A 66,580-nucleotide genomic window follows, 5' to 3' on the forward strand; every position below is an offset into this window, starting at 1 on the left:
AGTATGCATAGTAGCAGTGTGATAGCCTCCCTCTCTAGTTGTGCTCGCACAGTTGGCCTTCCTCCAATATCAGGGGGTGGCCCAGGAACCGCTAAAAGGAAACTACTGGCCCCTTAACCGGGAGTGCAATTCTCGGTTAAGCATTTAAGGACAGAGGACCTTAAATTATCTTAAGGTGTGGATATGGAGCCCACTGAAAGTGAGGACGCGTAGTCCTCTAAAGGCGAGGGCGTGTAGCCCTCTGAAGTTCAGGACGGGTCGCCATTCGAAGGCGAGGGAGTGTAGTCCTATGATGGCAAGGACGTGCAATCCTCTGAAGGTGAGGGCATGCTCCCCTTTGAAAATGGGGAACATGTAGTCCTCTGATGGCGAGGACGTGTAGTCCTCTAAAGGTGAGGACGTGTAGTCCTCTGAAGGTGAGGGCATGTAGCCCTACAAAGGTGAAGGCACATGACCCTTTGACGCGAGGACGTGTATCCTCTGAAGTTGAAGGTACATGACCCTTTGAAGGCGAGGACGTGTAGTCCTCTGAAGGTGAAGGTAACTAGTACCCAAGGTGAGGGCGTGTAGCCCTCTCAAGGCGAGGACTTATAGTCCTCTGGAGGTGAGGGCGTGCAGCCCTCTGGTGGTGAGGACGTGTAGTCCTCTCAAGGCGAGGACGTGTAGTCCTCTGACGGTGAGGGTAACTAGTACCCAAGGTGAGGTGGTGTAGCCCTCTCAAGGCAGGACATGTAGTCCTCTGGAGGTGAGGGCGTGCAACCCTCTGATGGTGAGGACGTGAGTCCTCTCAGGCGAGTGACGTAACTATACCCAAGTGAGGCGTGTAGCCCTCTCAACCGAGCGTGTATCCTCTGAGGTGAGGGTGACCCTCTGATTGGAGGTAACTAGTACCCAAGGTGAGGGACGTGTAGCCCTCTCAAGGCGAGGACATGTAGTCCTCTAGAGGTGAGGGCGTGCAGCCCTCTGATGGTGAGGACGTGTAGTCCTCTCAGGCGAGGACGTGTAGTCCTCTCAACGGTGAGGTAAACTAGTACCCAAGGTGAGGGCGTGTAGCCCTCTCAAGGCGAGGACATGTAGTCCTCTAGAGGTGAGGGCGTGCAGCCCTCTGATGGTGAGGACGTGTAGTCCTCTCAAGGCGAGGACGTGTAGTCCTCTCAATGGTGAGGGTAACTAGTACCCAAGATGAGGGCGTGTAGCCCTCTCAAGGCGAGGACGCGTAGTCCTCTGATGGTGAGGGCGTGCAGCCCTCTGATGGTGAGGACGCGTAGTCCTCTCAAGGCGAGGACGTGTAGTCCTCTCAACGGTGAGGGTAACTAGTACCCAAGGTCCACCCTTATGAGAAAGCAAGAGATCGACTCATCGAGAGGGCCGGTCATCCCAAATCCACAAGATTTGGACATTAGATGTAGGAAATCTATGCAGTTAACATGATTTTTAGGGATGCAGATGCATGCAACCTTTGTCGTGAAATTTGGTAAATGCGGACTTCATTTGAAACAATGCAATGTAATGGAAAGTTGTACAATGTTCATGACATTCTTTCCCTATTTTGTGATTTTGATTTTGATTTAATTTTTTTTGAAAAACACAGATTGACTGTCCTTTTGAAAGAGGTGATAATTCATGCAACCTCATCCTATCTTTTTTGCAAATCTCTCCGGGAACTCCCTCAGAGTGTGTGTTCTGTTTGATTTAGTCACTTGACCATTTTGGAGTGACGGCAATGGAGTCGTTTGATGTTTGATCAATCCATTGAAATCCTAGGGTTTGTCCCCCCTTTTTTTTGTTAAAAACATCGATGGGTGAGAACTTTTGATCGGCCCCTATGTTCACTTGAGGCTCATGCACGGTGGCCCTCATTGCCCCAGTGTAAGGCTTTGAGGTATCAATCGTTGCCTTTCGTCATGACCTTGTAGGAGGGAACCTATTGGGTGAGAACTTCTAATCTGCCCCTAGGTTCGCTTGAAGTTTTTGCATGGTGCCTTTCGTTGCCCTAGTGTAGGGCTTAGAGGTACCAATTGTTGTCTTGTTTTCACGACCTCGTAGTGAGGAAGAATGAAAGAAGCAGTTGATTCTTGCAAAAAAGAATTTTCCAAGGACGAGAAATAATTGAAGGATCTTTCAGTTGATGGATTATGTCAAATGACTCCTATGTAGAAGCAAGATGTTTTGATGTCTTGATGATGCTAAAGGATCAAGTGCTTCTAAGTTTTATCCAAGAAAATCAAGATATATGATCAAGTTTGATCTCTTTAGAATCTTTAGGAAGAAGTTTCCAAATTGAAACAAACAAAGGTTTGACCAAAGAATTCTATCATTTCAATTTGAGATTTGCTCTCTGGTAATCGATTACCAGTAGTTAAAAATGTTTTTATTCAAATTTTTAAAACCTGTAATCGATTACGTAAGTCTTGTAATTGATTACCAGAGGGGATTTTCAGAAAATAATTTCCAAGAGACATATCTATTCAAATGTTTTATGAACGGCCATTCAAATGTTTTAAAGAGAGTTTTCATTGCCCAAACAGTTTTGTCCTCTCGAAAGATCAAGAGTTTTTCTGAACTGAAATGTCTTATCCTCTCAAAAAGATTCCTTGGTCAACCACTTGCATATTCAATAATGAATTTTGATTGGTCTTCATTGTACAATCTATCCCTTTTAAGAGAGATTTCTTCTTCTTATTTATGAAAAGGGATTAAGAGACCGTGGGTCTCTTGTAGTAGAGGATTCTTGAACACAAGGGAAGGGTTGTCCCTATGTGCATTGTTAATCCGAAAAGAGAGAGTGAAAGTTTAATTGGGGAATAATATTCGTATCTTAATTCAATCCCCTCTTCTTCTCAAGGTAACTGAGGCCATTTGTCCAACATCCTATTCTTGATAACTCACTTCTCTCTAAAAAGACAAAATGAGGTCACATGAACGTCTATATTTTTACTTGAAAACACAGTCAATCAAATGCCTTTTTATTTTTTATTTTGAAACTTATTTGTTTTGAACTTTGCTCGTTGTTTTACGGCACCCCCACCAACGTGCAAGATGAGTAATCTCTGATTGAACGGTCTTGGAAGTCAACACTCAAGAGCGCAGGTTGCTTGAGCAAACAGACCAATGGCTTACACTCACATTCCGGTGGAAGTTGAATAAGCAAAGATGTGTTCGTGAGAGGATGTCCATTTTATCTATATCATTTAACATTGTAACTGTGGTTTATGGCATAAACTTGAAAATCCTGATGAGTCATAACAACAGCTTCCAGAATTGTCCCATGTATGGTGTTGCTTGTTAATGTTAGGATTCAACAAGCGATTCTCCTCAAATTTCAGCCAGCCCGTATCAATTAGACCTTGCACCTTACGCTTCAGAGCCCTACAATGCTCAATGGAACGCCCCGGGGCTTCTCCGTGACAAGCACACGTTGCGTTCGAGTCGTATTCTCGGAGAAATGGAGGTTGATGAACCTTGGCTAGGGTTATGGCTACCATTGAATTATCAAGTAGATATGGGATCAAGTTTAGCATATGACAACGGAATTTGGGGTGAACCCTACAGGCTTTTTGCTGCAAAATTCCTTTTTGTTGGTGTTTTTTTTTTTTGGTTTGTGCTAAAGGTGGTCTTCGTCATTGGAAGTGCGGTAGACAGACTTTGTGGTTGATTTAGGGATGGCCTTTGTGGATAACTGGGTGGTGGGGTAAGGAGGAGGTTTGTTATTGGCTGAGTAATGACATTGTTGGGTTGGTGGGAAACTTGGCCGTATAGGAATGGCAGTCACAGCATGGGTTTCTCCCTCTTTCTCACCCTCTTCATTTGCCCCAGTTTTCTCAATCGTCCTAGTAGGATGATCAAATTTGCCTCTTTTTGGATCCACTTCGATCTTTTTGCTGGCGAAGACCAAATCTGTAAAACTTGAAGGTGTGTAACCCACCATTTTTTTAATAGTAGAACACCGGTCACGTGTCTACTATCATTGTGATAATCTCTTTCTCTGTTTTTGGGGGTGCTACTTGAGTTGCCAAGTCTCTCCATCTTTGGGCGTATTCTTTGAAAGATTCGTGCCCCCTTTTTGCACACTTTTTGTAGTTGCATCCTATCCGGAGCCATATCAGAATTGTACTGACACTGCCTAATGAAGGCAACCATTAGGTCCTTCCAAGAATGGACTCAAGAAGGTTCCTAAGTTAGTATACCAGGCGACAGTTGTCCTAGTAAGACTTTCTCAGGAAAAATGTATCAGCAGTTTCTCATCTTTTGCGTATGCCCCCATCTTCCGACAATACATCTTTAGATGGTTCTTGGAGTGAGTAGTCCCCTTGTACTTGCCAAAGTCCGGCACCTTGAACTTGGGAATGACCATGTTTGGGTATTAGGAACAACTCTTCTAGGTTAGCAAAGGCATAATATTCACCTCCTTCAATGGCCCTGAGCCTTTCCTCTAGATGATCCAACTTTCCCATTCCTGCCATAGTCATGAGGGTTTTTAACCGCTGTGGAATGCAAGAGGTGCAGTTGTGGGTGATACTAAGGGCCCTCCAAAGGGTTTTGTAGGGGTATACCACCAACAGCTTGCCCTTCAGTGGTATATCCGAGCCAAGGCTCGAAGTCGGCTAGATTGTGATGGGGAATTTCATGGGTCTCTTCCACGGTTTAAGAGACATGTGCATGATCAGTTTGGGGTTGCTGGCTTTCAATGGGTATAGGAGTGGAGTTATTGACATTCTTATTGGGAGTGTACGCCACATTGGGTGGCGTATAGTTGAGAGGCAAGCCATATGACGGGAAGGCGTGCTCGTTTTGAATTTGCACATCATGGGGGCCGCCCGTACTTCCTAAATCTTTGCCTACCATATTTGAGGTTGGATGATTCATTTGCTTGAGGCCGGATGGGGACGTCGGGTTCACCTTAGCAACAACGCTGGTAGCGGCAATTGCAACCGCATTGGCTTCCATTATCTTCTTCACGCTCATCATGGCCTCCATCATTGTGGCCATTTTCTCTTTAATGGCCTCCATGTCGGCCTTCATCTTCTCTTGTATCTCCTCTACTTCACCCATTACTCTAGCTCTAGCACGAGTTCGGTAAGGGCATCGTAAAGCGTGTCCCTTTCTTTTTTATAACAAGGATTAAGTTCATTTTATTTTATTTTTCAAGGAAAGAATGCAACGAGCAATGCAACCAATGAAAAGCATGGATGCATGCGAATGATGTACAGTTGAAGTATTGCGAATTTTTACGCAAGATATGGGGTTGAATCAATTTAGATTTTCAACATGGTCCATGACATCTTTGTCAAGGTGAAACTGGAAGTAACAAGGACATCAATAATCCTAAATATGTTTGGCAGTAGACGAAGCAGTGATGTGACTCGATTCATCTTTTGCCCCAATTTTGCAAGACGGTTACTTCCATATTTCAACTTGACTTGATGAACCTTTTTGTAAAAGCATGAGCTTGGTTCAACCCTATAATCCAAGGAATGGCAATTCTGATCGCCAATACTTCAACAACATCTCATAGGGATGAATGACTCGGGCATACTTTAAGCTTATGCACGGAAAATGTAATTATGAAATTGAGATGCCCGAAGAAACACCATTTCCTAGTTAACCATGCATTAGGTACCATGTTCAATTATTTTGTTTTTAAGTGAAACGGGTTTATGATCCCAACATGGTTGGCTCGTGGTGCCTAACACATGAAACTAAGAATGTAGTGTGAAGTTTCACGCTTCCCCTTTCTTTGTTTTTGTTTTGTAGAGGAAAACGCAAGGATGAGCAAACATGAAAACAAATGGTATGCAATTTTGCAAATCAAAAAGTTTGTTGAACGCATATGCATGATGATGCCATGACTCATGCAAAATGTGAGGCTGGAATATGATAACGGACAAATGCAGGATATGTCCATTATGATGTTATGAAGAGATGCTTATGCGATGCATGATATGAATGCATTTTACGGACACGAGAGCCCGGAAAATTATCTCTTCTTACTTGCGCATTTGGGGGCGCAGTGCCCCATGTGTACAATTAAGAAGGTGATATGGACCTTCCGGCTTCCCGTGACAAAGGACGAGACCAACATACAATGCATGCTAGAGATAAAATGCGGGAGTGACTTGATTCGCACTGATTTTTGGAGTAAAAACGTGGGATAAACTCATTTTATTCAAAAAGTTATAACTAGTCAAGATCTGAGCGACAATACAAACTTCCTAGCGGTTTCTAATCATATGGTCCATTAAGTCTATCATATGTTGACAATAGCTGAGAAGTCCGTGGATCTTCTTGGGGGCGGAGTAGGTGTCCGCCATTGCTTTGGCCTTGGCTAGCAATCGGGGAAGTTCTTGACTCCTGTTCAAAGTAAGAGCAAATAGGTCCGTCCACATTGTTGCCTCTTGGTGCCATGAATCAATTACCCTCTCCCTTGCTTCGCTTTCTGCTAATATCTTGGCGTACTCATCCTCTAGCCTTTGCTCGTGAGTCGCCGCTAGATTTAGCTTCTCTTTGCACTCATCGATGACGGCCCACATATTCCCTTCAGTCTTGCTTAACTGTTGGGACAAATTTCTTTTCGACCTAAGGTAAGCCTTTAGCTCGTCCTTCAAGATCATGCCTTTGACCCATGATGATTCCTTTCACCTCTTCGGAGCTTGAGCTTACTAATGCTGCCCTATAAAGCCCCTCAAAACTTTGCTGGCACGTGTTCTTCCTTTCGGGCCTTCTTGGTTTCTCGTTCCAAGGCTTCAGCGGTGGCCATATTGACGTCCCTTAGTTCATCATACTCTTTTCAGACTTTGATGGCTATGGACTTGAACTTCTCTTCGACTACTCGGGCTCTTTCAAGCTCTGCCTTTAGGGCTTGTACCTCATCACTTTCTTCCGAAGCTTTAACCTCATCGTCCCTCACAGTTTTTAGATTTGGGAGCCAATCCAATCCTTGTGTTCGGACTCTCAGCCACTTATGATAGCTGTCGATGATCCCATTACTGCTTCCCCTAAGCTCTCTGTCCTTTCTTCACGCCGCATCCCATGCCTTGCGAACTCCTTGGAGTACCCTCGCGTTGTGGTCACTAAAACCCCATGCGATGAAAGGCGTGATGCTTTCGTCTAATGGCGCTCCTCTCATGGGGTAGCCAAGCTGTCTTATGGCGAGAACGGGATTATAATTAATACAACCCCTTGTTCCCATCAAGGGAACATTTGGACATCCTTCGCATGAAGATAGAATCCTGATTCTTCCTTCCTTCTAGCGAGGGAACCAATTAACAGACCCCCCTCCATGCTAGCCAAGAGTTGGTCCCAATTCGCCTTTCCTTTTTCGACGCACGAGCGGTGACCTTGTAGCGGATAGACGGGCCTACCTTCTTGGAGAAAAGGGTGTGAAACCAGCCACACATAGAGAGCCAATGCACAACAAACAATTCTTGTGCCGCTCTTTTCACACCCCCGGTCGAACGTGTCATACATGGCCAAAATGGCGACGACCGGGCTTTCCTCGCCATGATGAAAGGCGAGGAAAGCGTCAATCACTGCTAGGTCCACTAACCCTTCCATATTCGGAAAGAGGACAACTCCAAAGATCAAAAGTGCCAAGATGTCAATAAAAGAAAGCCCATTTGCCTTGATTTTCCAAGGCCTTTGCCCTTTCCTCCAAACACTTCCTTGGTACTCCGACTACCCTATTCCTGTTTTGCTTTACACGGTCCAACTCTTGTGTTGAGATTTTCACTACCTTGGCAACTCTTATCGTGGAGGGATAGAACCCAGAGAAAAGATATGGCTTCCTTCCTCCAAGTGGGCATCCCAGGATTTCTTTAAACTCTTTCACAGTCGGCACTAGCTGGAAGTCCTCGAATGTGAAGCACCTTAGGGGCTGGTCATAATACTGGGAAAGGGATGCAATCGGTTCCATGGAGACTTCTACCCTAGCTAGGTCCCAAATCTTACCATAGGCTTTGCGGAAGGCTTGCTGTTGAAGTTGACCCATTAATTGCCCCAACTCTCGTAAACTAGTGACCTCTAAGCTCTTGATTTTGACTTGATAGAACCTCTTTTTAAGCAAAGGCTTTTGACTTGATCCCATGTTTTACTAAAGTGAAATAAAATCTAGTGCGAATCAAAACTCCTACATCTATCATGGGTGGAATGGATGAATGCATGAAGAAATGCATATGACACAGATGCAATTTACGAATACGGGAGCTCGGGAAATTGTCTCCTTCTTAGATACAACGTCTTGGGGTAGCAAAGTGCCCAACGTATGTATTTAAGACGGTGACACGGACCCTCCGTTGGTTTGCCCAAGAGAGGGGATTAAGACGGAACCCACACATGATGCACATGCGAAAGGTACAAGACGGGGATGTACATAGTATGATAATATTCACTGAACATAAGCAAACGGGTATATGATACTTATGCATGGCAGTGTGAAAAATGGCACGCAGCGTGTTTGCTCCGTGCCCCTATTTAAGGGACCTATAAGGGAGAGAACTAACTAGGCTTTTAGCAATAATCCCCAAGGTAGTCATATCTCTCTTGATGGTTTCTAGAGGTATCATCCCCTTCGAAGAACATATTGCAGCAGTAGGGACTACTAGCAACAATAAGTTTTCAAAGAGAAAAGCTCTAGATGAGGGTTCACTGTAATCAAGCAAGTCGGAGACCTAGCATGATCACAGATTCACCTCCACTCCTTATGTTCCCATGAACCCGGGTATAGGGCCCTTTTTCACTCACAGTGTGTGCAAATAGTGTTAGTGTTTGTGTGCATCAAATGAATAAATATTTACCTCATGCATACATTCTAAAACACACTAAAAGCAACAAATAGTTTATATACACAAGAACATAAAACAAATAAAGGGAAACCAACAAAGGAGAAAGTCATGATAAAACATTGCACAAGATTAAATGGCCTAACTCTCTAAAAAACAGTCCCCAGTGGAGTCGCCAACTGTCGCAACCTACCCTTCGGCGGGAGGGCGACGCGAGACTCGCGGGATGCGTGTTCCATGAAAGGAATACGCACGGAGTCGCCACCAACGTTTATTTGAGGAAAACGTCGGAAAAACCGGAAAAGACGCGATCTACGAACTTTTAAGTGAAAGGTTCGGGAGTTGTATTTACGCACGGGGAAGGTATTAGCACCCCACACGTCCGTCCCAAGGGACGGCAGCCTTTAATCGAATGTGCAAACATGACCTTGATTTTTACGTTCCCTTTTATGTCCTTATATCCTTTTTATATTTTTCCTTTTTTGTGGTCGACAGGGGTGTTTCCCTTTGCTCCTACGTATTCCTCAATTTGGGATGAGAAAATCAGACCTACGTAGTTCTTTCTTATCAAGTGATCCCTTTTTTACTTAAGTGGTGATCATTTTAAGGCGTTGGACCTTTAAAAATGATCCATTTTACTTAGTGAGAAATTAAAATGACAAACTTCAAAAGCCTATTTTTGTGGACGAGCTTGACTAGGCGAGTTGATTTTAGCCTTAGTTTCACTTTAGTTATTAATCAATTCGATTAAGAATGAGAAATCCCAAAGAGAAAACGTCTGATTTGATTTTTCGCTTTATTTTACTAAAAGATGTTTTTTTTTATTATTATATTATTTTTTACCTCTTTTTTTGATTTCCAACGTGGTTACGGCACGACCGAACGGTCGGAATTCATTTTAACCGAAGTTAACGGATAATACAATTCAAACGTTCGGTGGAAATTTATTTTATTTTTAAGTTAAGCGAGAAATGACTTAAGTAAAATGGCTTAAGCACGTCAAGAGGGGGTATAAAAAGTAAACAAAACGAGAATAAAAATGCACGAAACACAATGTGGACCACTACGGGTACATAGAATGAATCGAAAAGCTTGGTTCGTGGTACTTACCTGTTGAAGATCGAAGAACGATGAAGAACGAATGAAGAACGTCGAAGAACGGTTGAAACCTTTGCGAAATTCTTCACGGAAAACGTTACGGAAACGTTTCGGAAGCGCCTCGGCTTAGATTTTCTTCACGGAAACAATTTTGCCAAGCAAATTCGAAAGAGAGAGAACTGCCAAAGGGGCTGAACCCTTTTCTTCTTCACTTCCTCCCCTATTTATAGCAAAATAGGGGAGGTGGTTGCCGCCCTGCTCGCCCAGGCGAGCCAGGTTGCTTCCTCCAGAAGCAACAGCCTTCTGGAGGAATATTCTGGAGGGCCCAAGTGGGCCTGGGTGCTATTTGCACCCCCATTTTTACTAAGTACACCCCTCTGCTTTTTTTTTGGTGATTCTTTTTTCGTAAAGTTACGGAAACTTACGAATTTCGTAACGATACTTGTTTTCTTTCCGTAATGTTACGGAACCTTGCGGATTACATAATCATCCCCTTTTTGACTTACGGAATGTTACGGAACCTCACTTAATTATGCAACGATGCTTCCCTTTGATTTCCGGTGTGTCATGGAAACTTACGGATTGTGCATCAATATTTTTTGGTTTTTCGGCATGTCCTGGAATTTCACAAATTGCCTAATGATGGATGCCAAGCACCTCACAAGGACCAAAGAAAGGTCGCATGTCATCAAGCAAAGGTCCCCGGACGAAATTAGGGTATGACAGTTTTCATTACAAAAATTGTAATTCAAATGAACTCGTAAATTGAACTTACAATTTTGTCAGAGATTTCTTGAGCCGTCGTAAATGTCAGTTGGCCATACCGCATTGTTCTGGCCATCTTCCACTTGACATGTCTTGCAATCGGGGATGGAGGGTCTACGATCATAGTTGAATTTTCGGTAAACTCAGCTTGATAGAGTTTTGTCTTCCTTTTCTCGTCTATCAATTTTTTTTAGAAGATCATACCCCCCCTCCATGAGACAGTAAGTGGGGGCAGTCATTGAATTTTTGAATCTCCTGAGCTTTTTTCCGTTTTCCCTGTCAGGATGTAAAAATAGTATCCATTAAATAATGAGTTTAACAAACCTTACCTAACTCAAATTTTGTCTAAAAACAATTTAATTCAAACCTGCCAATTAGGGGTTTGTCAACTCTTTGCAGATTATTCCCAAGTTTCTGGATCCAAACCATACTTAGCAGATGGATCATGGTTATCTTCACTGTCTTTGTCAGCATATACATATTTAGTGGTAAGGGAGGACTTAAATTGCCTCCATCTCGTCGCAACCGTCAACATGACCTCTTCTTGGCAATTGATCCTTCAAGAATGTCAAATTTACCCTACAACAATAAATTGTTTTCAAACGCTTAGTCAACAACGACCTTTGCAACTTAATTAAAAAAAAATAAAACCAAAATGGTTACTTAAGTGCACTTACCAAAATGCCATCCCATATAAGATTTTTTAGAGATTCAGGGACAACTTTCCAACTGGAATGTACAATAGGGATTTTCTCCCGCGCTACTACCCCCAGGTAACTATGCAATTTTTCTTTACGAGAGCCAGATCCTCTACCAGTAATAGGGTTGACATTGATAGTAGGTCGTGGTTGATCCAAACTTCTGCCAGTCAATCTTCTGAGCTGGGTAGTTTGTCTAGTCTTCCTTTTTGTAGTTGCACTTGGAGCATCTGAAGGTGGAGGGGAACTCGGGGGTGTTGCCATGGCCCTTGACAAAAAAAAAATGTAAGACAAGTTAATTAGAACAACATGTAAGCATGAAATTTTAATTAAAGACAATTAATTGTAAATTTTAAAATATAATTTTTCAACATGTTAAACATTATTTGCGTATATACCGCAGTTACGTAGCCGTGTTCTCCCATAAACCTTCATCATGATCGATACGATTTGCATATACATCATTGTCCTCATTTTCAGCATTTGTGGAAGGCATTTGTAGGGAGAACATGGGCATCTCGTTAACATCAAGTGTTGAAGCATCAAAATCGTAAGGGATACCACTTGTTTTCCCCTGTAGAACAACTGACCATCTTGAGTCACTCGGATCTTGAACATAAAACACCTGTCTTGCTTATGCTGCCATGATGAAAGGCTCATCCTTGTAACCAACCCTTTAAAGGTCAACCAAAGTAAACCCCATTTTGTCTTGACGGACACCCACATTTCCATTAACCCATTGGCACTTGAAGACAGGCACTCTAAATTCACTATAATCAAACTCCTAAATTTCTTGAATGACTCCAAAATAAGACATGGATGCTTGAATCAGATTGTTATCTAATGCACTACTAAAGTGATTAGAATGAGCATCAACAGTCACCCCACTATTTTGCATGGTACTTTTATCATCTTGTGACTTTGTGTAGAAAGAATAGTTTTTGATATCATATCCCTTCCAAGTGAGGACATTGAGGTTTGGTCCAACAGCTAACAATCTTAATTTTTTAGAAGCACTATCATTAGCGAATATTGTTTTTCTAAACCAATTAATGAAAGTCTTATTGTGCTCTTGCAACACCCTCATCATATTCATGTTTGGGTGACTAGCTGCGACATTTTCTTTTTGAGCATCTATGTGTGGGATAACCTCTGTTGTGTTGTTGAGTACATATAGATGCACTTGTGAGACCTGTTGGTGATCCATGGCTACAACATTGAATCCTCGTGTTCCCCTACCTTGCTATGTAGACTCATGACGACTTTCAGGAAGGTCGACAGGTGTAGCAGTTTTTATGTACTCAGAACAAAACTCAATAGCTTCTTCTTCGACATACCTTTCGATAATGCTTGCTTCTGGTTGATATTGATTCTTTGTATAACTTTTCAACACCTTCATGTACCGCTCAACCGAATACATCAACCGCAGATAGATGGGCCCACACAACCATATCTCTCATACAAGATGAACAACTAAGTGAATCATAATGTCAAAAAATGCTGGCGGAAAATACATCTCCAATTGACAAATGATAATGGTAGCCTCATTTTCCATATCATCCAATTGTTGAGGGTCAATGACTTTGCTGTAGATCGCATTGAAGAAAAAACAGAACTGAGTTATGACAACCTTAACTTTGTTAGGCAATATACCGCAAATGACTATAGGCAATAATTGTTGCATTAAAACATGACAATCATGAGACTTTAACCCAACCAATTTCAGCTCATTAACGGATACAAGTCTCTTGATATTTGAAGAGTATCCTTGTGGGACTTTAAAATTTTTAAGACAATGACAAAAAAAAATTTTCTCTGTCATTGACATGGTATGACATGCCGGGGGCAAATACGTTCAACGACCTTGTGATACTGGATGCAACTGTTGTCGTATGCCTATTTCTACCGAATCTTGATGACATTTCAAACCATCTTTTGTCTTGCCTTTAATGTTAAGAAGAGTGCCAACTAAACTATCACACACATTTTTCTCAACATGCATAACATCTAAACAATGTCGCACATGTAGATTCCACCAGTAAGGCATATCAAAGAAGATTGACTTTTTCTTCCAAATGTTCTTGTTAGACCTATCCTTTTTTTGTGTTTTCCCAAACATAGTTATGATGACCTTCACCTGATCAAAAACTTCGTTACCTGACAAAGGCTTTGGTGCACTGTCAATCTCAGATGTTCCATTAAATGCTTTTTTCATTCACCGATATGGGTGATAAGGATGCCTTGTATACACTGTCTTCTTTCCATGCTTTAGTTGGATGTAACTTGTGTCTTTCTTACATATAGGACATGCGTGGTGGCCTTTGACACTATATCCATTCAAATTCCCATAAGCTGGAAAGTTGTTAATGGTGCAAAATATGATTGCACGCAACCTGAAGCTCTGCTAAAGATTCCCATCATACACATCAACCCCTTCTACCCACAAATTTCTTAGGTTTTCAATCAAGGGAGCAAGATAGACATTAATGTCATTTCCTGGCTGTCTTGGACCAGCTATCATCATACACAACATAATGTATTTTCGCTTGATGCACAACTGAGGAGGAAGGTTGTAAATGATTAGCAAAATAGGCCACGAGCTATGGTTGCAGCTCAAGTTACCAATAGGATTCATTCCATCGGAAGCAAGACCAACCCTTAGGTTTCTGGGATCCTGTCCAAATTTCGGATACAACTGATCAATTGTTTTCCGTTGAGGAGAATCAACAGGATGACGGAGCAATCCATCATTTATCCTCCCATCAGCATGCCATGATAGGTTTTTTGCGTCATGTGCATTAGCAAACAATCGCTTAAACCTTGGTATTCCTGGAAGAAACCAACACACATTTGTTGGACGATCGTTGTATGTGCCTGCATCATCACTACATTCATCATACTTCACTTTGTAGCATGACACCCCACATGTAGCGCAGTTGCACATTTGGGCAAACTGATTTCTATACAAAATACAATCATTAGGGCAAGCATGTATTTTCTAGTATCCCATACCCACGGGACATAATATCTTCTTTGCCTCGTAATGATTCTTCGATAACATGTTATCTACAGGAAGCATATTTTTCAATAACAAAATTAATTCATTGAAGCTTTTGTCACTCCACCCAAATTTTGCCTTCAAATTCACCAAAGCTAACACCCCCGATAACCGTGTGTAGTTTGTGCATCTAAGATACAATGGCTTCTTAGAATCAGTAACTAATTTTTCATAACAAGGTGCATGTGCTTGCCTAAAACCCTCTTGTTCGAGATCACATAGCATGTCTTCTATATGATCACCGACTTGTACATCAACTGCATCAGTCGGAGGGGCTGTTGACATTTCTGGTAACTCACCTTGCCATATCCATTTTGTATAAGTAGGACTGATACCGTCACATATAAGATGTGTTCTAATGTCATCCAATGATTGTCGTCGCCCATTCAAGCATTTAACACATGGACACAAATATTCTCCACCCATTTTTGTGCATTTTCTTAGGCAAATTGCAAGAATTCTTCAACCCCATGCTCATACTCGTGTCTTATGCATGTTGTTTTCATCCAACTTCGATCCATCTTTGGTGTACTATCATACAGGGTAGATTATCCGATATGCATGACAACCTCTCTTTTTTCATAAAAAGGTGTGACCCTATCCCATTCGGGAAGACAATTTTTTACTTGACTCAAACAAACAAGTTAAGACGGTTATGTTAAATTTGATGAAATTTTGGTAGCATTTCGCTTTGGTCTCCAAGTACACGACATGATAGCGGTGACATCAATTCACCTCGATCATGTATGCACCCAGAGAACAAAGCAAGATGCACTAAACCGAAATTTAGTTAAAAATAACACAACATACTTAACTTATAAGTAAGAATTAATTAAAAATAATTAGTCTTCCCAAACTGTCCAAACAGACAATTCAAGATTCAATACAACAATTAATCAAAACTGTCTATATTAATCGTTGTATTCAATCTCAAATGGGGAACTATGGTTCACTCACAATGTAGAAAAATGTAATACTAAACAATGGTCACATGTGAACAACAAATTTAATAATTAATGACATAAGTGTCATAATGACATACATAGCTCAAAAGGTTCTAGTAACAAAAACTTAGGTTGCGGTAACACCGGTGATTATTAGATGAGTGTATGTTCAGTTAAGCAACAAGTAGAAACCTTGTATCCTTAATAGACGATAGAGGGTTTAATAGTACCACCTACAAACAATAAAGTATGTTTAACACCAGAGTAGGAGTACAATTGTGTAAACAAAATTTATTCAAACACACAGACGACATATGTATATGTCATCGACAAATACATGTGGATATGGGTTTTCAACGGATCACATTTATGAATGAATTGGGGATTTTCATAAGTTCATCATCATTTCAACCTAATCTAAATTAAAAAAATTGTCAATCCAAATTTGGCCATTTGTGTTAGACTAATGTCAGGCAATCTTTTGAACCTACAAATACCAGATTTACAAAAATAATGATAACAACTAAAGCATACTATACAAGAGTGTGTGCACGAGACCAGAGTTTTAAAACCAGAGGTAGCCTTCTATACAGAACACAAGCAGCAACACAAAAAAATGGAAATGTGCACCTGATTCACTTTAGTCATCCTCTGCTGTTAATTCATTAAAAATAATTTTGCCTATCATAATAAGGGGTCCAACCACATTTCATATATACGTATCATTTCCCTATTGAATTGGATTAATGTTGATGAATCAACCGGTGCAATATGAATGTCTTTCATATATCATTGACACAAGAGCGTGTAATTATTGGTCAAGCAATTTTCGTTCACATGGAGTTAAGTTTGCTAAATTTTTAATACCTAAACTTAATAAAAAAAATCTGGCTCTAAAACTATTGATTGCATGTTTATTAATATCCTAATATGTATGTTAAATATGCTATTAAGAATTAAGAAGCAACAGTCACGATCAATGAAAGCTCACAGGTAATTAATATTTTATATCTGGTTTTAATCTATAGGTGTAGGTGTTGTGTTAATGGCCACTGTTGTTTATATTTATATTGTTCTTTATAATTTATCCCTTCTTAAATTGCTTCATAAATTTATTGTTTTTCAAATATATTTTAATACAATGATCATGTTGTAAATTCACAAGGCATGAGAGCATATAATTTCTTAGAAGTTGGTGCTGCAACTCTACTTGAAGGAGACATTGGAGCTAAGATGAAGGGGCAAGCATGGAAATTTTTTGGGGCTGATGACATGCCTTATCTGGATCAACTATTGCAGGGTTCTCTAGTAACATCATTTACTAATTTTGCATCTGCTTGTCCCTATCTGAGAGCAATAACAACATCTAAACACACAAAAGCAGGCCCTCATCAACTTTGGCATGTTCTTCTATCAGATAAGTTTCTGCTAACATATTTTTTATTCTCATTTTATATGAGGTTATGGTTTTCCAATTAATGTACCAGATGGGTGTAAGTCCAGTGAAAGGATGATTATTTAGTATAAGGTGATTACAGATTTTAATTGAAGATCACAGATTTTAATTGAAGATCATAGATTTGAGGGAAAGAATATGGAGATAGAGATTAGTGGCATGCACTTTGTTGGGAAGGACTTTGTGGCTGTGGGTTGCTTATTCAAGTTTTTGTTGGGATTCACTGAAGGTTTATTGACATGAAAAAGAGAATACGCAAGGATTGTTCCTTGTAGGAGGATGTAGAGAAGGTGAATAATAGCTTTGTTGAATTGGATACAAGGGAAGGAGTGAATGATGGTTTTCCTAGAGCTGGAGCAAATGATTCGCTTCTTCCTGGTTTTTTTTATGATGTTGTGCTGAATTGTCTTGCTTGGGCTAGTAGATCTGATTATGCTTCACTATCAAGTATAAATAAAAGGTACAACTTGCTAATTAGGAGCAGGCATCTATTTGAGTTGAGGAAGAAGCTGGGGATTGTGGAGCTAGAGCATTTGGTTTATTTGGTTTGTGATCCAAGAGGGTGGGAGGTGTTTGACCCCAAGAGGAATAGATGGATAACATTACCTAAGATACCTTGTGATGAGTGTTTTAATCATGCAGAGAAGGAGTCCTTGGCTGTGGGGAGTGAAATACTGGTTTTGGATCGGGAATTAATGGATTTTTCCATTTGGAAGTACAACTTGATTTCTTGCAATTGGGTGAAGTGTAAGGAGATGAACAGTCCTCGCTGCTTGTTCGGATCTGGAAGTCTTGGTTCAATTGCTATTGTTGCTGGTGGAACTAATAAATATGGAAATGTTCTTGAATTGGCAGAGTTGTATGACTCAAATTCAGGTACATGGGAACTATTGCCAAACATGCATACACCACGTACATTGTGCTCTAGTTTTTTTATGGATGGCAAATTCTATGTGATTGGTGGCATGTCAAGTCCTATTGTTTCATTGACTTGTGGGGAGGAGTATGATCTTAAGACTAGAAATTGGCGGAAAATAGAGGGTATGTAACCATATGTTAATGGGGGTGCTCAGGCACCTCCACTTGTGGCAGTTGTGGATAACCAGCTGTATGTCGTTGAGCATCGAAGCAACATGGTGAATAAATATGACAAGGAAAGGAACACTTGGAGTGAATTGGGAAGGCTTCCAATACGGGCTGATTCTTCTAATGGATGGGGCCTGGCTTTCAAGGCTTGTGGGGAGAAACTTCTGGTTGTAAATGGACAAAGGGGTCCAGAAGGTGAAGCTGTTGTGCTGAATTGATGGCGTCCTAGGATAGGGTTCAAGAATGAAACCATAGATTAGAAAGTACTTGGTGTGAAGGAGCATGTTAGGGTGTTTTTGTACAATTATGTTGTTATGGGATGGTCCGATGAAATGCTTTTAGATTGACTCAACAAAAGATTTGTTGGTATCTACAATTTGAATTAGCTTTTAGGGGTGCTTCCCTGTTGATTCATCTCATTTACCAAGTTAATTGTCCCTCTCCCTTGATGAGAATTTGGGTTTCTACTTTTGACATCTTTTTTGGATGTGTTTCTCTTTCATGATCCATATTTTTTATTTGCTTTTAAGATTACCTAGTAGGCTTAGACAGATATGTTCTGTTATCCTTTTCTTATCCAACTGTGTAAACCAATAAATTATAGAATTTTATTTTTTTAATACTTCAATGCTTATTCTTTGCTTTAGTGTATGGTATATTGGTATATCTGTCTAAATTTATATCATATGTGCATGCCTAGTGGAATAGTGTTTGAGGGGGTACTCTAGACTTTGAAAGCAAGTTTCTATGGGATATAGGTTGTGGACTGTAAATAATGCACCAAGTTGAAAGATGAAGATTGCTTCTCATGTTAGGCCAATAATGTTAGATTGCTGCCAAAAGTAAATGAGGTCCCCTCAGTTTTATGATGTCTTTTTACACATTGTCCACAGTTCCAGCTGTAGAATGAATCTCCTTATTTAATAAGCTAGTCTAACCGAGAGACTGGGACCGTCCTTTATTTCCTTGATTAACTAACTTATTTAAAATTCATAAGAGAAGGCTCAGTGCAATGGCCACTATATTGAGTAATAATACTTCATACTCTACATAATTAGTCACTGATTCATACTTAGGTCATACAGTAAAAACAAATCCCCAATGGAAGCATCTTGTATCAACTGTTGATGACAGAGTACTGAGCTCTTGCTATTTTGAGGCCCCAAGAAATTGCTGAGCATCATGCACTTCTTACTTTACTTGGATGGCCCCCACCTCTTTTTGCCTTAACCTCCTTGGATTCAGATGCAAGGACTGCAAATCAAGTTGTGAATCCTCTACTGATCATGCAAGTGGATCTTAAAGTCCAGTACTCTGAAAACCTTCTTGCTTTGTGCAACCTACAGGAGTTGCAATGACAAAGGAAACATTGACAACTTGAGGGCCATGACAGGGAAGTTGCTCTACGACAATCACTTTGGGTAATACACATAATTGTGAATCCCTTATCATTGGCTTGCCAACGACATTTCTGAAAATGGGTTGATAAACTTGAACTTATTTTTATACTTGTATATAAAATCACAAGGGATTATGTTGACTCTATGGATGAATTGTTGCAGCCATTGGTTGATGAAGCAGAGTTGGTAGGTGTCGCAACCTACCCTTCGGCGGGAGGGCGACGCGTGACTTGCGGGGGCGTCTTCCAAGAACGGAATACGCGCGGAGTCGCCACCAACATTTATTTGAGGAAAACATCGGAAAAACCAAAAAAAGACGTGGTCTGCGAACTTTAAGTGAATGGTTTGGGAGTTGTATTTACGCACGGGGAAGGTATTAGCACCCCACACGTCCGTCGCAAGAGACGGCAGCCTTTAATCAAATGTGCAAATATGACTTCAATTTATGTTATTTTCCCTTTTTTACGTTCTTATGTCTTTTTATGCCTTTTTATATTTTTATCTTTTTGTGGTCGACGAGGGTGTTTCCCTTGCTCCTACATATTCCTCAATTGTGATAAGGAAATCAGACCTACGTAGTTCTTTGAGAACTAAGCGTTGGTTAAGTTGTTTTTATCTTTTTTGCAAGATATATTTTGATTGGAAGGTCATTTAAGGCGTTGAACCATTAAACAATCTTTCGGTTCTGTTTTAAAGGAGAGAAAACATTAAGGCATTGGACCATTAATGATCTCTTATTATTTTTTGAAAGATGTAATAAAGCTACATGTTGATTTTAGGCCTCTAGAAATCTACGTTTAACCAATAAAAGCGGAAAAGACCATTTCAAGGCGTTGGACCTTTAAAAATGGCTTTTTTAGGTGATGACAAAAGCTTGATTTATGAATTGATTTTAGCCTTAGTTTCACTTTGGTTATTAGTCAATTCGATTAAGAAAGAAAAAATCCCAAAGAAAAACGTCCGATTGATTTTTTTATTTATTATTTTACTAAAATATATTTTTTGATTATTATATTATTATTTTGCCTCTTTTTGGTTTTAAACGTGGTTACGGCATGACCGAACGGTCGGATTTCATTTTACAGAAATTAAAAGATGTTACAATACGAATGATCGGTGGAAATTTTTTTTATTTTTTGATTAGGCGAGAAAATGACTTAAATAAATTACTAAAGCACGTCAAAAGGGGGTACAGAAAGTAAATGAAATGAAAATAAAAGCACGCGGAACAAGTGGGGACCACTAAGGGTACATAGAATGAATTCAAAAGTTCGATTTTGGGAACTTACCGGTTGAAGACCGAAGAATGACGAAGAACGATGGAAAATCTTTGCGAAATCGCTCATGGAAACATCTCGGAAGCGCCTCGGCTTGGATTTTCTTCACGGAAACAATTTTTCTCACTAATTTTAAGTGATTCTCAGATACCAGGAGGGTTGAACATCTTTGTTCTTCCATCCTTCCCCAATTTATAGGGAAAAGAAGGAGAAGCTTGCCACCCAGCTTGCCCAGGCGAGCTAGGTTGCTTCCTCCAGAAGGCACCGCCTTCTGGTGGAACTTCCTGGAAGGCCGAAGTGGGCCTGGTTGCTATTTACACCTCTTGTTTACTAAATACACCCCCCTACCTTTTTCCTGATTCTTTTTCTGTAACGTTACAGAACTTTACGAGTTTCGCAATGATACTCGTTTTCTTTCTGTAATGTCACGAAACCTTATGGATTATGCAATCATCCCTTCTTTGGCTTCTGGAATGTTACGAAACTTCATGGATTGCACAACAATGCTTTCTTTTGACTTCCGGCATGTTACGGAACTTCATGGATTGCGCAACAATGCTTTCTTTTGACTTCCGGCATGTTACAAAACTTCACGGATTGCATAACAATGGACACCAAGTACCTCGAAGTGGTCAAACGAGGGTCACATCCCAACAAACGGATGGTCCCCGGACGAAATTAGGGTATGACAGTTGCCCCTCTTTACTTGTCTTTTATTTGAGATAAAAGGGAAGTAAAGATAAGACACTAATTTCGTTCGAGCGAAACACCAGTTGGCCGGTCAATCTCCCTGCCAACGAAACCTGCAAAAATTTTGAAAATGATCAGTACCGAATGACCAACATTATCCTGATACTGTCGAGTTTGTTCCTCTTGCTTGACACAAGGCATAGAATGACAACAATTTGTCTCTGCGTGTCTTCGGACACGATCGAGCCTGGGTGGCAAGGCGCAAAATGACCATAATTTCTCTCTGCGTGCTACCGGACACGATCGCCTCTGGATGGCGAAAAGGTGTCAGGAATGACCATAATTTGTCTCCGCCCACCTCTCGACTCACTGTCCCTGAATGACAAAGGGCACAGAATGACCATAATTTGTCTCTGCGTGTTTATCACTCGACTTGTTGCTCCTAAATGACAAAAGGCGCAGAATGACCATAATTTGTCTCTGCGCGTTTATCACTCATCGAGTCTTACAGATAGCAAAAGCGTGCGGATGACCATAATTTGTCTCTTCATGTCATCGGGCCCGCCGCCTCTGGTTGACAAAAGGTAAAAGTGCGGGACCGAATGGTTCCTGCATGTCATCAGGCCCGCCGCCTCTGCATGACAAAATGTAAAAGTGCAGGACCAAATGGTTCCTGCATGTCATCGGGCCCACCGCGTCTGGATGACAAAAGGTAAAAGTGCAGGACCGAATGGTTCCGGCATGTCATCGGGCCCGCCGCCTCTGGATGACAAAGGGAAAAAGTGTGGGACCAAATAGTTCCCGCATGTCATCGGGCCCGCCGCCTCTGGATGACAAAGGTAAAAAGTGTGGGACCAAATGGTTCCTGCATGTCATCGGGGCCGCCGCCTCTGGATGACAAAGGTAAAAAGTGTGGGACCAAATGGTTCCCGGATGTCATTGGGCTTGCCGCCTCTGGATGACAAAGGTAAAAAGTGCGGGACCAAATGGTTCCCGCATGTCATCGAGCCTGACGCCTCTGGATGACAAAAGGTAAAAGTACGGGACCAAATGGTTCCCGCATGTCATCGGGCCCGCCGCCTCTGGATGACAAAAGTTGAAAAACTGTGGGACCAAATGGTTCCCCCATGTCATCGGGCCCACCACCTCTGGATGACAAAAGGTAAAAAATGCAGGACCAAATGGTTCCCGCATGTCATCGGGCCTGTCGCCTCTGGATGACATAAGGTGAAAAAGTGCAGGACCAAATGGTTCCCGCATGTCATCGGGCCCGCCGCCTCTGGATGACAAAAGGTGAAACAGTGTGGGATCAAATGGTTCCCACATGTCATCGGGCCCACCGCCTCTGGATGACAAAAGGTAAAAAGTGCAGGACCAAATGGTTCCCGCATGTCATCGGGCCCGCCGCCTCTGGATGAAAAAATGTGAAAAAGTGCGGGACCAAATGGTTCCTACATGTGCTCGGGCCCGCCGCCTCTGGATGACAAAAGGTAAAAGTGCGGGACCAAATGGTTCCCGCATGTCATCGGGGCTGCCGCCTCTGGATGACAAAAGGTAAAAGTGTGGGACCAAATGGTTCCCGCATGTCATTGGGCCCGCCGCCTCTGGATGACAAAGGGCGCAGAATGACCATAATTTGTCTCTGCGTGCCATCGGACACGATTGTGTTTGAATGGCAAAAGGTGAGCTGAATGACCATAATTTGTCTCCGCGTGTCATCGGGCCCGCCGCCTTTGGATGACAAAAGACGCAGATGACCATAATTTGTCTCTGTGTGCCATCGGACATGACTGTGTCTGAATGGCGAAAAGGTGAGTGGAATGACCATAATTTGTCTCCGCATGTCACATGACCCCAGGGTCAGTATGACAGAGATTGTGGGGCAGCCGACAAAATCGAGGCTCTTGCTCCTACGTATCCTCAATGAGGAACCCAGACCTACGTAATTCTGGATAACCTGTGAGACTAAAATAGTCTCGGCGTTTTCTTTACTAAAATGCGAACATGCTTTAGTAAAGAGACAAAACTTCCAACTGATCAGAGCAAGATGTGCTTTTTTTGGATGAAAAACAGATGTGTCTATCGGGGAAGGAGAGTATGTTGATGAAATCTTCTCATAACCATATATGAGATTTTGGATGTTAGCATTTCGTTTCTAAATGACCCTTTAGAGGAAACACTGGGTCCAACAAAAATAGAAGAAAATCACTCAAAGTTTATCAATCTCACACAGGTAAGTGTTTCATCCTAATTCCGAACCATAAATATGTCACGACTTGATTTTGCAAATCATTTCCTATCAAATCAAAGATTACATGTGTGATCATGGATCAATAGGACTTTTCCTCGGGAATGGTTTGTTTCTTGTGGAAATTTGGGCTTTGAGTGTTCTTGGCCTTTTCCTTTTCTGTTTTTGTTTAGTGTAAGGTGAACAAGTCACCGACGCACAGGATTTTGGTTGGCAATCAAAGGGAGAGGACCACTTTAGATCGTGGTTTCCTTTCTTTTCTTGTTTACTTGGTGACAATTCTGTGTTGTTCAGATATTGTCTAGTCCAAATACCTTTTCTGCATATTTCTTCAGTTTTCTTCCGATCCTTGATTGGGAATTCTCTTTCTTTTTTTGCTTTCTCCCATTTTTTCTTGATTGGGAATTTTCTCTTTTTGCTTTTTGCTGATTCTTTTGATCGGGAATTTTCTCCTTTTTGTTTTCTTTTGAGGGCAAGGTTTATGGTGAGTTGGGACTTTGGCTCAAGGCTTGTAGAACGGATATGTCAGGGTGTTGGTCTGGCCAGTGGTTCAGGGATAAAGGGGATGTCCCACGTTATTTCCGTGACACACATGCAACAATGATGATTAGGAAATTTTATGCAAAACTGGTCATGCATGCACCCATGTGGACACTCAAGCATCAAGTTTTTATGGTCATGTGACACTAGAGCTCAGGATTCATTTTTCCTATTTAACTCGACCAAATGTTTCCAAAATATGTTCTTTTATCAATTTATGCATTCATCCAAGTCCATTTTTGGGCGTTCGAGAAAACTTTCATAGCACTCACCCTTCAAGTGTATACACATTTTTTTTCAAAAATTGGTTATGATCAGTGAATTTTTTCCAAAGAAAAGTTGGAAGTTATCTCTTTTCACAAGCATGTTGTTTTTAGCTAGACAACTTTTTATTTTTTATTATTTTCTTTTTTTCTTCCTTATTTTTCTTTTCTTACTTGCTCTCTTTTCCTTTTCCTCTCTTTTTTCTTTTTAAAGTTATTTATCATTTGTTCATTTCCTCTCTCCTTTTTTTCTTTTTTTTCTTTTTCTCTCTAAAAAGGTCATGCGGACGAGGGCGCACACTACCTACTTACGTCTAACCACAAGGTAAACGAAAAACGCACAAAATGGTAAGTCGCAAAAACGGTGACGAAATAACTAAAAGCCATAATGCCAAAAATTTCTAACAGAAACGAATAATAATGATAGTAATGTTGGTAACCATATGCACAAAAACAGAAAATAGTAATGTCAACATCAATATAGACAATAACAGAAAACGTCAATAGCAAACTAATAGAAAAATGTCATTAAAAAGGTGTGGTGACCTCGGTCACGTGGCTCCGCTTCCTCCCAAGAAAACGAGCAAGTCCGTCATTTCCTCATCCATACGGGCCTCCTCTGCATCGCCGGGAGATCCTGTAGGCGCCTCCCCTGCATGGGCCTCGGGCCAATCTTCGGGCCATGCGACCTCAGCCCTAAACTGCTCTGGAGTAGGGCACACAAAAGGAGCAAAACCCTGCCCCTGCTGACTGAGGCTGAGCTGGTAGAGACACTCATGTATCTGCACCTGCCCCCGGTGGTTGGCCGCCTGTTGGCGAACCAAGTGCTATAGATAATGCTCCATGCCTAGTGACCCAGCAGGATCAGCCTAATGAGGTGGTGGCGGTGCATCTGCGGCCTGAGGTGCATCACCATGCGCCTGCCTAGGCGTGCAATACTTCTCAATGAAGGCCCAGGTTATCAGCGGTCGGATCACCTTACTAGGAGTGAAGGGAACCCCGAATGACTGGTAGAGGCCCGTGATCAATGCCGGAAACCCCAGGGCCTTGTTATCCGGGTCTAAAGGGTTCCTAGTGGGTGGCATACCTGCAAATAAATAGATGGCGTCAGCAATCAACTGAGCCACATGGACGCTCATCCGTGTCAGGATGGCATACACCAGCTGACACATCGGCAAAGGAATGTCAGAGTTATGATCACTAGGCAAGACATTGTTGAGCAGCAATCTCATCCACATCTAGGTCAAGGTGGTCATGCTGGTGCGCATGATCCTCACCCGCCTCCGTTCAGCGGTCCGGGCGAAATCCTGCCCCGGTGTGCGTAATGGCTGGGAAATGGCCTCCTCGTCGAACCCATCAGCCCTGTTCCTCCTCTGACTAAACTCGCACTCCTGGCTTTCCTCCAACACTAGCGGGTCACCCAGGAACTGGCTGAGGGCATCCGCGTCAAAGGGAATCCACTGACCCCTCACCCATGACCGCATGTCTCGCACTCCCTCTTCTGTGGGCCAAGCATTAGCATAAAACTCCAGGACTATCTCAGGGTCAAACTTAGCCATGGGAGTCACCAGCGACGTCCAATGTCGGCGGGCTATCTCTTCCTGAAAATTCGTGTACTCATCGTCCCTGAGCTGGACGCGTCTTTCTCTGTGGAACGACCATCCTTTGATGGCCTCAAAGCGCTGCTGGTGCTCGACGCTCCTGAAACGATGGCTATCAAACTCAAGGGCAGCACTGGTCCCTTCATCCGCGGCATCCCTCCTAGATCTCTTCGCGAAAGCTTTTTCGGAGCCATTTCCTGTGAGAACAAACATTTAGAAAGTTAATTCACAAGGAAATACCAATCATTACAAACAAGAGCCAAACAACACTTATATGGTGCGAGTGTCAACATGCACTTTACAAAACAATCATATTGGGGCACGTGCTATTTTATGATGCATACCTATATACATGCATTTACACACACACACACACACATAATAATTTTATTTGGTGAAAGGCATTTTGTGACACATATCCACGTATATTTTTTACAAGCATTTTCATGCTACATCCCACATACATGCACATTTCTTTTGAAAGGCTCCTTATGCTACCTACTCACAAATATACATATTTTGAAAGGCATTTTTACACTACCTATCCAACATATACACATTTTGAAAGGCATTTTTTGTTGTATATTCACACACTTTGCAAGGCATTTTCAAGCTATATCTTCAACATATATACATAATATTGAAAGGTATTTTTTGCTATATATTCACACACTTTGCAAGGCATTTTCATGCTATATATACATACTATTGAAAGGTATTTTTTGCTATATATTCACACATTTTGCAAGGAATTTTAATTCAACATATATATACATATTATTGAAAGGTATTTTTCATGCTACCTAGGTGCAAGGCACTCCTCATGAGGCAGCAAATTCAAATTCTAGTCAAAGACCTCACAAACATGTTCTAATATTCATGCATCTTTTACATTCAAAACCAAAAACTTAGATTCCTAGGCGTAAGTCATGCTTTTGGCACTTTAGTCTAGCTTCTACAAAATTGCCCATACACTCACAATGGCAGCCATATATGCATAATTCGTTCCACAAGCTAAGTTTCACAAAATCATGTGCAAATGCCATTTAGGCATTTCACCGAACACTTGGTGGGCGCATGTTTGGGACATGAAAATCAAGGGAATGGGGGCAATGTGTCATGCCCCATTATTTCAGAACACAACCTAGGCCAAAGGCCATCCCCTTCAACCCCTTAATTCAACAAAAACAAGCAACAATTCAAGGATAAACCCCTCACGTTTTTGAGCAAATACATGCAACTTAGAGCACCAAAATACATCAATGGGAAGCTAGAGAGCCCAAGAATGAGGTATTTACTTGTTGGAGAGAGTAGGAGTATAAAAAATGAAAGCAAAATGCAACCAAAGGTGGCTTAGGGGCGCAAAAACAGCAAGTCCCGTGGCTTTGCGTTTTTTGAAAGTGGGGGGGGGGGGGAGTTTTGGGTGAAGAAAACGTTCCCCTCCCCCTCTTTTAACCCATCTCGTGCAGGGGTTGCTCGCCCAGGCGAGCTAACCTGCATTTTTTTTTAGAGAAGACATAAGTATGACTCTCTACGGGTCGGCGTTCGCTTACTCGAACCCCCTTAGGGTAGATCAGGCATCCAATATTTACTTTAAAGATGCAACAGTAATAATTACTGGGAATTCAAAGGATACTAGGCTGCCTCCCAGCGCTGCTTTCCATTTGTCCAGAGTTGGGCAAGGGACGACGATCTATCAATCGTGACCCTAGCCTCTACTTGCGTCCGTCCCTAAGTACCTGAAAGTAGGAAACGACATCGCGCAGCAAAACTGTGGTCGCGTTACCGTTTTACCTTGATCGGTTTATGCCTTTAGCCTCGTCTCGGCATTTGACCACTGCCTAAGACAATTATGCTCCTGTCATAAGATAACAAAATATGCATGTGTATGCATATGCATGAATGTTTTCAAATGCAACAATCTTTTTAGTGAAAGCTGGTTAGGTTTAGTTTTAATTAAGCGCTTGGGGCATCCCATGAAAAGGCTCAGGTTGTCACAAACTGCACATGGTTTAAAGCACAAAGTGAGGACTGAAGCCTCAATCTCATGTTCTCTTCTTTTAAAAGACCGTGATGAGAAAATTACAGCGGATAGGAATCCCTGGGGGAAACCAAGAAGATCACACAAAAATAAAAGAACATGCAGTGATATCCTCAATTGCCCCAGATTCTAAGCGTAGTATCGCTTGACAACATCGGAGTTCACGGGTGAAGGTAGCTCCTCGCCATCCATGTTGATGAGCACCAGGGCCCCTCCGGAAAAAGCCCTTTTCACAACGAAATGCCCTTCGTAGTTCGGGGCCCACTTCCCTCGATTATATTTAACAGCGTGGGACATCTTTTTCAGCACAAGGTCCCCCTTATGGAAATTGCGCAAGCGCACCTTCTTGTCGAACGCATTCTTCATTCTTTGTTGATATAGGCGCCTATGGCTCATGGTCGTCAAGCGCTTACCTTCAATAAGGTTGAGTTGGTCGTAGCATGTTTGAGCCCACTCTGATTCTTCTAAACCTGATTTTGCTAGTATCCTCTGGGAAGGGACCTCTACTTCAAACGGGAGTACCGCTTTCGTTCCATAAATCAAGGAATACGGTGTTGCCCCAGTAGAAGTTCGTACCAAAGTTCGGTATCCATGCAAGGCAAAAGGCAACATCTCATGCCAATCTTTGTAAGACACTGTCATCTTTTGAATAATTTTCTTAATATTCTTGTTGGCTGCTTCCACGGCTCCGTTCATCTTTGGTCGGTAGGGCGTGGAGTTGTGATGCTGGATTTTGAAATCTACACACATTTCCTGCATCATTTTGTTATTCAGATTGGTGCCATTGTCAATAATGATCTCCCTAGGGAGTCCATACCAACAAATCAGCTCCCTCTTTATGAATCTGACCACTACACTCCTCGTGACATTGGTGTAGGAAGTCGCTTCGACCCATTTGGTGAAATAATATATTGCCACGAGAATGAAGCGATGATTGTTCAAAGCCTTGGGTTTGATGGCCCCGATGACATCTATCCCCCACATGGAAAAAGGCCAAGGGGCGGACATGACATTCAGAGGATGTGGCGGGGCATTGACATTATCCGCGAACGCTTGACATTTATGGCATTTCCTTACATGGGTGCAGCAATCACTTTCCATGGTGAGCCAGTAATAACCTGCTCTCAGGATCTTCCTGGCCATAGCATGCCCATTGGCGTGCGTTCCAAACGAACCTTCGTGGACTTCCTCGATCATGTGGTTCACATGTTTGGCATCCATGCATCACAGGAGGTTCATGTCATGGTTTCTTTTATATAGTATGCTCCCGCTCATGAAGAAACCGGCCGCCAATCTCCTCAATGTCCTCTTGTCATTATCGGAAGCCCCCGATGGGTACTCTTTGCTTTCAACGACCCGCTTGATATCGAAATACCAAGGCTTATCGTCTCGTTCCTCTTCCACCTAACAGCAATGCGCGAGTCTGCCACGACACCAGAACTCAATGTATGGTAGGTCCCCGTGCAGTGTTAGCTGGAACATGGACGCCAAAGTAGCAAGCGCGTCCACCATTTGATTTTCCTCCCGGGGAATGTGATGGAAGGAGATTTCATCAAAGGAATCAGCCAACTCCTTGATATAGGCTTTGTAGGGTATCAGCTTGGGGTCCCTAGTTTTCCATTCCCCTCTCAGCTGGTGAATCACCAGTGCTGAGTCCCCATATACTTTGAGCAGTTTGACATTAGAGTCAATTGCCGCCTGGACGGCCAAGGCGCACGCTTCATACTCGGCCATATTGTTGGTGCAGTCAAACCCCAGCCTGGCTGTGAAAGGTATACATTGATTGTTTGGCGAGACCAATGTTGCTCCAATGCCATGGCCTAGAACGTTTGACGCTCCATCAAACCACACGGTCCACTTGTCCCGGTCTTCGTCTAGTTTTTCCTCAAACAAGGCCATGATGTCCTCATCCGGGAATTCGGGATGCATGGGCTGATAGTCGTTGAGAGGCTGCTGAGCCAAATAATCTGCCAAGGCGCTTCCTTTTATCGCCTTTTGGGTGACGTAAACTATATCAAACTTGGATAACAAGACTTGCCATCGGGCGATCCGTCCTGTGAGAGCAGGCTTCTCAAAAATGTACTTAACCGGGTCCATCTTGGATATCAACCAGGTGGTATGGCTCAACATGTATTGTCTTAGCCGGTGGTGTAGAAGAAAGGCTTCATGGTGAATGTGATTCAAAGGTGTTTTGATGATAACAATAATGACAACAAAAGATGATGACAAAGGTGATGAACAAAAACCTCAAAGATCAAAGAACAACTCAAGTGAATCAAGAACAAGTCAAGAGTTCAAGACTCAAGAAGAAAGCCTAGAATCAAGAATCAAGATTCAAGATTCAAGATCTCAAGAATCAAGATCAAGATTCAAGACTCAAGATTCAAGAATGAAGAAAAGACCCAATCAAGCTAAGTATTAAAAAGTTTTTTTCAAAACTTTGAATAGCACATGAGTTTTTGACAAAACCTTTACCAAAGAGTTTTTACTCTCTGGTAATCGATTACCATATTGTTGTAATCGATTACCAGTAGCAAAATGAGTTTGAAAAAGTTTTCAAATTGAATTTACAACGTTCCAAATATTTTCAAAAGGCTGTAATCGATTACAATGTTTTGGTAATCGATTACCAGTGTCCTTGAACGTTGAAATTCAAATTTAAAAGTAAAGAGTCACATGATTTCACTCAAAAGCTTTGTGTAATCGATTACACTTATTTGGTAATCGATTACTAGTGACTGTTTTTGAAAAATCAAAAGATGTAACTCTTCAAAAAGGTTTTGACTTTTTCAAATGGGTTTTAAGTTTGTCTAAAAGTTATAACTCTTCTGAATGGTCTTCTTGACCAGACATGGAGAGTCTATAAAAGCAAGGCTTTGTTTTACATTTCAATAATCTTGAACACTTATTTCATACAATCCTTTACAAGCCTTGAATCTCTTTGAACTTCTTCTTCTTCTTTGTACCAAAAGCTTTATGAAGTTTTCTGGTTTTCCAAACCTTGAAAACTTGTGCTATTCATCTTTTTCATTCTCTTCTCCCTTTGCCAAAAAGAATTCGCCAAGGACTAACCGCCTGAATTCTTTTTGTGTCTCTCTTCTCCCATTTCCAAAAGAACAAAGGACTAACCGCCTGAATTCTTTTGTTTCTCCCTTCTCCCTTGTCAAAGAATTCAAAATGACACAGTCTGAGAATTCTTTTGATTTTTCCCTTTCCCTAATACAAAAGTGTTCAAAGGACTAACCGCCTGAGAATTCTTTTGTATCCCCATTCACAAAGTATCAAAGGTTTAACAGCCTGAGATCTTTGTCTCAACACATTGGAGGGTACATCCTTTGTGGTACAAGTAGAAGGTACATCTACTTGGGTTTGACTGAGACCAAGAGAGGGTACATCTCTTGTGGATCAGTTCTAGTGGAGGGTACATCCACTAGGTTCAAAGAGAACAAGGGAGGGTACATCCCTTGTGGATCTTTGCTTGTAAAAGGATTTTTACAAGGTTGAAAGAAATCTCAAGGACCGCAGGTCGCTTGGGGACTGGATGTAGGCACGGGTTGTTGCCGAACCAGTATAAAAACTCTTGTGTGTTTGTTTCCTTCTTCCCTACTCTTTTACTTTCCACTGTGCATTTAATTTTCGCTTTTACTTTCTGTTAAGTTTCTCTTCTACTCCTTATTCTCTTAACAATTTAGTAAAAGCCTTGAAAGAGTAATTTTTTAATTAGTAAAGGTTTAGGAATAATTAATTCAACCCCCCCTTCTTAATTATTCTGAGGCCACTCGATCCAACAGGTGGGACGGCCAGACTAAAGCGCAACACGTTCTTTTGAGCAGGGAGTAATTCATTTCACAGGCCGTGAACTTCTTACTCAAGTAGTAGACAACGCGCTCTCTCATCCCGGACTCGTCATGTTGCCCCAGCATACACCCCATCGACTCGTCCAAAATTGTCATATATAAGATGAGAGGCCTTCCGGGTGCTGGCGGCATAAGCATAGGAGGGTTCATGAGACACTGTTTGATCCTTCCAAACACCTCTTGACAATCCTCGTTCCAGCGGACAGATTGGTTTTTGCGTAAGAGTTTGGACAACGACTCACAAATAGCAGTGAGTTGTGATATGAATCTGGCAATATAATTCAAACGTCCCACGAAACCTCGGACCTGCCTCTCGGTATGAGATTCCGGCATCTCTAGTATGGCCTTCACCTTTTCAGGGTCCACCTCTATCCCTTTCCGACTCACGATGAAACCTAGCAATTTCCCTGATTTGACCCTGAAGGTGCACTTAGCGGGGTTTAACCTCAATTGATACTTCCTAAGACTTTCGAACAACTTCCGCAGGTTGACAAGGTGTTCCTCCTCGGTCTTAGACTTGGCAATTATGTCATCCACATAGACTACGATTTCTCGGTGCATCATATCATGGAACAAAGCCATCATAGCCCGTTGATAAGTTGCCTCGGCGTTCTTGAGTCCAATGGACATCACCTTATAACAGAATGTTCCCCACAGGGTGACGAAGGTAGTCTTTTCCATATCCTCAGGCGCCATTTTTATCTGATTGTAACCGGAGAACCCTGTTGGATCGAGTGGCCTCAGAATAATTAAGAAGGGGGGTTGAATTAATTATTCCTAAGCCTTTACTAATTATAAAATTACTCTTCTAAGGCTTTTACTAAATTGTTAAGAGAATGAGGAGTATAAGAGAAACTTAACAGAAAGTAAAAGCGGAAATTAAATGCACAGTGGAAAGTAAAAGAGTAGGGAAGAAAGAAACAAACACACAAGAGTTTTTATACTAGTTCGGCAACAACCCGTGCCTACATCTAGTCCCCAAGCGACCTGTGGTCCTTGAGATTTCTTTCAACCTTGTAAAAATCCTTTTACAAGCAAAGATCCACAAGAGATGTACCCTCCCTTGTTCTCTTTGAAACCCTAGTGGATGTATCATCCACTAGAACTGATCCACAAGAGATGTACCATCTCTTGTTCTCAGTCAAACCCAAGTAGATGTACCCTCTACTTGTACCACAAAGGATGTACCCTCCAATGTGTTAAGACAAAGATCTCAGGCGGTTAAACCTTTGATACTTTGTGAATGGGGATACAAAAGAATTCTCAGGTGGTTAGTCCTTTGAACACTTTTGTATAAAGGAAAGGGAAGAATCAAAAGAATTCTCAGACTGTGTCATTTTGAATTCTTTGACAATGGAGAAGGGAGACACAAAACAATTCAGGCGGTTAGTCCTTCGTTCTTTTGGAAAAGGGAGAAGAGAGACACAAAAAGAATTCAGGCGGTTAGTCCTTGGCGAACTCTTTTTGGCAAAGGGAGAAGAGAATGAAAAGATGAATAGCACAAGTTTTCAAGGTTTGGAAAACCATAAAGCTTTTGGTACAAAGAAGAAGAAGTTCAAAGAGATTCAAGGCTTGTAAAGGATTGTAAGAGATTGATTGGAAAATTATTCAAGATTGAAGGAATTTATTAAATTGCAAAACAAAGCCTTGCTTTTATAGACTCTTCATGTCTGGTCAAGAAGACCATTTAGAAGAGTTATAACTTTTAGAAAAAAACTTAAAACTAGTTTGAAAAAGTCAAAAACCATTTGAAGAGTTAAATCTTTTGATTTATTCAGAAACAGTCACTGGTAATCGATTACCAAATAAGTGTAATCGATTACACAAAGCTTTTATGTGAAAGGATGTGACTCTTCACATTTGAATTTGAATTTCAACGTTCAAAGGCACTAGTAATCGATTACCAAAACATTGTAATCGATTACAGCTTTTTGAAATTAATTGGAACGTTGTAAATTCTATTTGAAAACTTTTTCAAACTCATTTTGCTACTAGTAATTAGTTACAACAATCTGCTAATCGATTACCAGAGAGTAAAAACTCTTTGGTAAACATGTTTTGAGAAAAATCATGTGCTACTCAATTTTTGAGAAAAAAATTTCATACTTATCTTGATTAAGCCTTCTCTTGATTCTTGATTCTTGATTCTTGACTCTAAACTTTCTTCTTGAGTCTTATCTTGAACTCTTGAATTGTTCTTGATTCACTTGAGTTGTTCTTTGATTGATCTTTGAGCTTTTTGTCATCATCTTTTGTCATCATCATTATTATCATCAAAACACCTTTGAATCACCTTTGATTCACCATGAAGCTTTGCTTCTACAATCCTTCTACAAACCCATCCATGAAGGAAAACAAAGCAAAATTGGTCGTATTATCCACGAGGATATCGATGTGCGGCAGAGAGAAATTGTCTTTGGGACTTGCTCGATTCAGGTCCCGATAATCTACACACATTCGCACCTTCCTATCCTTCTTAGGAACTAGTACAATGTTGGCAACCCATTCTGGGTACTGAGCGACAGCCAAAAAACCAGCGTCAAATTGTTTCTTTACCTCTTCTTTTATTTTCAAGGATGTCTCAGGCTTCATCCTCCTCAGCTTTTGTTTCACCGGGGAACACTCGCGATTTAGAGGTAATCAGTGGTGTACAATGTCAGAACTCAAACCGGGAATATCTTGGTACGACCAAGCAAAGATGTCTTGGTAGTCTTTTAGCAGGGCTGTCAATTCTGCACGGATGGGTGCGGTCATACCCGTGCCTATCTTTATTTCTTTTTTCCCACTGTCGGTCCCTAAGTCCACTAGTTTCGTCTCTTCTTGATGAGGTCCCATCTCTTGGTCCTTATGGGCGACTATCTTCTCCAACTCCGGGGGAAGTCCCACATCCTCGTCCTTTTCATCCTTCGTCTGATCCGTTTCTTGCTCGAAATCGATGGTCGGGTCCCAGATATTAGTACCTTTGAGGGACTCATTGTTAAATCTAGCGTTTTAAACGTAAAAAAATAAACATGCAAATGGATGAGAATGGGTAGAGACGTAGGAACAGATGAAGAAAGATCTTTGCATTATAAATTCAGGAACAAAAGACATAAAGCCATAACAAAAGGAAACTCTAAAGCCTAGGCCCAATTGTGGAGTTTAAAAGCCACAAAGGGTTACATTATGCTTGTTGCGTAAATGTCCGGGCGCTCCTCCACTCGCCAATTTCCAAGTCGGAAACCAAGAGGGCATGGTCGTACCATATCCGACCCACCCGGAGAATCATCTTCACATATCGCAATGACTTGGCCTTCGTGTCCTAGACCTGCGCTTATAAAGCTTCTACTGATGTGGCAGGGCGGGCCCCCTTCGACTTCTCGTCCCAATCGCGAGCCTTGACCTCCGCTCTTCCTTCCCGCTACGCTTTTCCGTATGTCCATTTGTGTGGGTTTATAGCCTAACCCAAACTTCCCACGGTTTCCTCTGGCGCTTATCAAGCTGGTTCTACCGTCATTGTCCTTGCCTAAACCCATTCCGAGCTCGTAACCATTCCCCAACATCACTCGGGCCACCATTACTGTCGTATCGGACAGGCAAGGTTGCCCAGAGAAGAAATCTACAGAGGCAATGCTTACCACCTCAAATGACTGGAAGGCTGTTTCTAATGACTTCTTCGCGGCTTCCACATATGGCATAAAGGACGGGCAACTCACCAAGATGTCTTCCTCGCCCGATACGATAATCAAATGTCCCTCTACTATGAATTTCAATTTTTGGTGAAGTGTAGAGGGAACGACTCCTACCGAGTGGATCCACGGGCGTCCCAAAAGGCAGCTGTAAGCGGGGTTAATATCCATTATTTGAAAGGTAACCTGACAGGTATGGGGGCCTATCTGTACAGGGAGGTCGATCTCTCCCCTAACCTCTAGGCAGGTGTCGTCAAAGGCACGGACCACCATGGAACTTGGCTTTAGATGGGAAGCATTAAACGGTAATTTCTCCAACATGCTTTTGGGCATTACGTTTAAACTGAAACCGTTATCGATGAGCATCTTGGCCACGACGTGGTCCATGCATTTGACTGATACATGCAAAGCCCTGTTATGCCCTCTCTCCTCGGCCGGGATTTCTTCTTCAGTGAAGGCGAGATAGTTGTTGGCAGTGATATTATTGACGAGTCCTACAAAGCCTTCTATAGAGATATCTTGGGCCACATGGGCTTTGTTCAAGACCTTTACTAGCAAAGCTCGATGAGGCTCAGAGTTCATGAGTAGTTCTAAAAGAGAGACCCTAGCCGGGGTTTTGTTGAGCTGCTCAATAACCTTGAACTCACTTTGCTGAATAATGCGGAGAAACTCGCTCGCTTCCTCTAGCGACACTTCCTTCTTGCCACAACCATCCCTTTTTTTCGGAAGACCTTTCATCGGAATATCCTCGTTTGAAGTGAGGTTCGTTTTGTCATTTTGTTCTTCCATCATCTTTGCCTTACCTTTAACGTTTGCGGGTTGTGTTGGCAAGTCGGGGGGTGCAAACACGCGACCGCTGCGGGTCACACCGCTCAGCCTCATGATATTGGTCACCTTAGCTGACAACGAGCTGATGTTGGTGGCCTCTTCTTTCCTTTCACTTGGAGGTGCATACCTCCATGGGACTGCGTGGCTGTTTCGGTATGGGAAAGGAACAGGTTTAACTACCTAGGGGTATCGGGGCTTTTGTGGAGCTGCGTCCTTGGTGAAATATATCACCAAAGGTTTAGGCCTCCCAAAACTTCTTTCATCTACGGACTGCATACATATATACTGTTCTTCCCTCCCCTCATCGCCGACTTCCAGTCGGCCTTGATCTATCATCTGTTGCAACAAGTCCTCCACTGCTAAACATGTTTCCATGTTATGTAGCTCATCGGGATGCAACAAACAAGAATCCTCTTCATGACCACCGTGGGGAATTACACCCCCTTTTTGTAGGGCCTCACAGATAAACCTCCTAGGGGTCGCCACATCCTTTAAAGGCTTAGACCTACGGGACCTATCCGACACAATGGCATTAACTGCTCCCCCTCCATGATTGGCGAGCAGGTTTGTTTTCACGTTGGGTCGATCCTCTTGAAACATCAGCCATCCGGCGTCTATCAAATGTTGGACCTTGTATTTAAAGGCCAGGCATTTTTCGGTGGAGTGGCCCGGGGTTTTCCCATGGTATGCGCAAGTTGCGTCGGGGTCATACCATTTTGGGAAAGGATGTTGGTAGATCTTCCCGGAAGTTATTACGGCCATTTGGTTGGCGATGAAGGATGACAAGAGGTCTTCGTACGTCATTGGGATCGGGGTGAATTCTGGAATCGGCCTCGGGGGAAAGTTCCTCATCACGTTGGAACCGGCACCAAAGTGGGCATTGCCGGCCGGGCGAGTCGTGGTTGAAGCCGGAGCATGGGAGGCCTCCCTCTGGATGGGGGTATACGCTCTAGGCTATGCGGGTGCTGAATTGGATGAGTTCCCGGCGCGAGCTGAGAAGCTCAGATGATGTTGCGCATACTGTTGGGTACCATGAGAGGTGTTCAGAGGCTTGACCCATGCGAGCGCCGAAGTGACGGCATGGGTATCTCCTTCCTTCCTTTTTGCCCAAGTTGCTCCAATTCTCCTAGCATTGGCACTTGTGGAGGAGACGTAATCGAGCAAGTCGGAGACCTAGCATGATCACAGATTCACCTCCACTCCTTATATTCCAAAAACCTGGGTATAGGGCCCTTTTTTCAACTCACCGTGTGTGCAAATAGTGTTGGTGTTTCTGTGCATCAAATGAATAAATATTTACCTCATGCATACATTTTAAAACACACTAAAAGCATCAAAGAGTTATATATACAATAACATAAGAAAAATAAGGGAAACCAACAAAGGAGAAAGTCATGATAAAACATTGCACAAGATTAAATGGTCTAACTCTCTAAAAATAGTCCCCAGCGGAGTCACCAACTGTCGTAACCTACCCTTCGGCGGGAGGGCGACGCCTGACTCGCGGGTGCGTCTTCCAAGAAAGGAATACGCGCGGAGTCGCCACCAACGTTTATTTGAGGAAAACGTCAGAAAAACTGGAAAAAGACGTGGTCTACGAACTTTAAGTGAAAGGTTCGGGAGTTGTATTTACGCACGAGGAAGGTACTAGCATCCCACACGTCCGTCACAAGAGACAGCAGCCTTTAATCAAATGTGCAAATATGACTTCAATTTATGTTATTTTCCCTTTTTTATGTTCTTCTGTCTTTTTATGCCTTTTTATATTTTTATCTTTTTGTGGTTGACGAGGGTGTTTCCCTTGCTCCTACGTATTCCTCAATTGTGATAAGGAAATCAGACCTACATAGTTCTTTGAGAACTAAGCGTTGGTTAAGTTGTTTTTATCTTTTTTGCAAGATATATTTTGATTGGAAGGTCATTTAAGGCGTTGAACCATTAAACAATCTTTCGGTTCTTTTTGAAAGGAGAGAAACATTAAGGCATTGAACCATTAATGATCTCTTATTAGTTTTTGAAAGAGGTAATAAAGCTACATGTTGATTTTAGGCCTTTAGAAATCTACGTTTAACCAATAAAAGCGGAAAAAACCATTTCAAGGCATTGGACCTTTAAAAATGGCTTTTTTAGGTGATGACAAAACTTTGATTTATGAATTGATTTTAGCCTTAGTTTCACTTTGGTTATTAGTCAATTCGATTAAGAAAGAAAAAATCCCAAAGAAAAATGTCCGATTGATTTTTTTTTTATTTTACTAAAAGATATTTTTTGATTATTATATTATTATTTTGCCTCTTTTTGGTTTTAAACGTGGTTACGGCATGACCGAACGATCGGATTTCATTTTAACAGAAATTAAAAGATGTTACAATACGAATGATCGATGGAAATTTATTTTATTTTTTGATTAGGCGAGAAAATGACTTAAATAAATAACTAAAACACGTCAAAAGGGGGTACGAAAAGTAAATGAAATGAAAATAAAAGCACACGAAACAAGTGGAGACCACTAAGGGTACATAGAATGAATTGAAAAGTTCGATTTTGGGAACTTATCGGTTGAAGACTGAAGAACGATGAAGAACGAACGAAGAACGATGGAAAATCTTTGCGAAATCGCTCACGGAAACGTCTCGGAAGCGTTACGGAAGCGCCTCGGCTTGGATTTTCTTCACGGAAACAATTTTTCTCACTAATTTTAAGTGATTCTCAGATACCAGGAGGGTTGAACATCTTTGTTCTTCCCTCCTGCCCCTATTTATAGGGAAAAGAAGGAGAAGTTTGCCACCCAGCTCGCCCAGACGAGCTAGGTTGCTTCCTCCAGAAGGCATCGCCTTCTGGTGGAACTTCCTGGAAGGCCCAAGTGGGCCTGGTTTCTATTTACACCCCCTGTTTACTAAATACACCCCCTTCCTTTTTTGCTGAGTCTTTTTTCGAAACGTTACGGAACTTTACGAATTTCGCAACGCTACTCGTTTTCTTTCCATAATGTCACGAAACCTTACGGATTACGCAATCATGCCTTCTTTGGCTTCCGGAATGTTGCGAAACTTCACGGATTATGCAACAATACATTCTTTTGACTTCCGGCATGTTACAGAACTTCATGGATTGCGCAACAATGGACGCCAAGTACCTCGAAGTGGTCAAACGGGGGTCGCATCCCAACAAATGGATGGTCCCCGGACGAAATTAGGGTATGACAGTAGGTTATAGTTGTAGAGAAGAATGGATCTCAGCAATGGTAACCTCTTTAACCACTTACTTGGCAAAAGAAATTTTCCCTAGTTACATTAGTCAACTAGCTGAAGAGAGGGTTACAGGGATTCAGTCATCTGCTAGAGTATTATGGCTACATGTCATTGATTTGATGATAGCTTTTGACAAAAGGATTAAGTCTTTGGTAGACCATTCTGGGATCACAAGTCTCATGATTTATAATGCCTTTCTTTGCCATCTAGCATCTGTTATTGATCGATGTCGATCATTGCCTAGTGTATTTTTGAGGTCAAAATTTCTCAGATTTGCAAGTATTTGTATTATAAGAAATTTTTTTGATTCTATACTTATCCACTGCCAAGAAGCTGAAGGTTTGACTGCCTTAACAGATCATGATGTTGTAATTAAAGTTACAATTTCTATCAATGTTGCTCATTACTTTGAATCTGTTCTAAAGGAATGGTCTGAGGATGTCTTTTTCCTTGAGATGGGAATGGATGAGGATGATAAAATAGAAATGGAAAGTAATTCAAATAGTTATGGTGAATTTTTGCCAGAGAGTTCCAAAAGGGTTATTTTTTATGATGAGATAAAAAAGTTAGAAGAGTATAGAACACAGTGGGTTGAAAAGATTTACCTAGTCATTTTGAGAGGTTTTGATTGTCATTCTCGAGATTATGTGAAGAACAAGAGGCAATGGCAAAAGGGTATAGAAGGATGGATTGTGTCAAAGACTCTAATAGAAGCCCTAGATTATCTTCAGAGTAAAATGTCAGTGGTAGAGGTAAGTTTGGATGGTGGGGATTTTGTTGGGGTTTGGAGAAGTTTGGCAGCAGGAATTGATCGATTCATTTTTAATGGTATTCTCATAAGCAATGTAAAATTTCACAATTTTGGTGTCGAAAAATTTGGTAGTGAGTTGGAAGTTTTATTTGGGATATTTAGGGCTTGGTGTTTGCGACCTGAAGGTTTTTTTTTCCCAAAATCAAGTTTGAATAGAGGTGTAAAGATGAGATTACAACAGTAGGGAGGGATGCAGACCAGTTTAAAACTGATATGAGACTGAAAAGTACAACAACAATAGAATCGAAATCATTACTAATGTATTGCTCCTCACACTCACTCTATATATATAATTTTCCCACTTATAATTTCAGAAAAAGGAAAATTTATGACAACTTAAATCAAAAGCTTTATGTCTATCCACAATCAATTCAAACAACATGCAAGCAGCCACAAAGTTTCATGGATATATTTCAATTTACGCACACATAATTCAGATTTTAAAATGAAAGGAAACATTAGTGAATTGACTTACCAGATATCACAAGACGAAGAATGATAAATGTTTGCATCCACAAGAGAAAGAAATGTATACTATATCTTCTATTGAAGATGATATTAGATATATAAAGCACACATGCTTGATACACACAAGAAGATGAAAACATTGCCTCGTGCAAGGTATCTTAAGTATATATCAACGTAAAAGACAACAAATCTAACAAATACTTGAAAGGCTCATTATATAAGTAATGGAGGATAACATCTCTTACCCTTCAAAATCCTTTGAGAAGTTTCCCCAAACATGTGTCACATGACAAAGATCTTGATAAGTTGTTCCAACATAAACAAGTGCCAATGTTATTTCCTGCAATAGCAACAGTATCAGGTATTAACGTTGTAATTGGCATGCTATCTAATCAACTATAAGAAGACACAAACAGTATTTTCATCCACCATGCCAAAAGGGGAACATATATAATACTAAATTAGTAACAAAAGCAAATTTGCAACAATAATGAAAGGCATGGTAGAACGCATTTACGATCCCCAAATTTAGCATTAGACCACAAACACAATAAAAAACAATTCAACACTGTTACAAAAATCACTTTACTGGATATTGATATGCATCTGTTAAGTAAGAATAGCATAATATAATTAAGTTGATTAGAGAGATGTGATTTGTGTTTTCAAAATTCATGTCACTTAACTATATAACTCAAACCTTAATTAAGTTGAGTTTGGATTTTTATCTTTGGCTTTCATTACCATTTACCTTCAAAAGTTGATACTTCATACTTGTGACCTTTTAATTCATTGAATAACATATTATTATGTAGAAGTTGATATTGCATACTTTAGAAGTTGATACTTCATACGTGTCATTCTGCTATGCAACTATTAACATTGGGTTACTAGTCTTATAGGTTCTATATTTGGAAAATTAGCCTCTAATTCTTAAGTCCGAACCTATTTGAGAATCATGCTATGCACATCTATGAAGTTTTTATTTTCATGTGGCACTTACAATAAAAGAGAGGCTTTTTTTCATCTTTATCTGGGTATGAAACAAAAGAACCAATTCTGATAGCTACAAGAAATCCAATTAAAATTTAAGTAATCTGAAAATCATAATGCACAACAGAAATTTCTTATTAGACTAACTTCTGACTATAGTTGTACTAAAAATGAGCAATTTATTGTATATATCTACAAAAAGTGGGGAGAATACTGGGATGAGAAGTTACAGGATTAGAGGCTAATTTTCCAAATATAAACCTCTTATTAACTTCTCATTTTTATTCTTGTAACTTCTCTTCCCTAATATGCCAATGTTCTTTCATCTTTTCGGTAGATATATAGATTCATTCTTTGTCTTCTTATTAACTTCGCATTCTTATTCATGTAACTTCTCTTCCCTAATATGCCACTAGTCTCCCCTTTTTTTTTTGTAGATATATACACAAAATGGTTGTTTTTTAAGTACGCTTAAATAAATACCAACTAGTTACATAAATACCTAAATATGTTATTGCTATGGGAGCATGTACAATTACAGTGGGGATGTTTAGTACTGATTCTTAAAATATTGTTCGGGGACTAAAAGTTAAAATTGGAAAAAGTTTATGATTAAAATTTTAATTAACCTTAAATGTATAATTATAATTAAATGGTTGAATCAATAGAAATTAACCACATTCTATTTAAGTTATTCATAATGTAATAATTGTTATAACTTATAAGTTACATGAGTATAATCTAATTTTAAATAAATTAACCTCTATTTCACATTATGATGTACGTAAGTCAGTGCTGCAATATATTATAGCCTTTTCCAATAAAAATTCATTCAGCCCTTTTGTTATGAATAAAAAAACATTATTCATGAATATTGCATGGCTAGCATTGTAAGTGTGTGGGCAAAACAAAGAACAATCACTACTAAAAAATTAATATTTTACGATGTGCATTCTAAGACAGTTATACGTAACCGCCTTAGAATGTCACGCGGTGGCAGTTTTGTAATTAAGAAGAATACTTTTTTCTTTTATAACACACATTCTAAGGCGGTTCCAAGAACCGCCTTAGAATGTACTAGGAGCATCATAAACAAAAACGGGTTTATATATAAAAACGTCGTTGTTTTTCTTTGCTTAATTACATAATTGCCCCTCCGCGTGTTGAAATCCCTAGAGCCCCTTCAGCTTCTTGCGCTTCCTCTTGCCTTGGCCACCAGCATCACCCACTTCCGTGACGAGCTCCACGTCGTTCTCGGTTGTCACTGCTCCATGCGATTCGGATTGCATGAACTCAATCGTCGATGGGGCACAAAAAGTGAAACCCTGCGCCGCGCTCGAAACATGATTGAATACTCATTTTAAGCACGGTGCAGTTTCTCGAGGCGTCTGATTCATCTTTTGATTTTCCACCTCTTGAAGAACATGATCTTCCAGTTGTGCAAGAATTTCTTGCCTTCGGCGGCGAGGCGCGTGTGAATCTCCTGCTTCTTCTTCAGTGCCTCCAACTTCGGCGGTTGTGCAAGAACATGATTGAATACTACATTAGCCAGTTTGATATATAAATCCTAAGCTTTAGCAGCAATGTAGGAAATTCTGGAAGTGCTTACGTTTGAGATTGTATAATTCCATGATTTTGTTGCAAGTGTACAGAGTGCTTGCATAAAATTTAGACAACTGCGCTGATTTCCGATCCAACACCGTTAAGCCTCTCACAATGTGTAATGGCAGGGTGCTTAACTCTTTTTGTATTTGTTTTCATTTTAAAGGAGAAAAAAAATATCTTACATTATATTATATTTTAGGGACTCACTATTAGTGATGCAATCCTACCCCCCAAGGGCATTGGATAGAAGACTCCAAGAAGATTGGGCCAAAGATGCAAGAGAAGGCCCTAGGGTTCTCATGAGCCTTAGGGTAGATTTCGGGCCCATGGGCTTAGTATGAGCCCACTTATCTTTGTACATATTAGATTAAGGTTTCACTAATTTTGGTCCTTGTATTTAGGGCTCCATAATGTAGGTAGGGTACCCTAGAAATATAGGATTTTTCAGCCTTGTATTTTAGGGCACCTAGACTAGTTTTTGTATTAGGGGTAGTTTTGTAATTTCACATGAACTAAGTAAATATTTTATGTGTGTGGTTGGAAATAAATTTAATGGAATTGGTAGAAGCCCAATCCAATTAAATTTTAGAGGGGGAGGTGAGCATTTGCTTACTACACCCCATTGCCACATCATATAGTCACACTTGGTGCATGTCCTTCATGCTTTACATGCCTCATGACACCTAAGCACGCTTAGTGGAGAATCTTGGAATTGATCTTGGATTAGTGGGCTGAACCATAACTAAAATTCACTAATCATAATTAGTTAAATTTTGGCTCCAAAGTTTGGCTCCACAAATTCAAGTGAAATTTGAATTGAAATTGAAATTTCCCTCCAATTTTGTGGGACACTTAGGCTATAAATAGAGGTCATGTGTGTGCATTTTTTAAACTTTGATCATTTGAATATTAAACTTCAGATTTCAGAGCTCTTTAGAGCACAAAATTTTGTGCTCTTCTCTTCCTCTCCCTTCATTCATCTCCTTCTCCCTCCAAGCTCTTATCCATGGCCTCCTATGGTGGTGAGCTTCTTCTAGATTCTTCTTCTCCTTGAAGTGGTGTCTCCTCTCTCTCTTTCTTCTCCATTCCACTTCCATTCATCTTCCAAGAAGCAAAGGAATCCATTGATGAAGAATATCCTAGGCCTACAAGCTCCAATGGAGCTTACATCATGTGGTATCAAGAGCATCTTCATCTAGGTGATGTTCTTTTGCTTCCTCTATCTTTTTATTCGGTGAATTCTCTTTAATTCCTTGTTCTTCATCTTATTCTCCATGTATATCCTCCATTGTCTTGTGGTTTGATGCTGTTTAGAGTAGATTCAAAAAAATAAACCGATTAAATCTTAGATCTACACTTGTTCTTGCATTTCTATGGTTCAAATTTTGTATATCTACTCTTGAATCTTGTTTTTGTGTTGATTTTAGGTTCTATCAATTTTCATTCATAATATTCTTGTGCTGAACCTTTAGATATAAATTTTATTCCAAAAATATTGATTAGAAAAAAAACACAAAAATCTAAGTGTAAATCACTTAATCCATGTTGTCTTAGAGTCATGTTTAGTCATAGTAATTGTCACATTATGCTCTAAGTTTGTGTTGAATTTTTATGTTGTTTATTGAATTCTAGATACATTTGTTCATGTATTCTTGTCATTCTTAGCCTATCTTTTGAGTCTAATTCATGCATGTTATTTAGTTCATAACATGTTCTAAATCAATTCCTAGAAGTAGTCTTGTTGTTGAACTCTTTTTGTTTTCTAAGATTCCTACATGATGCCTATGATGAAGTTGAGTTGTGGTGCTGAGTTGTGGCTAGATTGTGAATCAAATAAGTCTTAAGTTCTCTGGAATTGTGTTATTCAAGATAATTGAGCATAAGCAAACACAAATTGTAACTATCCAAGCCTTAAGCAACATAAACACTACTCTTGATTTCTAGGTTGAAATCGCTGGTGCTGGCAGCTTGAACATACGAACTTGTATAAATTACTGGGAATTGGTCACTGCGTGTTTTGAGCAGAAATGTTTAATAAATTTTCTAGACATCTGGACCAAAATTATGAAAAAAGAACCAAGCGATTTGGATTAAAGGAAAAAATTGTGGAAGCAAAGCTTCATGATGAATCAACAATGATTCAAAGGTGTTTTGATGATAACAATGATGACAACAAAAGATGATGACAAAATTGATGAACAAAAAGCTCAAGTGAATCAAAGAACATCCATCTCAAGAATCAAGATTCAAGATTCAAGTTCAAGAATCAAGAAGAATCAAGACTCAAGAAGAAAGCCTACAAACAAAGATTCAAGATCTCAAGAATCAAGATCAAGATTCAAGAATGAAGAAAAGACTCAATCAAGATAAGTATTAAAATTTTTTTCAAAACTTTGAATAGCACATGAGTTTTTGACAAAACCTTTACCAAAGAGTTTTTACTCTCTGGTAATATGGTAATCGATTACCAGTAGTAAAATGAGTTTAAAAAAGTTTTCAAACTGAATTTACAACGTTCCAAATATTTTCAAAAGGCTGTAATCGATTACAATGTTTTGGTAATCGATTACCAGTGTCCTTGAACGTTGAAATTCAAATTTAAAAGTAAAGAGTCACATGATTTCACTCAAAAGCTTTGTGTAATCGATTACACTTATTTGGTAATCGATTACCAGTGTTTGTTTCTGAAAAATCTAAAGATGTAACTCTTCAAATAGGTTTCAAGTTTTTCTAAAAAGCTATAACTCTTCTGAATGTCCTTCTTGACCAGACATGAAGAGTCTATAAAAGCAAGGTTTTGTTTTGTATTCTAAATCAATCTTTCTAACAACAATCTTGAATACTTTACTTTTCCAATCAATCCTTTACAAGCCATGACTCTCTTTGAACTTCTTCTTCTTCTTTGTACCAAAAGCTTTCTGAAGTTTTCTGGTTTTCCAAACCTTGAAAACTTGTGCTATTCATCTTTTCATTCTCTTCTCCCTTTGCTTAAAAGAATTCGCCAAGGACTAACCGCCTGAATTCTTTTTGTGTCTCTCTTCTCTCTTTTGCCAAAAGAACAAGGGACTAACCGCCTGAATTCTTTTGTGTCTCCCTTCTCCCTTGTCAAAGAATTCAGAACGACACAGTCTGAGAATTCTTTTGATTCTTCCCATTCCCTAATACAAAAGCGTTCAAAGGTTTAACCGCTTGAGAATTCTTTTGTATCCCCATTCACAAAGTATCAAAGGTGTAACAACCTGAGATCTTTGTCTTAACACATTGGAGGGTACATCCTTTTGTGGCACAAGTAGAGGGTACATCTACTTGGGTTTGACTGAGAACAAGAGAGGGTACATCTCTTGTGGATCAGTTCTAGGGGAGGGTACATCCACTAGTTCAAAGAGAACAAGGGAGGGTACATCCCTTGTGGATCTTTGCTTGTAAAAGGTTTTTTACAAGGTCGAAAGAAATCTCAAGGACCGCAGGTCGCTTGGGGACTGGAGGTAGGCACGGTTGTTGCCGAACCAGTATAAAAACTCTTGTGTGTTTGTTTCCTTCTTCCCTACTCTTTTACTTTCCGCTGTGCATTAATTTCCGTTTTTACTTTCTATTAAATTTCTCTTCTACTCATATTCTCTTAACAACATAAGTAAAAGCCTTAAAAGAGTAATTTTTTAATTGGTAAAGTTTTAGGAATAATTAATTCAACCCCCCCCCCCCTTCTTAATTATTCTAAGGCCACTCGATCCAACAAAAATAAGAAAAATCACACAAGTGGCAGAAAAATCAGTGTCTAGGAAAATAAAAGTGAAAGGAAAGTGTGCTTGTTGTTTTGGCTCAAAATTTGTTCTATATTGGTGCCTATTTTATACCAATCCTAGTTCTGAAATTACAATTGAAAATTATTGTGAAAACAAGTGCCAAAACCAGAGGTTTCTTGAGTCTTTTTTTTTAGTTTTTTTTACTCTACTCTAGAGTCATTCTAAGTTTCTCTTTGAGTCCTACCTTGCTTTCATTACTTTAATTGTTGAATCATCCTTGAAAATTTGTCTTGTCAAAACTCTTTTGGTTTAGCTTTCATCTCATTTTTGGTCTTTGGTTATTGTTTGTCTCTTTGTTTCCTTGTTTGTGAGTTGCCATATAGGGAATTGGAAAGGAGGATTGGTGTCATCCCTTGAAGAATTTGAGTCAAGAAGCAAGGGGCCAACCACCTTAAGAGCTATTGGAATAAGAAGCACTCCAAATTGAGTGAAACACAAAAGATAGAATAGCCACCAAAATTGAGGACTTTTTTTTGTAATTTGTAATTGGCAATTTTCTTTACTTTCAAACTTTGTAACAAAAAGGCCTTTCATTGGACGTAATTTGGGAGCCTCCAATAGGTCACCCTACTTCCATTTGGTGTAATAATTTTAGGCAATTTTCCCTTAGGATGGTGAGTGTTTTGTTGGGAACCTTAAATGAGGTCATCCAAACACTCTTAGGATCTGCCTAGTTTTCATTTCTTGCACATTAATTTCTTGCTTACTTCATAGCTTATTTCCTTTACCCTCCATTGTCAAACTGCCTAGATAGCTTACCTTTTACCAATTAGTTTTTACCTTATCTTTGACACCTCTTTTAGTGTTATTTGGCTAGTTTCAACCATAGTTTCTTTTACCTTTTGTTTCCAAACCCCCAACAGAAAGAACCATAACTTAAGAACCAACATGAGTCTTCATTCTTATCTAATGTTAATGGTGAGGGTTCTACTCCTAGTTGATTTTAGGCTTTAGAAATCTACGTTTAACCAATAAAAGCGGAAAACCATTTCAAGGGCATTGGACCTTTAAAAATGGCTTTTTTAGGTGATGACAAAAGTTTGATTTATGAATGATTTTTAGCCTTAGTTTCATTTTGGTTATTAGTCAATTGATTAAGAAAGAAAAAATCCCAAAGAAAAATGTCCGATTGACTTTTTTTTTATTATTTTACTAAAAGATATTTTTTGATTATTATATTATTATTTTGCCTCTTTTTGGTTTTAACGTGGTTACGGCATGAACCGAACGATCGGATTTTAATTTTAACAGAAATTAAAAGATGTTACAATACAAATGATCGATGGAAATTTATTTTATTTTTTTGATTAGGCGAGAAATGACTTAAATAAATAACTAAAGCACGTCAAAAGGGGGTACGAAAAGTAAATGAAATGAAAATAAAAGCACACACAAAAACAAGTGGAGACCACTAAGGGTACATAGAATGAATTGAAAGTTGATTTCGGGAATTATCGGTTGAAGACTGAAGAACGATGAAGAACGAACAAAGAACGATGGAAAATCTTTGCGAAATCGCACGGAAAGTCTCGGAAGCGTTCGGAAGCGCCTCGGCTTGGATTTTCTTCACGGAAACAATTTTTCTCACTAATTTTAGTGATTCTCAGATACCAGGAGGGTTGAAATCTTTGTTCTTCCCTCCTTCCCCAATTTATAGGGAAAGAAGGAGAAGCTTGCCACCCCAGCTCGCCCCAGACGAGCTAGGTTGCTTCCTCCAGAAGGCATCGCCTTCTGGTGGAACTTCCTGGAAGCCAAGTGGGCCTGGTTTCTATTTTACACCCCTGTTTACTAAATACACCCCCTTCCTTTTTTGCTGAGTCTTTTTTCGAAACGTACGGAACTTTACGAATTCGCAACGCTACTCGTTTTCTTTCATAATGTCACGAAACCTTACGGATTACGCAATCATGCCTTCTTTGGCTTCCGGAATGTTGCGAAACTTCACGGATTATGCAACAATTACATTCTTTTGACTTCCGGCATGTTACAGAACTTCATGGATTGCGCAACAATGGACGCCAAGTACCTCGAAGTGGTCAAACGGGGGTCGCACCCCAACAAATGGATGGCCCCGGACGAAATTAGGTATGACAGTAGGTTATAGTTGTAGAGAAGAATGGATCTCAGCAATGGTAACCTCTTTAACCACTTACTTGGCAAAAGAAATTTTCCCTAGTTACATAGTCAACTAGCTGAAAGAGGTTACGGGATTCATCATCTGCTAGAGTATTATGGCTACATGTCATTGATTTGATGATAGCTTTTGACAAAAGGATTAAGTTTGGTAGACCATTCTGGGATCACAAAGTCTCATGATTATAATGCTTTCTTTGCCATCTAGCATCTGTTATTGATCGATGCCGATCATTGCCTAGTGTATTTTTTGAGGTCAAAATTTCTCAGATTTGCAAGTATTTGTATTATAAGAATTTTTTTGATTCTATACTTATCCACTGCCAAGAAGCTGAAGGTTTGACTGCCTTAACAGATCATGATGTTGAATTAAAGTTACAATTTCTATCAATGTTGCTCATTACTTTGAATTGTTCTAAAGGAATGGTCTGAGGATGTCTTTTTCCTTGAGATGGGAATGATGAGGATGATAAAATAGAAATGGAAAGTAATTCAAATAGTTATGGTGAATTTTGCCAGAGAGTTCCAAAAGGGTTATTTTTTATGATGAGATAAAAAGTTAGAAGAGTATAGAACACAGTGGGTTGAAAAGATTTACCTAGTCATTTTGAGAGGTTTTGATTGTCATTCTCGAGATTATGTGAAGAACAAGAGCAATGGCAAAAGGGTATAGAAGGATGGATTGTGTCAAAGACTCTAATAGAAGCCCTAGATATCTTCAGAGTAAAATGTCATGGTAGAGTAAGTTTGGATGGTGGGGATTTGTTGGGTTGGAGAAGTTTGGCAGCAGGAATTGATCGATTCATTTTTAATGGTATTCTCATAAGCAATGTAAAATTTCACAATAGGTGTCGAAAATTTGGTAGTGAGTTGGAAGTTTTTATTGGATATTAGGGCTGGTGTTTGCGACCTGAAGGTTTTTTTTTCCAAAATCAAGTTTGAATAGAGGTGTAAAGATGAGATTACAACAGTAGGGAGGGATGCATACCAGTTTAAAACTGATATGAGACTGAAAAGTACAACAAACAGAATCGAAATCATTACTAATGTATTGCTCCTCACACTCACTCTATATATATAATTTTCCCACTTATAATTTCAGAAAAAGGAAAATTTATGACAACTTAAATCAAAAGCTTTATGTCTATCCACAATCAATTCAAACAACATGCAAGCAGCCACAAAGTTTCATGATATATTTCAATTTACGCACACATAATTTAGATTTCAAAATGAAAGGAAACATTAGTGAATTGACTTACCAGATATCACAAGATGAAGAATGAAAATGTTTCATCCACAAGAGAAAGAAATGTATACTATATCTTCTATTGAAGATGATATTAGTATATAAAGCACACATGCTTGATACACACAAGAAGATGAAAACATTGCCTCGTGCAAGGTATCTAATATATATCAACGTAAAAGACAACAAATCTAACAAATACTTGAAAGGCTCATTATATAAGTAATGGAGGATAACATTCTTACCCTTCAAAATCCTTTGAGAAGTTTCCCCAAACAGTGTCACATGAGAAAGATCTTGATAATTGTTCCAACATAAACAAGTGCCAGGTTATTTCCTGCAATAGCAACAGTATCAGGTATTAACGTTGTAATTGGCATGCTATCTAATCAACTATAAGAAGGCACAAACAGTATTTTCATTCACCATGCAAAAGGGGAACATATATAATACTAATTAGTAACAAAAGCAAATTTGCAACAATAATGAAAGGCATGGTAGAACGCATTTACGATCCCAAATTAGCATTGACACAAACACAATAAAAAACATTCAACACTGTTACAAAAATCACTTTACTGGATATTGATATGCATCTGTTAAGTAAGAATAGCATAATATAATTAAGTTGATTAGAAAGATGCGATTTGTGTTTTCAAAATTCATGTCACTTAACTATATAACTCAAACCTTAATTAAGTTGAGTTTGGATTTTTATCTTTGCTTTCATTACCATTTACCTTCAAAAGTTGATACTTCATCTTGTGATCTTTTAATTCATTGAAAAACATATTATTATGTAGAAGTTGATATTGCATACTTTAGAAGTTGAACTTCATACGTGTCATTCTGCTATGCAACTATTAACATTGGGTTACTAGTCTTAAGGTTCTATATTTGGAAAATTAGCCTCTAATTCTTAAGTCCGAACCTATTTGAGAATCTGCTATGCACATCTATGAAGTTTTTTATTTTCATGTGGCACTTACAATAAAAGAGAGGCTTTTTCATCTTTATCTGGGTATGAAACAAAAGAACCAATTCTGATAGCTACAAGAAATCCAATTAAAATTTAAGTAACAGAAAATCATAATGCACAACAGAAGAAATTTCTTATTAGACTAACTTCTGACTATAGTTTGTACTAAAAATGAGCAATTTATTGTATATATCTACAAAAAGTGGGGAGAATACCGGGATGAGAAGTTACAGGATTAGAGGCTATTTTCCAAATAATAACCTCTTATTAACTTCTCATTTTTATTCATGTAACTTCTCTTCCCTAATATGCCAATGTTCTTTCGTCTTTTCGGTAGATATATAGATTCATTCTTGTCTTCTTATTAACTTCGCATTCTTATTTCATGTAACTTCTCTTTCCCTAATAAGCCACTATTCTCCCCTTTTTTTTGTAGATATATACACAAAATGGTTGTTTTTAAGTACGCTTATATAAATACCAACTAGTTACATAAATACCTATAATATGTTATTGTTATGGGAGCATGTACAATTACAATGGGATGTTTAGTACTGATTCTTAAAATATTGTTCGGGGACTAAAAGTTAAAATCGGAAAAAGTTTATGATTAAAATTTTAATTAACCTTAAATGTATAATTATAATTAAATGGTTGAATCAATAGAAATTAACCACATTCTATTTAAGTTATTCATAATGTAATAATGTTTATACTTATAAGTTACATGAGATATAAATCTAATTTAAATAAATTAACCTCTATTTCACATTATGATGTACGTAAGTCAGTGCTACAATATTATAGCATTTTCCAATAAAAAATTCATTCAACCCTTTTGTTATGAATAAAAAAAACTTATTCTATGAATTTGCATGGCTAGCAATTGTAAGTGTGTGGGCAAAACAAAGAAACAATCACTACTAAAAAATTAATATTTTACGATGTGCATTCTAAGACAGTTATACGTAACCGCCATTAGAATGTCACGCGGTGGCAGTTTTGTAATTAAGAAGAATACTTTTTTCTTTATAACACACATTCTAAGGCGGTTCCAAGAACCGCCTTAGAAGTCTAGGAGCATCATAAACAAAAAACGGGTTTATATATAAAAACGTCGTTGTTTTTCTTCGCTAATATTATAATTGCCCCTCCGCGTGTTGAAATCCCTAAAGCCCCTTTCAGCTTCTTGCGCTTCCTCTTGCCTTGGCCACCAGCATCACCCACTTCCGTGACGAGCTCCACGTCGTTCTCGTTGTCGCTGCTCCATGCGATTCGGATTGCATGAACTCAATCGTCGATGGGGCACAAAAAGTGAAACCCTACGCCGCGCTCGAAACATGATTGAATACTCATTTTAAGCACGGTGCATTTCTCGAGGCGTCTGATTCATCTTTCGATTTTCCTCTCTCGAAGAACTTGATCTTCAGTTGTCAAGAATTTCTTGCGTTCGGCGGCGAGGCGTGTGTGAATCTCCTGCTTCTTCTTCAGTGCCTCCAACTTCGGCGTTGTTGCAAGAACATGATTGAATACTACATTAGCCAGTTTGATATATTAAATCCTAAGCTTTTGCAGCAATGTAGGAAATTCTGGAAGTGCTTACGTTTGAGATTGTATAATTCCATGATTTTGTTGCAAGTGTACAGAAGTGCTTGCATAAAATTTAGACAACTGACGCTGATTTCCGATCCAACACCGTTAAGCCTCTCACAATGTGTAATGCAGGGTGCTTAACTCTTTTTTTATTGTTTTCATTTTAAGGAGAAAAACAATATCTTATTTATTATATTTTTAGGGACTCACTTTTAGTGATGCAATCCTACCCCAAGGCATTGGATAGAGAGACTCCAAGAAGATTGGGCCAAAGATGCAAGAGAAGCCTAGGGTTCTCATGAGCCTTAGGGTAGATTTCGGGCCCATGGGCTTAGTATGAGCCCCACTTATCTTTCTACATATTAGATTAAGGTTTCATTAATTTTTGGTCCTTGTATTTAGGGTCCATAATGTAGGTAGGGTACCCTAGAAATATAGGATTTTTCAGCCTGTATTTTTAGAGGCACCTAGACTAGTTTTTGTATTAGGTGGTAGTTTGTAATTTCACATGAACTAAGTAAATATTTTATGTGTGTGGTTGGAATAATTTAATGAATTGTAGAAGCCCAATCCAATTAAATTTTAGAGGGGGAGTGAGCATTTGCTTACTACACCCCATTGCCACATCATATAGTCACACTTGGTGCATGTCCTTCATGCTTTACATGCCTCATGACACCTAAGCACGCTTAGTGAGAATCTTGGAATGATCTTGGATTAGTGGCTGAACCATAACTAAATTCATAATCATAAATTAGTTAAATTTTGGCTCCAAAGTTGGCTCCACAAATCAAGTGAAATTTGAATTGAAATTGAATTTCCCTCCAATTTTGTGGGACACTTAGGCTATAAATAGAGGTCATGTGTGTGCATTTTTTAAACTTTGATCATTTGAATATTAACTTCAGATTTCAGAGCTCTTTTAGAGCACAAAATTTTGTTGCTCTTCTCTTCCTCTCCCTCATTCATTCTCCTTCTCCCTCCAAGCTCTTATCCATGGCCTCCTATGGTGGTGAGCTTCTTCTAGATTCTTCTTCTCCTTGAAGTGGTGTCTCCTCTCTCTCTTTCTTCTCCATTCCACTTCCATTCAATCTTCCAAGAAGCAAAGGAATCCATTGATGAAGAATATCCTAGGCCTACAAGCTCCAATGGAGCTTACATCATGTGGTATCAAGAGCATCTTCATCTAGGTGTATGTTCTTTTGGCTTCCTCTATTTTTTATTCGGTGAATTCTCTTTAATTCCTTGTTCTTCATCTTATTTCCATGTATATCCTCCATTGTCTTGTGGTTTGATGCTGTTTAAGTAGATTCAAAAAAATAAACCGATTAAATCTTAGATCTACACTTGTTCTTGCATTTCAGCTTTCAAATTTTGTATATCTACTCTTGAATCTTGTTATTTGTGTTGATTTTAGTTCTATCAATTTTCATTCATATATTCTTGTGCTGAACCTTTAGATATAAATTTATTCCAAAAATATTGATTAGAAAAAAAACACAAAAATCTAAGTGTATAAATCACTTAATCCATGTTGTCTTAGAGTCAATGTTTTTAGTCATAGTAATTGTCACATTATTGCTCTAAGTTTGTGTTGATTTTTATGTTTGTTTATTGAATTCTAGTACATTTGTTCATGTATTCTTGTCATCTTAGCCTATCTTTTGAGTCTAATTCATGCATGTATTTAGTTCATAACATGTCTAAATCAATTCCTAGAAGTAGTCTTGTTGTTAACTCTTTTTTGTTTTCTAAGATTCCTACTGATGCCTATGATGAAGTGAGTTGTGGTGCTGAGTTGTGGCTAGATTGTGAATCAAATAAGTCTTAAGTTCTCTGGAATTGTGTTATTCAAGATAATTGAGCATAAGCAAACACAAAATTTGTAACTATCCAAGCCTTAAGCAACATTAAAACACTACTCTTGATTCTAGGTTGAAATCGCTGGTGTTGGCAGCTTGAACATACCGAACTTGTATAAATTACTGGGAATTGGTCACTGCGGTTTTTGAGCAGAAAATGTTTAATAAATTTTCTAGAACATCTGGACCAAAATTATAAAAAAAAGACCAAGCGAATTTGCAGATTAAAGGAAATATTGTGGAATGCAAAGCCTTCATGCATAGAATCAACAATGATCAAAGGTTTTTGATGATAAATAACTGATCAACAAAAGATGATGACAACAAGTGGATGAACAAAAAGCATCAAGTGAACATAAGACATCCATCTCAAGAACATTTGACTGATACATGCAAAGCCCTGTTATGCCCTCTCTCCTCGGCCGGGATTTCTTCTTCAGTGAAGGCGAGATAGTTGTTGGCAGTGATATTATTGGACGAGTCCTACAAAGCCTTCTATAGAGATATCTTGGGCCACATGGGCTTTGTTCAAGACCTTTACTAGCAAAGCTCGATGGGCCTCAGAGTTCATGAGTAGTTCTAAAAGAGAGACCCTAGCCGGGGTTTTGTTGAGCTGCTCAATAACCTTGAACTCACTTTGCTGAATAATGCGGAGAAACTCGCTCGCTTCCTCTAGCGACACTTCCTTCTTGCCACAACCATCCCTTTTTTTCGGAAGACCTTTCATCGGAATATCCTCGTTTGAAGTGAGGTTCGTTTTGTCATTTTGTTCTTCCCATCATCTTTGCCTTACCTTTAACGTTTGCGGGTTGTGTTGGCAAGTCGGGGGGTGCAAACACGCGACCGCTGGCGGGTCACATTTACCGCTCAGCCTCATGATATTGGTCACCTTAGCTGACAACGAGCTGATGTTGGTGGCCTCTTCTTTCCTTTCACTTGGAGGTGCATACCTCCATGGGACTGCGTGGCTGTTTCGGTATGGGAATAGGAACAGGTTTAACTACCTAGGGTATCGGGGCTTTTGTGGAGCTGCGTCCTTGGTGAAAATATAATCACCAAAGGTTTAGGCCTCCCAAAACTTCTTTCATCTACGGACTGCATACATATATATCTGTTCTTCCCTCCCCTCATCGCCGACTTCCAGTCGGCCTTGATCTATCATCTGTTGCAACAAGTCCTCCACTGCTAAACATGTTTCCATGTTATGTATGCTCATCGGGATGCAACAAACAAGAATCCTCTTCATGACCACCGTGGGGAATTACACCCCCCTTTTTGTAGGGCCTCACAGATAAACCTCCTAGGGGTCGCCCACATTCCTTTAAAGGCTTAGACCTACGGGACCTATCCGACACAATGGCATTAACTGCTCCCCCTCCCACCTGATTGGCGAGCAGGTTTTGTTTTCAACGTTGGGTCGATCCTCTTGAAACATCAGCCATCCGGCGTCTATCAAATGTTGGACCTTGTATTTAAAGGCCAGGCATTTTTCGGTGGAGTGGCCCGGGGTTTTCCCATGGTACGCGCAAGTTGCGTCGGGGTCATACCATTTTGGGAAAGGATGTTGGTAGATCTTCCCGGAAGTTATTACGGCCATTTTGGTTGGCGATGAAGGATGACAAGAGGTCTTCGTACGTCATTGGGATCGGGGTGAATTCTGGAATCGGCCTCGGGGGAAAGTTCCTCATCACGTTGGAACCGGCACCAAGTGGGCATTGCCGGCCGGGCGAGTCGTGGTTGAAGCCGGAGCTTGGGGGGCCTCCCTCTGGATGGGGGCGGGCGCTCTAGGCTGTGCGGGTGCTGAATTGGATGAGTTCTCGGCGCGAGCTGAGAAGCTCGGATGATGTTGCGCATACTGTTGGGTACCATGAGAGGTCTGCAGAGGCTTGACCCATGCGAACGCCGAAGTGACGGCATGGGTATCTCCTTCCTTCCTTTTTGCCCCAGTTGCTCCAATTCTCCTAGCATTGGCACTTGTGGAGGAGACGTAATCGAGCAAGTCGGAGACCTAGCATGATACAAGATTCACCTCCACTCCTTATATTCCAAAAACCTGGGTATAGGGCCCTTTTTTCAACTCACCGGTGTGTGCAAATAGTGTTGGTGTTTCTGTGCATCAAATGAATAAATATTTACCTCATGCATACATTTTAAAACACACTAAAAGCATCAAAGAGTTATATATACAAGAACATAAGAAAAATAAGGGAAACCAACAAAGGAGAAAGTCATGATAAAACATTGCACAAGATTAAATGGTCTAACTCTCTAAAAACAGTCCCCAGCGGAGTCGCCAACTGTCGCAACCTACCCTTCGGTGGGAGGGCGACGCCTGACTCGCGGGTGCGCCTTCCAAGAAAGGAATACGCGCGGAGTCGCCACCAAACGTTTATTTGAGGAAAACGTCAGAAAAAACTGGAAAAAGACGTGGTCTACGAACTTTAAGTGAAAGGTTCGGGAGTTGGTATTTACGCACGAGGAAGGTACTAGCACCCCACACGTCCGTCACAAGAGACATCAGCCTTTAATCAAATGTGCAAATATGACTTCAATTTATGTTATTTTCCCTTTTTTATGTTCTTCTGTCTTTTTATGCCTTTTATATTTTTATCTTTTTGTGGTTGACGAGGGTGTTTCCCTTGCTCCTACGTATTCCTCAATTGTGATAAGGAAATCAGACCTACATAGTTCTTTGAGAACTAAGCGTTGGTTAAGCTTTTTTTATCATTTTTGCAAGATATATTTTGATTGGAAGGTCATTTAAGGCGTTGAACCATTAAACAATCTTTCGGTTCTTTTTGAAAGGAGAGAAAACATTAAGGCATTGGACCATTAATGATCTCTTATTATTTTTTGAAAGAGGTAATAAAGCTACATGTTGATTTTAGGCCTTTAGAAATCTACGTTTAACCAATAAAAGCGGAAAAAACCATTTCAAGGCATTGGACCTTTAAAAATGGCTTTTTTAGGTGATGACAAAAGTTTGATTTATGAATTGATTTTAGCCTTAGTTTCATTTTGGTTATTAGTCAATTTGATTAAGAAAGAAAAAATCCCAAAGAAAAATGTCCGATTGACTTTTTTTTTTATTATTTTACTAAAAGATATTTTTTGATTATTATATTATTATTTTGCCTCTTTTTGGTTTTAAACGTGGTTACGGCATGACCGAACGATCGGATTTTAATTTAACAGAAATTAAAAGATGTTACAATACAAATGATCGATGGAAATTTATTTTATTTTTTGATTAGGCGAGAAAATGACTTAAATAAATAACTAAAGCACGTCAAAAGGGGGTACGAAAAGTAAATGAAATGAAAATAAAAGCACACAAAACAAGTGGAGACCACTAAGGGTACATAGAATGAATTGAAAAGTTTGATTTCGGGAACTTATCGGTTGAAGACTGAAGAACGATGAAGAACGAACAAAGAACGATGGAAAATCTTTGCGAAATCGCTCACGGAAATGTCTCGGAAGCGTTACGGAAGCGCCTCGGCTTGGATTTTCTTCACGGAAACAATTTTTCTCACTAATTTTAAGTGATTCTCAGATACCAGGAGGGTTGAACATCTTTGTTCTTCCCTCCTTCCCCTATTTATAGGGAAAAGAAGGAGAAGCTTGCCACCCCAGCTCGCCCAGACGAGCTAGGTTGCTTCCTCCAGAAGGCATCGCCTTCTGGTGGAACTTCCTGGAAGGCCCAAGTGGGCCTGGTTTCTATTTACACCCCCTGTTTACTAAATACACCCCCTTCCTTTTTTGCTGAGTCTTTTTTCGAAACGTTACGGAACTTTACGAATTTCGCAACGCTACTCGTTTTCTTCCATAATGTCACGAAACCTTACGGATTACGCAATCATGCCTTCTTTGGCTTCCAGAATGTTATGAAACTTCACGGATTGCGCAACAATACTTTCTTTTGACTTCCGACATGTTACGGAACTTCACGGATTGCGCAACAATGGACGCCAAGTACCTCGAAGTGGTCAAAAGGGGGTCGCATCCCAACAAACGGATGGTCCCCGAACGAAATTAGGGTATGACAGTAGGTTATAGTTGTAGAGAAGAATGGATCTCAGCAATGGTAACCTCTTTAACCACTTACTTGGCAAAAGAAATTTTCCCTAGTTACATTAGTCAACTAGATGAAGAGAGGGTTACAGGAATTCAGTCATCTGCTAGAGTATTATGGCTACATGTCATTGATTTGATGATAGCTTTTGACAAAAGGATTAAGTCTTTGGTAGACCATTCTGGGATCACAAGTCTCATGATTTATAATGCCTTTCTTTGCCATCTAGCATCTGTTATTGATCGATGTCGATCATTGCCTAGTGTATTTTTGAGGTCAAAATTTCTTAGATTTGCAAGTATTTGTATTATAAGAAATTTTTTTGATTCTATACTTATCCACTGCCAAGAAGCTGAAGGTTTGACTGCCTTAACAGATGATGATGTTGTAATTAAAGTTACAATCTCTATCAATGTTGCTCATTACTTTGAATCTGTTCTAAAGGAATGGTCTAAGGATGTCTTTTTCCTTGAGATGGGGATGGATGAGGATGATAAAATAGAAATGGAAAGTAATTCAAATAGTTATGGTGAATTTTTGCCAGAGAGTTCCAAAAGGGTTATTTTTTATGATGAGATAAAAAAGTTAGAAGAGTATAGAACACAGTGGGTTGAAAAGATTTACCTAGTCATTTTGAGAGGTTTTGATTGTCATTCTCGAGATTATGTGAAGAACAAGAGGCAATGGCAAAAGGGTATAGAAGGATGGATTGTGTCAAAGACTCTAATAGAAGCCCTGGATTATCTTCAGAGTAAAATGTCAGTGGTAGAGGTAAGTTTGGATGGTGGGGATTTTGTTGGGGTTTGGAGAAGTTTGGCAGCAGGAATTGATCGATTCATTTTTAATGGTATTCTCATAAGCAATGTAAAATTTCACAATTTTGGTGTCGAAAAATTTGGTAGTGAGTTGGAAGTTTTATTTGGGATATTTAGGGCTTGGTGTTTGCGACCTGAAGGTTTTTTTTTCCCAAAATCAAGTTTGAATAGAGGTGTAAAGATGAGATTACAACAGTAGGGAGGGATGCAGACCAGTTTAAAACTGATATGAGACTGAAAAGTACAACAACAATAGAATCGAAATCATTACTAATGTATTGCTCCTCACACTCACTCTATATATATAATTTTCCCACTTATAATTTCAGAAAAAGGAAAATTTATGACAACTTAAATCAAAAGCTTTATGTCTATCCACAATCAATTCAAACAACATGCAAGCAGCCACAAAGTTTCATGGATATATTTCAATTTACGCACACATAATTCAGATTTTAAAATGAAAGGAAACATTAGTGAATTGACTTACCAGATATCACAAGACGAAGAATGATAAATGTTTGCATCCACAAGAGAAAGAAATGTATACTATATCTTCTATTGAAGATGATATTAGATATATAAAGCACACATGCTTGATACACACAAGAAGATGAAAACATTGCCTCGTGCAAGGTATCTTAAGTATATATCAACGTAAAAGACAACAAATCTAACAAATACTTGAAAGGCTCATTATATAAGTAATGGAGGATAACATCTCTTACCCTTCAAAATCCTTTGAGAAGTTTCCCCAAACATGTGTCACATGAGAAAGATCTTGATAAGTTGTTCCAACATAAACAAGTGCCAGTGTTATTTCCTGCAATAGCAACAGTATCAGGTATTAACGTTGTAATTGGCATGCTATCTAATCAACTATAAGAAGACACAAACAGTAATTTCATCCACCAAGCCAAAAGGGGAACATATATAATACTAAATTAGTAACAAAAGAAAATTTGCAACAATAATGAAGGGCATGGTAGAACGCATTTACGATCCCCAAATTTAGCATTAGACCACAAACACAATAAAAAACAATTCAACACTGTTACAAAAATCACTTTACTGGATATTGATATGCATCTGTTAAGTAAGAATAGCATAATATAATTAAGTTGATTAGAAAGATGCGATTTGTGTTTTCAAAATTCATGTCACTTAACTATATAACTCAAACCTTAATTAAGTTGAGTTTGGATTTTTATCTTTGGCTTTCATTACCATTTACCTTCAAAAGTTGATACTTCATACTTGTGATCTTTTAATTCATTGAATAACATATTATTATGTAGAAGTTGATATTGCATACTTTAGAAGTTGATACTTCATACGTGTCATTCTGCTATGCAACTATTAACATTGGGTTACTAGTCTTATAGGTTCTATATTTGGAAAATTAGCCTCTAATTCTTAAGTCTGAACCTATTTGAGAATCATGTTATGCACATCTATGAAGTTTTTATTTTCATGTGGCACTTACAATAAAAGAGAGGCTTTTTTTCATCTTTATCTGGGTATGAAACAAAAGAACCAATTCTGATAGCTACAAGAAATCCAATTAAAATTTAAGTAATCTGAAAATCATAATGCACAACAGAAATTTCTTATTAGACTAACTTCTGACTATAGTTGTACTAAAAATGAGCAATTTATTGTATATATCTACAAAAAAGTGGGGAGAATACCGGGATGAGAAGTTACAGGATTAGAGGCTAATTTTCCAAATATAAACCTCTTATTAACTTCTCATTTTTATTCATGTAACTTCTCTTCCCTAATATGCCAATGTTCTTTCGTCTTTTCGGTAGATATATAGATTCATTCTTTGTCTTCTTATTAACTTCGCATTCTTATTCATGTAACTTCTCTTCCCTAATATGCCACTAGTCTCCCCTTTTTTTTGTAGATATATACACAAAATGGTTGTTTTTTAAGTACGCTTATATAAATACCAACTAGTTACATAAATACCTAAATATGTTATTGCTATGGGAGCATGTACAATTACAGTGGGGATGTTTAGTACTGATTCTTAAAATATTGTTCGGGGACTAAAAGTTAAAATTGGAAAAAGTTTATGATTAAAATTTTAATTAACCTTAAATGTATAATTATAATTAAATGGTTGAATCAATAGAAATTAACCACATTCTATTTAAGTTATTCATAATGTAATAATTGTTATAACTTATAAGTTACATGAGTATAATCTAATTTTAAATAAATTAACCTCTATTTCACATTATGATGTACGTAAGTCAGTGCTACAATATATTATAGCATTTTCCAATAAAAAATTCATTCAACCCTTTTGTTATGAATAAAAAAACATTATTCATGAATATTGCATGGCTAGCATTGTAAGTGTGTGGGCAAAACAAAGAACAATCACTACTAAAAAATTAATATTTTACGATGTGCATTCTAAGACAGTTATACGTAACCGCCTTAGAATGTCACGCGGTGGCAGTTTTGTAATTAAGAAGAATACTTTTTTCTTTTATAACACACATTCTAAGGCGGTTCCAAGAACCGCCTTAGAATGTACTAGGAGCATCATAAACAAAAACGGGTTTATATATAAAAACGTCGTTGTTTTTCTTTGCTTAATTACATAATTGCCCCTCCGCGTGTTGAAATCCCTAGAGCCCCTTCAGCTTCTTGCGCTTCCTCTTGCCTTGGCCACCAGCATCACCCACTTCCGTGACGAGCTCCACGTCGTTCTCGGTTGTCACTGCTCCATGCGATTCGGATTGCATGAACTCAATCGTCGATGGGGCACAAAAAGTGAAACCCTACGCCGCGCTCGAAACATGATTGAATACTCATTTTAAGCACGGTGCAGTTTCTCGAGGCGTCTGATTCATCTTTCGATTTTCCTCCTCTCGAAGAACTTGATCTTCCAGTTGTGCAAGAATTTCTTGCGTTCGGCGGCGAGGCGTGTGTGAATCTCCTGCTTCTTCTTCAGTGCCTCCAACTTCGGCGGTTGTGCAAGAACATGATTGAATACTACATTAGCCAGTTTGATATATAAATCCTAAGCTTTAGCAGCAATGTAGGCAATTCTAGAAGTGCTTATGTTTGAGATTGTATAATTCCATGATTTTGTTGCAAGTGTACAGAGTGCTTGCATAAAATTTAGACAACTGCGCTGATTTCCGATCCAACACCGTTAAGCCTCTCACAATGTGTAATGGCAGGGTGCTTAACTCTTTTTTTATTTGTTTTCATTTTAAAGGAGAAAAACAATATCTTATATTATATTATATTTTAGGGACTCACTTTTAGTGATGCAATCCTACCCCCCAAGGGCATTGGATAGAAGACTCCAAGAAGATTGGGCCAAAGATGCAAGAGAAGGCCCTAGGGTTCTCATGAGCCTTAGGGTAGATTTCGGGCCCATGGGCTTAGTATGAGCCCACTTATCTTTCTACATATTAGATTAAGGTTTCATTAATTTTGGTCCTTGTATTTAGGGCTCCATAATGTAGGTAGGGTACCCTAGAAATATAGGATTTTTCAGCCTTGTATTTTAGGGCACCTAGACTAGTTTTTGTATTAGGGGTAGTTTTGTAATTTCACATGAACTAAGTAAATATTTGATGTGTGTGGTTGGAAATAAATTTAATGGAATTGGTAGAAGCCCAATCCAATTAAATTTTAGAGGGGGAGGTGAGCATTTGCTTATTACACCCCATTGCCACATCATATAGTCACACTTGGTGCATGTCCTTCATGCTTTACATGCCTCATGACACCTAAGCACGCTTAGTGGAGAATCTTGGAATTGATCTTGGATTAGTGGGCTGAACCATAACTAAAATTCACTAATCATAATTAGTTAAATTTTGGCTCCAAAGTTTGGCTCCACAAATTCAAGTGAAATTTGAATTGAAATTGAAATTTCCCTCCAATTTTGTGGGACACTTAGGCTATAAATAGAGGTCATGTGTGTGCATTTTTTAAACTTTGATCATTTGAATATTAAACTTCAGATTTCAGAGCTCTTTTAGAGCACAAAATTTTGTGCTCTTCTCTTCCTCTCCCTTCATTCATCTCCTTCTCCCTCCAAGCTCTTATCCATGGCCTCCTATGGTGGTGAGCTTCTTCTAGATTCTTCTTCTCCTTGAAGTGGTGTCTCCTCTCTCTCTTTCTTCTCCATTCCACTTCCATTCATCTTCCAAGAAGCAAAGGAATCCATTGATGAAGAATATCCTAGGCCTACAAGCTCCAATGGAGCTTACATCATGTGGTATCAAGAGCATCTTCATCTAGGTGATGTTCTTTTGCTTCCTCTATCTTTTTATTCGGTGAATTCTCTTTAATTCCTTGTTCTTCATCTTATTCTCCATGTATATCCTCCATTGTCTTGTGGTTTGATGCTGTTTAGAGTAGATTCAAAAAAATAAACCGATTAAATCTTAGATCTACACTTGTTCTTGCATTTCTATGGTTCAAATTTTGTATATCTACTCTTGAATCTTGTTTTTGTGTTGATTTTAGGTTCTATCAATTTTCATTCATAATATTCTTGTGCTGAACCTTTAGATATAAATTTTATTCCAAAAATATTGATTAGAAAAAAAACACAAAAATCTAAGTGTAAATCACTTAATCCATGTTGTCTTAGAGTCATGTTTAGTCATAGTAATTGTCACATTATGCTCTAAGTTTGTGTTGAATTTTTATGTTGTTTATTGAATTCTAGATACATTTGTTCATGTATTCTTGTCATTCTTAGCCTATCTTTTGAGTCTAATTCATGCATGTTATTTAGTTCATAACATGTTCTAAATCAATTCCTAGAAGTAGTCTTGTTGTTGAACTCTTTTTTGTTTTCTAAGATTCCTACATGATGCCTATGATGAAGTTGAGTTGTGGTGCTGAGTTGTGGCTAGATTTGTGAATCAAATAAGTCTTAAGTTCTCTGGAATTGTGTTATTCAAGATAATTGAGCATAAGCAAACACAAATTGTAACTATCCAAGCCTTAAGCAACATAAACACTACTCTTGATTTCTAGGTTGAAATCGCTGGTGCTGGCAGCTTGAACATACGAACTTGTATAAATTACTGGGAATTGGTCACTGCGTGTTTTGAGCAGAAATGTTTAATAAATTTTCTAGACATCTGGACCAAAATTATAAAAAAAGAACCAAGCGATTTGGATTAAAGGAAAAAATTGTGGAAGCAAAGCTTCATGATGAATCAACAATGATTCAAAGGTGTTTTGATGATAACAATGATGACAACAAAAGATGATGACAAAAGTGATGAACAAAAAGCTCAAGTGAATCAAAGAACATCCATCTCAAGAATCAAGATTCAAGATTCAAGTTCAAGAATCAAGAAGAATTCAAGACTCAAGAAGAAAGCCTACAAACAAAGATTCAAGATCTCAAGAATCAAGATCAAGATTCAAGAATGAAGAAAAGACTCAATCAAGATAAGTATTAAAAACTTTTTTCAAAACTTTGAATAGCACATGAGTTTTTGACAAAACCTTTACCAAAGAGTTTTTACTCTCTGGTAATATGGTAATCGATTACCAGTAGTAAAATGAGTTTGAAAAAGTTTTCAAACTGAATTTACAACGTTCCAAATATTTTCAAAAGGCTGTAATCGATTACAATGTTTTGGTAATCGATTACCAGTGTCCTTGAACGTTGAAATTCAAATTTAAAAGTAAAGAGTCACATGATTTCACTCAAAAGCTTTGTGTAATCGATTACACTTATTTGGTAATCGATTACCAGTGTTTGTTTCTGAAAAATCTAAAGATGTAACTCTTCAAAAAGGTTTTAAGTTTTTCTAAAAAGTTATAACTCTTCTGAATGGCCTCCTTGACCAGACATGAAGAGTCTATAAAAGCAAGGTTTTGTTTTGTATTCTAAATCAATCTTTCTAACAACAATCTTGAATACTTTACTTTTCCAATCAATCCTTTACAAGCCTTGACTCTCTTTGAACTTCTTCTTCTTCTTTGTACCAAAAGCTTTCTGAAGTTTTCTGGTTTTCTAAACCTTGAAAACTTGTGCTATTCATCTTTTCATTCTCTTCTCCCTTTGCTTAAAAGAATTCGCCAAGGACTAACCGCCTGAATTCTTTTTGTGTCTCTCTTCTCTCTTTTGCAAAAGAACAAGGGACTAACCGCCTGAATTCTTTTGTGTCTCCCTTCTCCCTTGTCAAAGAATTCAGAACGACACAGTCTGAGAATTCTTTTGATTCTTCCCATTCCCTAATACAAAAGCGTTCAAAGGTTTAACCGCCTGAGAATTCTTTTGTATCCCCATTCACAAAGTATCAAAGGTGTAACAGCCTGAGATCTTTGTCTTAACACATTGGAGGGTACATCCTTTGTGGCACAAGTAGAGGGTACATCTACTTGGGTTTGACTGAGAACAAGAGAGGGTACATCTCTTGTGGATCAGTTCTAGGGGAGGGTACATCCACTAGGTTCAAAGAGAACAAGGGAGGGTACATCCCTTGTGGATCTTTGCTTGTAAAAGGTTTTTTACAAGGTCGAAAGAAATCTCAAGGACCGCAGGTCGCTTGGGGACTGGAGGTAGGCACGGGTTGTTGCCGAACCAGTATAAAAACTCTTGTGTGTTTGTTTCCTTCTTCCCTACTCTTTTACTTTCCG

At 39.4% G+C, this 66,580-nt stretch overlaps 2 pseudogenes; both read left to right on the forward strand.

Annotated features, from left to right (window-relative positions):
• Positions 1–16,507: 16,507 nt before the first annotated feature.
• LOC114386005 lies at positions 16,508–18,229 on the forward strand (annotated as a pseudogene).
• A 280-nt stretch (positions 18,230–18,509) lies between these two features.
• Positions 18,510–40,541, forward strand: LOC114386006 (annotated as a pseudogene).
• Positions 40,542–66,580: the final 26,039 nt, after the last annotated feature.

The sequence above is a fragment of the Glycine soja genome, chromosome 15 (assembly GCF_004193775.1).
Source record: "Glycine soja cultivar W05 chromosome 15, ASM419377v2, whole genome shotgun sequence".
NCBI lineage: Eukaryota > Viridiplantae > Streptophyta > Magnoliopsida > Fabales > Fabaceae > Glycine > Glycine soja.